At 33.8% G+C, this 67,397-nt stretch overlaps 5 protein-coding genes across 5 annotated transcripts; 4 read left to right on the top strand and 1 right to left on the bottom strand.

Annotated features, from left to right (window-relative positions):
- Positions 1–6,718: 6,718 nt before the first annotated feature.
- LOC132056109 (alpha-galactosidase-like) lies at positions 6,719–12,670 on the top strand. The gene is made up of 15 exons (XM_059448175.1): positions 6,719–7,043; positions 7,648–7,706; positions 7,845–7,901; positions 8,017–8,051; positions 9,041–9,144; positions 9,347–9,422; positions 9,565–9,623; positions 9,953–10,018; positions 10,108–10,191; positions 10,522–10,586; positions 10,697–10,779; positions 10,875–10,965; positions 11,228–11,277; positions 11,380–11,520; positions 12,320–12,670. The coding sequence occupies exons 1-15, from the start codon at positions 6,871–6,873 to the stop codon at positions 12,407–12,409; spliced, it is 1,233 nt and encodes a 410-aa protein (XP_059304158.1). The 5' UTR covers positions 6,719–6,870; the 3' UTR covers positions 12,410–12,670.
- Positions 12,671–19,225: 6,555 nt separating this feature from the next.
- LOC132057580 (secreted RxLR effector protein 161-like) lies at positions 19,226–19,861 on the top strand. The gene has a single exon (XM_059450209.1). It carries the CDS (start codon positions 19,226–19,228, stop codon positions 19,859–19,861), a length of 636 nt encoding a protein of 211 aa, XP_059306192.1.
- Positions 19,862–25,493: 5,632 nt separating this feature from the next.
- LOC132056107 (small ribosomal subunit protein uS2-like) lies at positions 25,494–28,027 on the top strand. Its single transcript, XM_059448173.1, has 5 exons — positions 25,494–25,693; positions 26,472–26,734; positions 26,815–27,012; positions 27,223–27,424; positions 27,693–28,027. The coding sequence occupies exons 1-5, from the start codon at positions 25,552–25,554 to the stop codon at positions 27,794–27,796; spliced, it is 909 nt and encodes a 302-aa protein (XP_059304156.1). The 5' UTR covers positions 25,494–25,551; the 3' UTR covers positions 27,797–28,027.
- Positions 28,028–28,354: 327 nt separating this feature from the next.
- On the bottom strand, positions 28,355–35,841 carry LOC132057579 (uncharacterized). Its single transcript, XM_059450207.1, has 7 exons — positions 35,656–35,841; positions 34,497–34,732; positions 32,593–33,262; positions 31,424–31,787; positions 31,234–31,340; positions 30,387–30,581; positions 28,355–29,543 (listed from the first exon to the last, which is right to left on the bottom strand). Exons 1-7 carry the CDS (start codon positions 35,839–35,841, stop codon positions 28,803–28,805), a joined length of 2,499 nt encoding a protein of 832 aa, XP_059306190.1. The 3' UTR covers positions 28,355–28,802.
- A 5,675-nt stretch (positions 35,842–41,516) lies between these two features.
- Positions 41,517–45,909, top strand: LOC132056108 (ABC transporter G family member 11-like). The gene is made up of 10 exons (XM_059448174.1): positions 41,517–42,458; positions 42,710–42,999; positions 43,116–43,287; positions 43,443–43,565; positions 43,887–44,015; positions 44,135–44,329; positions 44,559–44,645; positions 44,742–45,014; positions 45,129–45,236; positions 45,308–45,909. The coding sequence occupies exons 1-10, from the start codon at positions 42,054–42,056 to the stop codon at positions 45,656–45,658; spliced, it is 2,133 nt and encodes a 710-aa protein (XP_059304157.1). The 5' UTR covers positions 41,517–42,053; the 3' UTR covers positions 45,659–45,909.
- The last annotated feature ends 21,488 nt before the right edge of the window (positions 45,910–67,397 follow it).

The following is a 67,397-nucleotide window of genomic DNA, read 5'->3' as shown; positions in this document are numbered from 1 at the left end:
GGACTCATGTTAAAGTGGGTCTCTACTTGTGCAGCTTGCTTGTGAAAGAGGTTACGCAACTATTTTTATCATATTAAAATTATTAAACTTTACTAATTGTAATACTCCAAAAAATTACCAAACTAATTTTGTTCACATTAAAGCAATTGCACTTTACCGGCTATAGCCCAACACCTAAGGTAAAAAGATTTAATACCTCCTCATTTTGAAATTTAATAGTATATACTATTCGGTTCGATTCATATTATTTGCTTTCTTTTAAAAATTATCTTAATTAATTGGTACAATTATCAATTTATATTGGAACAATATTTATTCCGAAAAAAAAATTCAAATATGACTTGAGAAAGTTCATTCAGTCGATTATCGAACAACCATTGAGTACCAATGGATGCAGTGTGATGTTTTGGTGTTAAAATAAATTGAAAAAAGATGGTAAACGTTGTGCAAAAATGGTTGTAAGATGAGACGAGGGGTTTCAAGATATGTATAAGCTGGAAAAGGGAAGAAGACCAGGTCATAGAATGTGGTGTTGAAATTAACAACAGCCAACTACGAGTGTGATTTAATAGAAAAATAAATAAATAAGAAGAAAGAAACAGGGTACTATTAATTTGAGTCAAGTCAAACAAAGTTTTCGAAGCAAACAAATCTCATCTCTCTTTCCGCTGGAGAAAAATTGTATGCTATGCTTTGGCAGTCTTAATTATTATTTAGAATTTCACTGCAGATTAAGATCCCGTTTGCATTGGCTTATAAGTTCATATAAGCGAAAAAAAAATAGGTGGGGTAGTCTATTTTTTTTTAACTTTTTTGATAAGTGTTTAGATAAAAGTAAGTTAAATGGGTCGATTATTTTTTTTGATATTTTAAGCACAAAATGACTTTAAAAATAAGCTTGATCCAAAAAAAAATAAAAGCAAATAAAATAATTATGATTGTCCGTTTTTAGGCTTGGTTAATCGATTTATATATAAGAAAGCCATTTGTGCTTAAAATAAGCCAAATAATTTGACAAAGTTCTTTAAGCCGACTTATAAGTCCTTTTAAGCATCCAAACGCTCTAGGATACTTTTGGACCTCATAAATGCCTAGCACTGATCATAATAAAAGAATCTAAGATCAGACAGAGAGACAGGGAAGGGGGGGGGGGGGTGGGCGTGGGGGGGGGGGGGGGAGGGATATGGGAGTTTGTTTCAGTTCTAATAACCAGAGCCCATCTACCACTCGCAATTTCAGCTCAGGTACTCTCCTCCTTTAGAATCTGATGCCCTTATATGTATTAATACAAATTGTGGAGTGTGATGTTCGGTCTATAATGCATATATTTTTTGGTCTAAAATGCATATATTTTTACTCATTATTTACCTCATATTTTAGTACTTTTAATCGTCTTTTGAGTATTAATTATAATGAGTTGTGCTTAATATTATATTTTTATTGTGTAGGAATAAAGCGATTTGAAGATAAAGAAATTTGAATCAAAATTGAATAAAAAGCGAAAGAGAAAAGTGACAGACCTCATGATTGCCTAATCATTGGCTATTTATGGCGCAATGTTGGCAATTAACAAAGAGAAAAGAAGTAGCAATTTCTTCACCGCAACAGTGAATGTGGGAAGTCACGCACTGAACAAATTTCGGACCAAAAAAACTCTCCCAGTTTTTTTTGAACTCAGTTACTTTGTCTGAGCTTTATTCCTACACCTATAAATATTCCATAAGCCATAATTTTTACACAACTTTGGATAACTTGTAACCCGGAGTTCAGAACTTTGGACCTAGAAAGAGCTTAAGTCGTTGTGGAGGCCGTAGTTACAAGGTTCTCTCTTCTCTGTAATACTCATTTTTACATTTTTATTCGGATGATTTGTTATTTTTTCTCCATGTGTATGTGGAGCTAAACTCTTTAGTTCTAGGGTTTTGACACAAACATTAAAGTTGACGTTTGATTATTGTTTATATTTATTGTATTTCCATCGTTTGGGTTGCTTATTTATTCTTGTGCTTAATGTTTAATTACTTGATCACTGATTAGATACTATCTGTGGTACGTGAGTTAGACTTGAAAGAGGGAACTCATGTACGTAATAAGAATAAATAGAGTTTGATCAATTTAATCATTTCGCTACTGAAGATAAAAATATATCCTTTAGCCTTACTTAGTTGGTTACTGAGAAATAAATGAGTTCTTGTTACCTCTGGCGACCACAGATGTCACGATCCGAATTCGGATCCATGCGGGCATCTACCTATTCCCACCTAGTAAGCGAACCCTTCCTTTAACAACTAACACATTAAATAAGGAAATTAAATAAATTCATCAATAAGCCATTTATCTTCATAAATGTGAAAATGTAAACAAGACTTTACAACGTTTTTTCCAAAATACGTCTAGATTAGTACAAGATCTTCTAAGACATGATTAGAAATTGAGTGAAACACTATAAAACAATTAAATGGGATAACCCTGTTGGAGTGAGATAACAGAGTCTTCAAGATGGTCCTGACCAATCCGCAGCTAGAACTCCACGAACTCAACCTGAAACAGATCTACACCCCAAAAAGATGTAGCAAGTGCAGTATTAGTACAACACTCGTACTTGTAAGTATCATAGGCCGACAACAATTAGGAAATCATAAAAGCAATAAATAACAATAGATAAGTATGGTAGGTAGCAAGATGGACAATAAGCAATTGACCAAATGACAAAGGGGAAAGAGAACTCCACCATCACCTACTCACGAGAAGCCACCAACTAGGTCAACCCAAACACCATTTTGATCCGCCTATACTCACTCGGAAGTAACTACCTAAACTAATCATGGTAGGACAAGTTCCAACACAATCGAGACCACACCAAGAGTAGGCCTCGCCCGCCATCTAACGCACGCCGTCACTACCTCGACCTACGCTCCCGTAATCCAACATTAGGTCGACTACTAGCATTGAGGCATAAGATACACAGCTCAAGATTCCCAACGCGTGCCCCTAGAGCTTCTAGAACAACTCTAACTATACCGCCATACTCAATCACTCAATTATACTAAGTCTGGATACGATTAAGGTCACACTTTCCACACCACTAATAAGCCAGAGAAATCTCCCAAAACCAATTACAGTCCAACATGTACAAACAGTAACAGTTACCAACATATCACTTTGATCCCTCTAAGTCCGAAACACATCCTCAAGAACCACTATTAAGTATACATATCACCAAAGATCAACCAACAAGTCCAAAACAATGTCGTAAGTAAATATGAGATGAATGCAATGCAAGTGCAATGATACACACACGCTTCGGGCGGAATATCTCATCGCCTTGACAGTCATGACCCATGGGGGACCGCTAAGTCCATGTACCTGTTGTGGAACGCACAGCCCGATCTAATAGTCAGTGTTGCGGAACGTGCAACCCGATCCCAGTCAATGTTGTGGTACGTGCAACCCGATCTAAGTAAGTGTTACGGGCTGCAATCCGATCCCAAAGTATGTATGAATGAGTGAATGCATAATAAAAATGACAGCATGGATAATGAATGAATGCTCGTGCCATACATGGACCCATATCACATCAACAACAACATCAAAATCCTAACCTTCCTTTCCAACCAACTAGCCTTCCTTAATGCATAGAATCCTCCAAACCCTATAGTAATCACTAAACATGAATCCTCGAATACCAACAGGACACAAGCCCGAATACATAAGTCAAGAAACCACATAGAAGACTCAACTAGATTGTTAGTAGTCATAGCCCTATATCTTTCTTTTCTCCGATAAAAAAATGCTTGCTCTTTCTTGGTTGAAGTTCATTATTTGTTTTCCTCTTATTTTTAGTTAGTTGATAATTATATCTTTGAATTTTAATTCTTGTTTAGATAATTAGGATCGTTTAATTTAGTAAATAGTTAATCAGAAGTCCCTGTGGGTACGATATTTGAACTTTAATCCTATATTACTTGTACGACCGCGTATACTTGCGTGTGCGTTCGGGAACAACAGACTGCCCACGATTTATTTTTTAAAAAAAACTAATACAAATAGTGGAGTAGTCCACGATTTTTAAAGCAAGTCGTGTAGGGATACACGATTTGTCATATTTCTAAAAAAAATTACGGCTCACAGACCAACGACGTTTGGTTTGGGCCGTTACTTTTGATGCGAATCGTGAAGGGGTATACTATAAACCCCTTTTGGTTTATCTCAAAATTTCCAACCCCCCTTGGTCTTTTGGCTTCCATAAAGTGTCATTTAGGCGCTGGACTCGTATTTTAGCCATTTCTACAAAAGAGCAGCTTATTAGCACTTTTTTTACCAGACAAATTAAGTACTTATTATCGACAACACTTTTATCCAAACACTTAACTTCTTATTTATAAAATCAAGTTCAGCACTTCAAAATGTTTATCACACGTAACGCTTATTAGCTATTTACAATCGGTTTACCCAAACGGGCTCATATGCTTAAATCAATGTAAATCTGACTTAATAGAGCAGGAGCTTAATAGAGTTGGACTCAGAACAAGAAGCATATATAATTGATTTTAGCTTTCTTCAACCATTATCTTAAAAAGTATACAGGGACCGCTTCTCTATTGCGAAAAGAGCTATCAAAATGTAACAACATTTGGTTCTTGAAATCAAATTTGATCATGTCATAAAAAATCATTCATTCCAGTATGCGTAACGTGACAGCAACGAAAGCTGAATATGGAGAAAAAAAGAAGTCTGAAAAAGGGGGACCGAAGAGGAATAAAAGGGGATTTGGACGAAGGAAAATTATCTTAAAAGGAAAGAGAGCTGTATCAGACACAGCTATTCAGTTGCGTCGCGTGTTGAAACACAATTTTATGTGTTTTCGTTCACTAAAATTGCAATAAATAATAGGTTTGAGCTCATAACTTTAAACGTAAAATGAATTCTATATTAAGAATCTTAAAGATTGAAATGATATAGAACTTAAATCTTGGATCCGTCTGTGATTGCATGCCTATGCCAGCCCTGTACGTTGGAGGCTGAAGATAAAAAGCAAGAGAGGAGACAGGAAAGAGGTCACATGAGAAGATATACATAAATACGTAGACTCTTATGTATCTGTTAATGCAAACGACAAACAAAAATTTCTAGGCGTAACAATGTTGAAGACTACAATATAGAGTTCACATGAGACATCATGACCAGTGCCTTACTGTCCTTAAAACAAAACAAAACAAAACAATGCCGACAACTGCCGTGCTTCAATTTGAAGCTCCCGCTCATCTTATTTTACTCATATTTCTATACGTAAATATTTAATTATTTTTTACTAATTTGGACCAACTTATATGTCCAATAGTACGATGAAGAAATCTTTGTAACTTTCAAGGAATCAACCCACACCCACTAAAATAAGAAGAAAATATAATAGTAATGGTTTTTCTAAATTGTCATTTCTAACCGTCCTTGACAATTTAGAAAGACGAATTTGAGTTGTTGAGAATTTGTCGTAATATTGGATAGACAAAGATAGTGACAACCACTCACATACTAAAAATCTAAAATGAATGAGAGGGATTTCAATCCTTGTTTATTAATATCATTTGACAGAAAATTGACTAGTGCACTATTTCGTTAAATATATTATCCTAACAAATTAAAGGGCGACTTCATTTTCCAACGAGACAGTTACAAAAGTAATGTTGGTCAACCATTTTGGTAAGAGGAAATTTTAAAGTAGTAAAAAACTTACAAATTTGTCTGAGAACAGATAGCTAGAAAGGGAGTAAATAGGACTTCTAGACTGTTAATCTGACGAATAAGCTGATGGTGACATGAAAACAACCTGTAACAATTTTCTTGAAATCTTGAAAGTTCAGATTTGATGAGTTGAGTTGGGTTGGGTTGGGGGGCAAAGTAGGAGTCAGAAGTCAATGATTGATGAGAGATACATCGATTGTGGCACTACCACTAGCTATCTAGTGTAACTTATGTCATGATGTAATTGTGGTTAATGGTTCACTCAATATCTCTATCTCTATACATAGAAAAATCTGCCTAGCTAAGATTAATCACTTGTCCACTAACAACCTTTCCTCATCAGCCCACCATGCCTGACTCACGTGACGGGTTCAAAATCTAGTTTGACGAGTTAAAAGTCTAGGGTAGATTGGTAGGATGTATTAGAGAAAATAATGTACGTATTAGTTTTGGTATTACATTTCTTGTTTGGTGCACTTTTTCAATTTATGTATAACAAATACAAGTTATACATCCTATTTGGTATTATCCTAATACATATCAAATTATGGTATTACCAATACAGAGGTTATTAATGCATGTATAAGCATGGTTAAGGACAAAATTGCTCTTCATCGAAGTCCCTTAAAACCTTTTTGAAATCTAAAGAATGTGGAGGGGTATTTGTCTAAGCAAATACTTCTTTTTTTTAGAAATTATACAATGCATGTTATTTTTAATACACCACACTAAATAGTCGATAAAAAATAATCTCAGCATTACTATACACCAGATTCAGTGTACTATTCTTATACACCTTACCAGACGACCCCTTAAAGTTTTTAGCACTGGATACATCATACCTTTAAAATTATATATTCATAATTTAATTTGTTTAAGAAAATTAATCACATACATATATTGTATGTGTACGTAAACCGATCGGACAAGATTTCCATCTACCGACTACTAGCGTCTATAAATAGCTAGACTAGATGCTCATTCAAATTAAACCCAAGGCCACGTCTAGTTTGCCCTTTCACTAAAAGGGGCTCTGCAAATTAAAATATTTTCTATTAATTACTAGTAGTTGTTTGTACTACTGTCGTAGTCAAAGCACAAAGCCACCGGGATAAAAAACACAGAAAGATGGCATCAACTTTGCCACTGCTGCTATGGTGCTGCTTGTGTTTCTGTCTAGCTACGACGACCTTTGCTCGGCCCCAGCCTCGAAATCTGATCGTTGATTCAAACTCCACAGCCAACGCGTTCATCCGCAGAAGCCTTTTGGGCAATGGCCTTGGCGGAACTCCTCAAATGGGGTAAGAATATCTTTGTTCACTACTTACCAAAAAAGATAGAAACTCGTGACGGACAATTGTGTTAGTGACAGATTATCAAAAGATTCCGTTAGTTATGAGCTATTTAAAGTTTGTAACTAATTCCACTTTTTTTTTTCTTAGTAATTTCAAATGAGATAAAAACGTTACTACTTATAAACCGTAGATGTATAAAAATTTAACTCTTATCTATAGAACATTTTTGGTCAGTCAAGAGAGAATATGCAGTGTTGCTATCATGAAAGATCGCCATGAATGAGTAGAGTTTGTGGGGTTCATAATGGCAGCTCGTGAACTTGTAAAGTTGTCTACTTGTTTAATTTGTTGCACCAAAAAAAGCAATTAATTAAGCTCTATAGTTAAAAAAACATTTTACGTATAAGAAAACAAAAACCATTCAGACGAGCCAGTGATTTATTAGCCCTTAATTTTCTTTTGATTTTTCATGTGGACCCCATTCCACCTATATATTTCTGTAAGAAATCAAGAACGCGCAAAAATTACAATTCAAACTGTAATATCACAGTATATTATCTGAACGAGGATGTGTTCTGAACTAATATTGTTATTGTTTTGTGATAAACAGATGGAGCAGCTGGAACCATTTTGGTTGCAATATTGAGGAGAATATGATAAGGGAAACAGGTCAGCTAAATTATTTTCTACTACTTTCATAATGGCGAAGAGAAGTGATCAAAATGAACAAATACTTGTACCATATACAGTTCCTTGCTAGCTGCACTACAGTTGTCACAAATTGTTGCTTTCTTTTTTATGTGGCAGCTGATGCAATGGTATCTACTGGGCTTTCTTCTCTTGGATATGAATACATCAATTTAGGTATCTTTAATTTCTTATTTTACCATGTTCAATGAATTACAGTCTTCTTGTTAGTAAAAGTTTGCTTCCCCAGTTTTATTCCTAATCAATTCTTTGCCTTATTTTATTCCTTCAGATGACTGTTGGGCCGAACTCAACAGAGACTCTAAGGTACTCTATTTTCAACGCCATTTGTCTATTCAGACTAATTTAATGGATTTAACCTATTTGCACTGGAACGTGTTTAAAAAAAATATTATCAGTGTATTTTAATTTATTGAAACTTTGTACTAATTCGTACACCCAACAATTTCATTGCCACGTATCCAGGATAACATTAGAGGCAAATTGCTTTGCGGAAAAAAGAAAAACCCCACAATTATCAGTTATACCCTTACGGCCTTACGTATGAAACTATTTTAATTAGTGTAGGAAACTTCAGAAAAAAGATTAAACATTGGATTTGGATGCATCTATCGTCATTCGGCAATTATTTTAAAGATGTATTTAGAGAAATCCAAAATTTTAAATTAGTCGATGTTGAATATTGATGCATCCACTACTTCCATGTGACAACGGATGTGAATATAATATAATTTGAAATTATCCAACAAAATGAATGGAAAGCAGTGGGTGAGAGACCACATCCCCTGCTTATATTTTGCATCTGTTCTTGGATTTATGACACTTTGCATGTAAACTTAGGATGTGTAGGAAAATATTTTTCTCTCCAATTTTTCATGTTTATTTGATTAAAATGATTTGAAAAATATTTTCTTTAGGAAAATAAGTTCATTAAATATCAGAAAAATAACTTTCTTAGTAGGGATATGGAAAACAAATTCCATAAGCTACGTTCCAAGTTCATTGTCTCATCCCCACCCCCGACTCCCACCTCCCCATCCCACTAGATTGAGGAACAATAGTTTTTTGCTTACATACCAAATACTAGAAAATAAGTTAGAAATCGTTTATTTTTTAAGAGAATATTTTTCAGGGAAACAAATATTTTCCATAAAAGTATTTTCTTTCTACCGAACACACTTTAGTTATTATTGTTTTCTTAAAAAATTTAAGTTGAGTAGAACGCAGAAAAATTGGAATGAAGTAAATCAAGTAATGGAGTAGGTGACACAATTTTTTTTAACAAATTTTGACAGGGAAATATGGTTGCTAAAGGTTCAACTTTTCCTTCTGGGATTAAAGCACTAGCAGATTATGTTCACAGCAAGGGGTTGAAGCTCGGAATTTATTCCGATGCTGGGTAAATTTCTATAACAATCAACATCTTTTTATATTTTTTTTTTATTTTCATTTGGCCTGTCGTTTAATATAAAGATTTAACAGGTTGTTACATCTTAATATCTTATTGAGGATTGTGCATTATATGCATACTTAAATCAGATTTGAAATTTCAAGAATTGATAAACGACTCTAAATAAACTAGTCCCTTTCTTCTAATGCAGGACTCAGACGTGTAGTAAAACAATGCCAGGTTCATTAGGACACGAATACCAAGATGCAAAAACCTTTGCTGCCTGGGTATGTTTGCTTGGCCTACATAGCTCCTTTTTTTTTTTCGAAAAAAGAAGCATGCATAAATAATTTTGGAAATTTCATTTGAGTTTACTAAATTTTACATTATCATTAATCTCCAATATTTAACTTGTCCTATCTTTCTTAGGGGGTTGATTACTTGAAGTATGATAACTGTAACAACGAGGAACGAAGTCCAAGAGAAAGGTACTACTTGCCGTTCGGTAAAAATTTATGTGCATACAGGGTTAATCTTAAATCAGTGTCTTTTGACATGTTTAAGTAATAAGTAAAGGTAAAAATGCACATTACTTAACTATAGTTAGGTAATAAAAACAATATACAACATGCCCAAATCATGATTACATTTTTTTTTTATGTAACCATTAAGTGCGAATAATTTTTTAGCCTTTAAATTTCAGACTTCGTTGTTTCCTTCTCAAGAAGAATATACCTTTTGTTATTGTTTTTTCTTTATTTTACTGAGATGTTTTAAAATGGTCCGTTAACAGAATTTGCTACCTTAAATGAAACAGGTATCCCATAATGAGCAAAGCTTTACAGAACTCTGGAAGGGCTATATTTTATTCCCTATGTGAATGGTGAGTGTATTTCTTGAATTTAATGTGATGAAGCCATTGGAGGTACATAATTAGACTAAGGATTTTAATATTTATTTTCCCAATTTCAGGGGAGATGACGATCCTGCTACTTGGGCTTCCTCTGTTGCGAATAGTTGGAGAACTACTGGAGATATTTCTGATGATTGGAACAGGTAAAATAGAAACCAAAAAAGTAAAAGAAAAACAGAAGAGTGTTCTTCAATTATATTGCATTTCTTGTTCATTGAATTGATGTTGTTTCTTTTACAAACAAAAACAAAATTATGTGTCATCCTAAATTCGGCTCCCATTTTAACAAAATTGATATTTTGATCATGCTTCATAAGCAAAACTTGTGAAAGAATTTGAATATTTACTGGATCGTTGGGTTCATGTGTGATATTGATTGTCAACTTATCAGTAGTAAAAGAGTTTAAACAATTTTATACAAAACCTTATGAAAGACAGATGAAGCAGTGATGTTAGTATGTTTCACTTGGCAGCATGACTTCTCGGGCAGATATGAATGACAAATGGGCGTCTTATGCTGGTCCAGGTGGCTGGAATGGTATTAATTCACAAAATTTCATGTATTTTATTTCTTAATTATAAAAGCTAAATTAATTCTCTCAACTTAATTGCTGTGATTTTATACATGGTGTTAATTTGTTGTTTCAGATCCGGACATGCTAGAAGTTGGAAATGGAGGAATGACCTTTGGAGAATACCGTTCCCATTTCAGCATTTGGGCATTAGCAAAAGTCAGTACTTATGATAAATTTGAATTTAATTTAATACCTACTCCTTGCAAATATGGACTTTAATTTGTTATATACTTCTTCTGCTTTGTTTACAGGCTCCTCTAATAATTGGCTGTGATTTACGATCGATGGATCAAACTGCACATGACATCCTAAGCAACACAGAGGTTATTGCAGTTAATCAAGGTAAAAAAATTACTTTTTTTTCTTCAATTGCATTATAGTAAGCAGTGGCAGAAGCAGAATTTTTACTAAGGGGTTCATCATCTACTATATATATATATATACATAAAAAAATTAATCTTGTATATACAGTGTGATTCTCGGATGAAGGCATGTAGCTCTGATGAACTCTCTTTCGTCCCTCTAACTCCGCCACTGATCATATTAAGAGTAATGTTAAAAGACTAGAACATAACATGTTTTTACTATTTGAAATTGAGATCAGATAAACTTGGAGTTCAAGGTAAAAGAGTAAAGCAATATGGAGACTTGGAGGTAAATATTTTGAAATGATCGTCAATCCAATTTAATTTGTATTTCCTATTAACTCTTTTAATTTAATACAAAACCCTGTAAATATATATACACTGGAAACAGGTATGGGCAGGGCCTTTAAGTGGAAACAGAGTAGCAGTGGTGCTATGGAATAGAGGATCAGACAAGGCTGATATTACTGCTTCTTGGTCTGATATTGGCCTTGATTCGTCCACTGTTGTTAATGCACGAGATTTATGGGCTGTAAGTCTTTCGTTTATTATTATTTCTATATTTTTTAATTGCTCTATAATATAATTTATTTATGATCAATATTGTTAGTTCTATACAAGAGGTTGAAAGGAAAGTATAACTCGAGTCTAACTATGTCTTTACTCCTTTCCTTGTTGACATTTTTTAAAACTATTTATAATTCTTAGAATATCAATCGTTAGACACAGGTGAATTCAGAATTTTAAGTCATGAATATAATGTGTTATTGTTTTTAGTACTTCTTGAACTAATCTCTTATTGTTTTCGAGCACTAAGCTCAAGAATACATTTATTTGCTATATGATCTAATCCCTTATTCTTATAAAGCATTAAGCTAAAAAGTATTTAGCAAAAGCTAAAATTTATGTGGAAATAGAGTTTTTCTCATCCTTGGTCAGTATATGCTTTGGGGCAAGGGTAACATCTTGAAGGGGCTGTTCTCTTAAGTGTGGCTTTAGCAGAATAACTTCCACAAAAACGGTGAATATATAAATATATAGTGAGAGAGAGGGCACAAAAAAGACACAAAATATTTTGGGACTTGGGCCGATTAATTTGAATTTACCCCGAAAGTCTCACTTTGAAGGTAAAGAGCTTCTTTTCGAAAACGACTTTAGTCTTAAGACTCAAACTAAAGATCTCTGATTAAGGATAGAAGGGTACTTACTCACCACAACCTTTAATGATAACGATATATATAAACTAACTATATCACAAAACCACAATAATCATATGTTATGTTTCCAAGTATAATTTAAATGACATCTTTATCATTTCGAATTATTTGCAGCATTCAACACAATGGTCTGTTAAAGGACAAATATCAGCCAGCATCGGATCACATGATTGCGGGATGTATGTTCTTACTCCAAAAAAATAAATTCAACCACATTCAGAGTATATGCTGGGGAGATCATGATTTGAAACTTGTTTCCACAATTGCAATGTCTGTCTCAGATGTTACAATTTATGTGGAAAATACTACATTGCTGAAGGAGTACATCATTTAATTAGAATAAGAAAAATAAGTTAAAAGATTTTGTTATTTATAGTTAAGATTGTTTCTTTGTATTGAACTAGGCATTTTGTGTGGGATGAGTTTGATGCAGAGATATAATAATGCTTTATCTTTTTTATGTGATCTTTGGTTGTACAAAGCTAAATGAGAATGTAATCATAATAAATTTTGAAAAGATTAACATCTTATTTTCTAGCTACTAAATTGTAGTAGCCCAGTTTTCACGTGAATGATAATCGATATACTATTTGATTTGAGTGAACCAAACTCATATGATGAACCCCGTATCATATCCATGAACATTAAATTAATCCCGAAAGCCATTTGAAATTTTATAGATTTTCTAATCAGGAAACATTTTCAACTTCGAAAATATATATTAATCATTTCATAAGAATAATGAAGTTAAAATAAAACAAAATTTCTCTTTATGTAAGTGGTATATAATTTCATTATTACAACTCAGCACAACTGTTTATGGATCCTTTATGCAATGAAATAGAATTAAACTGGTGGGACAATGCTCGACAAGAAGAAGCAACATACTTAGTCACCACGGAATAAAAGTGGTATCTCAACATGTACCTTAGGAAGAGAGTCACCCTAGCCATGTTAGCTCATCATGTGTCACACCTCATCGTAAAATATGAAAAATAGAGGGGCCCAATTTAACGAAAGTTAAGTACACCGTAGTTCTTAAAATAAGTATCATTGACTCTCTCTAACTCAAAGTTGTGACAAGACTTTGTTAGAAAATGAATGCAAGTATCACTTGATATAAAACATAATTTACTAATACCAAATCATAATTTCAACAGTTAAATGTAACATATCAAGTGTAAACTTCATTTCACAGACTTACAAACTTTCAATAATAAATTCACAAATCATTCTCAAACATGATTTAAATAAAATCAGAAATTTTCATTTCAAATGAATTAACTCATTAGAATCACTTTCGGCTCCTTAACTCTAAATATATTAAAATTCTTTATTTACATTTCATTAGGAGTACTATAACATACCGACATAATAATAACCAACATTAGGTAATCAATCTAGCGAGAAGTATTTGGCCCTACTTGTTCTGGGCTTCCCATAATATCGTACGAGTAAATTTAATCTCATTATTTTTAGGAATGATCACTTGCCCTTTCTATGGAAGACTTTAACCCGCAATCTCAACTTACCCTATTATACGTTCCTAAGCCGACACATGTAGTTTCGCAGCAATGAGTAATTACCTCTCAACTACAGCCTAGTAACTCCCAAAGTATTTGATATTCCAAATAAAATAGATTTATATTCTTGTAACGTCAAATGATCTATTTTCATCATATCATAACCTTTATAGTCAATCCAAATCATATGAACAAGTTCACTTATAAACTTTTTCTCAAATATATTATAACAATTATCAAATGAGAATTTACGACTGAAAGTATTCTATAAGTGTTATTTTAAATCACTTAGCTCTTAAAGCATAAATACAAGTGAGTACAAATCATTTAAATAGCACTTCAATGCAACATTTTATCAAAACAAAATTGAATATGCTATTCAAATTCCCTCTCATGTCATTAGCATTAATACAGGTTTTTCTTTTATAAAGTTAGTGTAATTTTATTTCAAGCACCATTTCAACAATTAGCTTCAACGTTAAATTTTGGTGTCAACAAATTGTTTATAAATCAATGGTACATTATATGCAATTCAATTATAAAACATGGAAAGGCTCCCGCTTGCTCACTCCCTACAAATATGAATTCACATTTACAAATAATTCACTTGCAAATATGTAGAGGAAACACCTCAAGAAGATTAAGCTTTAATTTACCTCCAACTTTAACTGACCAAGACTAAAAACTAAAGGTTTTTTTTTTTTTTAGTATGAGAAGGAGATTAAAAGAGAGAGAGCGAAAATTAAGCCTTGACTTACATAAAACAATTTTATCTTGTGGACTCAATTTTTACTATACGAATTAGGTTGGGTTCTATTCTTTTAGTAGTTTAATTTCTGCAGATAAATTTTGGGCGGGTTTGACTTGGGTCCTTTTTAAATTGAGATAATTATCGTGAAATACCGGCCGACATCTAGTTAACAATTTTTGGCCCAATTATTATTTAATTACTCGGTTTAGCCCAATTTGTGTATATCTTGAAGTTTTTCTTTCAACCCTAATTTCTCTTCCGTCTCTCTTTCTCTCTCTCTCCATCTCCGTTGGTGAATCAGTGACCAGAAAATTAAGTTTGTATACGTTTTTTTGCTGTTGTTGGCCAGAATTCATTTGTTGCGTTTAAATCTTACACATCTGCTTAGAGTAATTCTCCTTAATACTGGAAAACACCTTGGATATTGGGTCTTCATCTCTGTTTCTTTTTCACAAATTGTTGTTAATGTTATAGATATTATCAAATATTGTGGAAGTGTTATTTTAAATCAAACTTTAGCTCTTAAAGCATCAATACAAGTGAGTACAAATCATTTAAATAGCACTTCAATGCAACATTTTATCAAAACAAAATTGAATATGCTATTCAACTTCTTCTCATTTTCTCTACAAATATTCGTTTTTCTTTTATTTTATTATTTTATAACAAGCACTATTTCAACAATTAGTCTTCAGGTTAAATTTTTGAAGTGCTCAACATTAATGGTTGAGTTGGAATAGAAGTTAACTTTGCTATTCATTAGATATTTTAATATTTGTTGTTCCGTCATTTATTTGGTTCCTACTAGAATAGTTTACTGTCCCACATATTTTATTGAGAGCAAACAACAATGAAATTTACTGATACCATTGAAATATCTTATTAAATTAGTTTATTGACCATATAAGTTAATTAATGTCCTACGTAATTATTGTTTTGGATTATCATATTGAAACATTGGTGGGAAGTTTCATTTGTTTGGACAACATTATTGGTTCGTATTTATATTTACCGGAAGTGCTAATGTTTAATATTTATGTTGCTTTGTTTATGTCATTCCATTTGAAGATATGTATAACTCTCAAAGCAAGTTTGGATTAAAATTTTATGAAGATATATTGTTTGATTGATTTTACACACAATATTCAAAGTGTATATTTTGAAGTTTACTTATGGATAAGGCAAATGTTAATCCGTCTCTCTTATCTCTCTCTCCAGGCTCCGTTGAGTGAATCAGGTAAGAGAACAAAACTCATTATAAACGATTTTTTGCTGTTCTCCCCTAAATCATTTGTTGCTTATTAAATTTTATACATATTCGTCAAAATGGCTACCCTATTAAAACAATTGGATGAGATGAATCTTCATCTATATTGGTACCATTCACAAATTGTTGTTAATGTTATAGATATTATAGAAAAGTTTTGGATTTGCCTTCTTTATATTGGACAAAATTTGGTGTAATTGAGGCACGTTAATTCTGTCAAACCAAAAGTTCAATTTCCACGTTGTACTTTGGCATGATCTATCGGGACACCATGATCTATAATGATGAGACGAAAATAGAAAATTCAAATGGCATCCTTCTTTCTTTTAAATAATGAATTTTCTTGTCCTTCTTGTTATCAAGTCAATTTAATTATTAGGCCATCACCTACAAAGGTTAGGTTTGAATCCCCTAAATTTTTGGAATGCATACTTGGACATCAATGGTTGAGCTGGAATAGAAACTAACTTTGCTATTCATTAGATATTTTAATATTTTTGTTCCGTCATTTATTTGAAATAGTTTACTGCCCCAAATTTTATTGAGAGCTAAAAACCCATGAAATTTACTGATACCATTGACATATCTTATTAAATTTTTAAAAAAAATTAATTAATGTCGAGTTTATTGTTTTGGATTGTCATATTGAAACATTGGTGTGAAGTTTCATTTGTTTGGACAACATTATTGGTTCGTATTTATATTTACCGGAAGTACTAATGTTTAATGATATGTTCCTTCTTTGTTTATGTCATTAAATTTGAAGATATGTATAACTCTCAAAGCAAGTTTGGATTAAAATTCTAAAAGTGAAGATATTTGTTTATATATATATATATATATATATATATATATATATATATATATATATATTTTTTTATTTTTTTTTTTTAACTTTTAAGGTAAACTTTTAGTAATGCCTTAACTAAAAGTGTGTCCCATAAAATTGAACTAAAAGATGCCACCATAAGTTTTGCCTTAAGAGAACAAAACTTTGTCTTATAAACGATGTCATGTTCTCCCCTAAATCCTAAAGGAACTTATTAAGTTTTATAGATATTATGTTTAACTAAAATGGCTACTTTGCCTTATATATATATATATATTTTTTTAATCTTGAATATATTTTAGTTATGCCTTAACTAAAAAGATGCCCCAAAGACATAACTAAAAATATGTTATAGAAAACTTTTCCTTAAGGCATAACTTAAACTTTACCTATAAGGCAAAGTCTATATTGGACAAAATTTGGGGACATAATTTTGTTATGCCTTCTATCGTAAACCAAACTAAACTATGTCTTAGGAAAAATTCGTTTGTACTTTTAATTATGCACCATGATCTATCGCATAACTTTAGCTTTTTATAAAGATTGTATGCGGATCCGGCATACATGAAAGAATGCCTTGCGAAAATTCTTTTTAATGAATTTTTTTGTCCTGCTTGTTATCAAGTCAATTTAATTATTAGAAGCCTTAAAGACCACAAATATGAGGGGCAAAATTTAAAGACCACAAATTTGAGGGGCAAAATTTAAAGACCACAAAGAAGGGCAATCCGCGCAAAAAAATGGATATTCGTGGACCTATTCACCCACCTATTGGATCATTTAGATTATTTATGGTCCTAATAAATGCTTCTTCTAGATGGTCTCATGTGTGGCTACTGTCATCTCGCAACCTGGATTTTGTGAAATTATTGACACAAATAATTCGATTACGGGCATAGTTTTCTGATAATCCGATAAAGTCTATTCGCCTTGATAATGCTGCAGAGTTTTCATCCCAAGCATTTAATGATTATTGTTTATCAATTGGGATAAGAGTTGAACATCCTGTAGCTTATATTCACACTCAGAATGGCCTTGTAGAGTCATTAATTAAACGTCTGCAGTTGATTGCAAGACCATTACTTATGAAAATGAGGTTGCCCACATCTATTTGGGGTCACGCTATTTTGCATGCAGCAATACTTGTTCGTCTCAGATCGACAAATTATCATAAATTTTCTTCGTTGCAATTGGTTTTGGGTCAAGAACCTAATATATCCCATCTAAGAATTTTTGATGTGTCGTATATGTGTCTGTAGCACCACCACATCGCACCAAGATGGGTCCCCAAAGAAGATAAGGAATATATGTTGGGTTTGAATCGCTTTCCATTATTCGCTACCTTGAACCATTAACAAGAGATTTGTTCACTGCTCGATTTGTAGATTGTCGATTTGATGAGACAATTTTCCCAAAATTAGGGGGAGAGAATAATGAAATAAAAATGGAAATTTTGTGGAATAATCCATCATTGTCTCATCTTGATCCACGTGCTTCTATTTGTGAGCAAGAGGTCCAAAAGATTATTCGCTTGTAGAAAATAGCATATCAAATGCCAAACGTATTTACAGATTTGAAAAGGATTACCAAATCACATGTCCCTATAGAGTATGTCCCAATTCGGACTGATCTCCCTGTAGGACCATCTAATAGTGTCATAGCAAATTAGTCCAAAGCACACCTGAAGCGTGGTAGACCATTTGGTTCTAAGGATCGGAATCCTAGAAAAAGAAAAATAAATGGTCAAGATGACACTACGAAAGAGTCTCATAAAGAAATGCAAGATTTGAACAATTATGATGTTCTTGAAGAAATTAATGAGCCACAGACTCAAGAAAATGAGGAAATATCAATAAATCCAATTGAAGTTGGGACTAATTTGAATCGCTTGGAAATAAATGTGGATTATTTCTTTGCTTATAATGTTGCAACTAGATTTGTGCAAGATAGATAGGATCTTGAACCCCAATCTGTGAAAGAATACCGAGAAAAATGTGATTGGCCAAAGTGACAAGAGGCAATTCAATCAGAGTTAAACTTACTTACCAAACGGAAAGTTTTTGGACCTGTAGTCCAAACACCTAATGGTATTAAACCAGTTGGTTATAAATGGGTTTTTGTGCGTAAAAGAAATGGGAAAAATGAGATACAAAGATATAAGACATGCCTTGTTGCAGAAGGATTTTCACAAAGGCCTGGTGTCGATTATGAAGAGACGTACTCACTCGTTATGGATGCAATAACGTTACGTTATCTCATTAGTTTCGCTGTACATGAGAGACATGAGATGCATTTAATGGATGTGGTCACAGCCTATCTCTATGGATCACTGGAAAATGAAATATACATGAAAATTCCTGAAGGATTTAAAATGCCCTGAAACATGTAGTTCAAAGTCTCGTGAAATGTATTCAATCAGATTGCAAAGATCATTTTATGGTTTGAAGTAATCCGGACGCATGTGGTATAACCGCGTTAGTGAGTATTTGTTGAAGGAAGGCTACACAAATGATGCTATTTGCCTATGTGTTTTTATAAATAAAATAATATCGGAGTTTGTTGTACTTAGGTATATGTTGACGACATAAACCTCATTGGAACTCCTGCAGAGCTCAAAAAGGCAATTGATTAGTTAAAGAAGGAATTTGAGATGAAAGATCTTGCAAAGACAAAATTATGCCTTGGTTTGCAAATTGAACATTTGACAAATGATATCTTTGTCCATCAATCTGCCTATACAGCAAAAGTGTTGAAACGATTTTATATGGATGAAGCACATCCATTAAGTACTCCGATGGTTGTTCGATCATTTGGTATGAATAAGAATCCGTTCCGACCTCAAGACAAGGATGAGGAAATTTTGGGTCCTGAAGTACCATACCTTAGTGCAATTGGTGCGCTAATGTATCTTGCTAATACCACAAGGCCTGACATAGCATTTTCAATTAATGTGCTAGCAAGATATAGTGCTCCTACAAGGAGACACTGGAACGGAATTATACACATATTGCGGTATCTAAAAGGGACTATCGATTTGGGCTTATTTTATTCTAACAATTGCAGTCCCGATCTTGTTGGTTATGCCGATGCAGGGTATTTATCTGACCCACACAAAGCTAGATCTCAAACAGGCTATGTGTTTATATGTGGGGGTGCTGCCATATCTTGGCGATCTACAAAGCAGTCTATTGTGGCTACCTCATCAAATCATGCTGAAATAATAGCTATTCATGAAACAAGCCGAGAAGCTGTGTGGCTGAGGTCAATGATACATCTCATTCGATAAAAGTGTGGTTTGAAATATGACAAAATGCCCACAACCTTATATGAAGATAATGCAATATGCATTGTTCAATTGAAGGGAGGATTCATAAAAGGAGATAGGACAAAGCACATTTCACTAAAGTTGTTCTTCATTCACGAGCTTTAAAAGAATGGTTATATCAACGTGCAACAGATTCGTTCAAGTGATAATATGGCTGATTTGTTCACTAAGTCTCTACTAACTGCAACTTTCGAGAAGATGGTGCACAAGATTGGAATGCGAAGACTCAAGCATTTGGACTGAAGTTCTCATCAGTGGGAGTTGTTGTATTCTTTTTTCCATACAAGGTTTTGTCCCACTAGATTTTTCTTGTAAGGTTTTTAATGAGGCAGCCAAAATATGGATTATTAGAAATATGTACTCTTTTTTCTTCACTAGAATTTTTCCCACCAGGTTTTTTCTAGTAAGATTTTAATAAGGCATATATTCTATCAAAATAGACATCAAAGGGGGATTGTTATCGATATTATCAAATGTTGTAGATGTCAGACGATGCTTGGCATTCCTGAAATCTATCTGGGTGATGATGCTAAAAGCACGATATACTTTTTTGAGATTTAATATAGGAAAGTTAGAGCTTGGCTTTCTCCACAACTAGCCTTTCTATTAGGGCATTAGGAGAAACTTTAGGGTTTGTGACTTTGGCACCAAGTTAATTTTCTCCTATAAATAGAGATGTTCTCTTCATTGTATATCATCCCTCAAAAGAAATAAGAAATCTCTTCTTTCTTTCTCTACAAATATTCTTGCTTTAGTTTTATTGTTTTATAACAGTTAATCATATTTTTAGTCACTAACTTCTTCTTTTTTTCCGTTCCAAATTCAATCAACAATAATAAAATAACTCTGATTAGTTGAACATTTTTGTGGAACAGGAAAACATTTTAAATTTCACTTAATCAAACATTTTAAATTTCACTTAATCATTCACCAATAATTCTAAATCTGAAAATCTACCTTGAGAAATAGATTGGTGGGCACTGAAAATAGTTCGAATAAATTCAAGCAGTTGAAAAATTAATAAAGAAGACGACTTGGTTCGCCTTTGATTTTGCGTGTAACACAATGGATACATTGTTTACACATCATTATACAATGTTTATACATGGTTATACAAAATAAATACATTATTTATACATTATATATACTCTATGTAATGTATAATAGTGGATAAGGAATGTACAAGCTTCAATACATCATGTATACAATTTTATTTTATTTTTGTTAAAAAAACAAAAAAAAAAAAACAAAAAGGGTTATATGGTAGATCGGGGAAGAAGTTAAGAAAATAACACTTAAATAAATTTATTTGGCTTTATGAAATTCAATGTAAACATATGTTGGCTATTTTAGCTGAAAAATATTACCGGGCTATATTCATTGCAAACTGTTTGTTTGGACTGTACGTCTAGGTAAGTATCCCTTTTTAAACTTGATCGGTATTTGTTGGATTAACAGAAAAATAGGTTAGAATATGGAGTAAAAATTACCAATGTTCGAAAGATTGGTTTGTAACATTGTGGCTTTTATGTTAGTACTAGTTTTAGCGTACGTGCAAATAAATTTAAAATTCTATATAAAAAGAACAAATTGTGTAAAATAGCAATGGACGTCAAAATAGATAAAATATTTATTTAAATGATAATAATTTGCTTATTAATTTCTTTATAATTTGAGTTAGTCAAGTACTCCTGCTCATTATGAGATAGGTTCATGTTTCTCTGTATATTGTTAGAACTAGAATTAACTAATTGTATTAGGAGATTTGCATGTACAACTTGATTTCATTTGAAAAATATAGAAGATTATTCACGGTATTATCCAAAGAGGATATATTAACATTATAAAACCCTTCATAACTTTGTTTTTTATTCTTTAATTCAATATTTCAGTCTTGAATATTTGTGATGATAATATATTTTACTTTTCTTGCATTTCCTGACTTAAATAACCCACATCTCTCATTTTTCGATTATGTTTATCGCCTATTATTGACCAGCCCACAAGCAAATAAGCTCTAATAAATTGTATGTGTGACTTTTTTAGTTTTCTGCCTCTTTAGTTTGTTTGTGATAAGGAATTTTTGGTTAGACGTGTGGAATTAGCTAACCATTTTGTTCGAATAAATATAGAGCCAGAATGGATGGTTTTGTGTCTATTACCAGTTCTTCCTCCTGAGTTGAGACTGATCATTCAGATAGATGAGGGTAAACCAATGAGCTCAAATATTAATGAACTCTGTAGAAGAGTTATTGATCAGAACAATCTCTAATCTACGTGTATATATATGATTTAACTAACACATATAGAAAAGAAGCTACATTAATTTACACAATCTCATTCGAAAGAATTAAGAACAACATGGTACAGGAAAAACACTCTAAAAGAACTTGTTCCTCCTAGTCTCATTCGAAAGAATCATCAATAATATACGCATCGGGTAAATAAATATCAATAAAATAATATCAAAGAAGAAAATTAAACCTATCAACCACTACGGGTTATGGTGAAATAGATAGGACCTTTCATCCTTAAGGAGAGATATCAACTTCTAGTCCTGTGAAGAAAACTTTTAAAATTTCAAGACAAAATTGATGATTTATGTTTTTGTATAATGTTAATGGTGAAATACCTTCTTCACAAAACAATTGAGTAAGAATGATTGAACAATCACGTTATTAACTAGACAAAAAGGAACATTGATGTAAAATTGATGATAAACTAAGTAAAAATATTGAGATTTCAAAAAATTCCTGGACTAAATAAATAAAGGCATGCCTTATTACATCCACAGTTTGGTGTCAATGAAGAATTCACTGCAAAGTAAGTATCAAATCACATTAGAAGAAACAAATGATTTCATCAATGAAAAATAAGTAAAAACACGTATTACAGATACATTTGTATTGTCCATGTAATCAATTTTAGCATTCCGAAAGAACACATGCTATATTTCAACCGGTAATTTTGCATGATTTGGAATAGGAGTGGCCAATTTCTAACATAAAATATAAGATATCCCTATAATTATTCTTGGTCAATTCGGCCGTTTCTCCTTCGTTTTCTTATGAATTTCGATCAATTTCTTTTATGATGTGGTTTTTAAACTCAAGTTGAATTTTAGTAGTACATGATTAGGAATAACGATAGTGAAAGTTTTCTAACTTAGATAAAAATGAATTTTTAACAACCCCTAACGTAAAAAAAAAATAAAAAAAATAAAAGAAGAAGAAGAAGACCAAAATTATGTGCAATTTTCTCCCAGCATAATCGACAATTGCATTGAATCAATCAAGATGTATGCTAAAAAAAATCTTATGAATTCTTGCTAAGCAAGTCATAAAATCAAGAATATTAGTATGAATCCAACAAAATACTTGTAAAATAGTTAAAAGTTACTAATTCAAGAGGAAAAGAGTTTAGGTTATTTCAAAGGGAGAGATAGTATCTGAATTTGATGAAAGAAATTTGAAGCTTTGTGGAAATTATATAATAAATAGTAGACATGTCCGCGCTTCACGCGGTTATTAAAGAAAATTAAAATGTGGCTAAATAATTATGTATTAATTTTTCTAATAAATTACTTGTCTTTACTTTTGATCAATTTTATCTCTTTCCACGCCAGCTATTTCATATTGGTTGTTCTTTGATATTATTGTATTTTTAAGAATGATTGCTCTTTTCTTATATCATCCGGCCTCACGTAACTACTTATGTTGTAATTTTGTTGTGCCTTTTACCAAAATTGGATGATATCCTATATCACACTGACTAAATGATATTATCTTGATTAAACAATTCAATTTTTCGATTAAAAAATGAGCACACCCAACTGGAAGAAGTTAATGATATTGCAGTACTGCCATTTTCAACTTCCATTTAGTGATATTCATTCATGTTGAAACAACTTCCTATATTAGCACTTTGGATGATTTGTAATGTGAAAAAAAAAAAAACAGTCTTTCTACGCTGAAATAGTATGAGTCATAGTCATAGTTACTTCTCCCAGGGATTGGATTTAATTATTACAACACAATGCGTGATGTGTAAATTAAGGCACAAATCAAGAATTTTAACGGATTGCAAGGCAAATTTGTAATTCACCAAGGTTCGACGGAAAATTCAATTTTTTTTAATGTACGAGATTAATATTTTTATATTTTGATCTTAATTTTAAGAATACAAAAATATAACCTGTCCCAACATTCAAGAAAAAATATGATAGAATAAGCTATTCATTCACAAGACTTAGACTATTTCAAAGCAAATTACATATCCATCGTTTCTAAAAGTGAAAAAGAAAGAGAAGTAAAAGTCATTAATTCGCAATTTGCTATTTATGCCATTTATTTTAAAGAGAATCCTTAGTCGAGCCTTTTTTTATATCGCCCGGAGCTTCTACAAGTTCAAATAATATTCTTATGTGATTATATATTTTTCGACCTTTCCAATACTTTATAATACATGTATAATATATTTTCAATTAGAATGCATGAAGATAATTTTTTATGTACATTAAGATAAACACGAAAGTTTTCCTTTCCTAAGAAAAACATCATTTAAGTACATTAAGATAAACAAAAAAATTTCCTTAAGAATAACATCACCAAGAGGAACCCAATCACATATTTCCATCCATTCAAATTGTAAATAGAAAGATCCAACTACGTATGTAATGCATCTTTAAAATACAAATATGTGACTTCTCGGTTATAATGTATTAAGTTTCACAAATTTAATAGAAAAGACTTCACCGATATCTTGGAATACCACTTTCCACACATAGCTTTATGAAAATAAAGCGACAAATTATATAATAGATACATACCTATGAATTTTTCGATCTTTGTGAACGTCGTACTCTTTAAAGTAGTCCCTGCAATAATATCCTCAAATAAAATTAATGATCAAAATATGTCTAATTTGAGCTTTCAAGAAAAAAAAAAGACTTGAACCTTATGGCACTCTTTTCGGCATACCAGTGATGTTCCTCTTGTATCTGACGATTGATACTATAGCCTACATCATAAAATGAGAAATTGAAAGTTCAATACTATTAGGCTATATTCATTGCAAACTGTTTGCTTGGACTATACATATAGGTAAGTATTTTAAATTTTTGATGGGTATTTGTTGGATTAACAGAAAAATAAATTAGAATGTGGAGTAAAAATTACCAATGTTCAAAAAATTAGTTTCTAACTTTGTGACTTTTATGTTAGTATTGTGAAAGTCTTCTATTTTTTTTTTGTTACAAAATAAAATTATATAGTTTTAATAAAAAAACATCATAATTGTGTGACCCTACGAGATATATTATTAAATAATTTGAAAAATTTAGGGTTTGGTTAAATAGTAGGGGTGTAAACTGAGTGCATCATAAAATTTAGATAAAATGTTATTTGCACCGAATATTTACACCAAGCAAATAAATACATATCAATTATTTACCATAATAATTAATTAATCTATATATTTTTTTTCTTCATTAAAATTATTATTTTAAGAGCCAAAGTAACTAGGGTTGATCAAAAGGGTAGCAAAGCCCAAGCCCATAAGTAAAGCCTTTTTAAGAGCTCTGCGTTCCTCATAGGTGTTTTTCTCTACTGCCGCAGTGAAACCCTAAAAACAGAGTGAAGAGTAGCACAAGAATGGCGGCTCCAACACAGCAAGCAAGGACAATGTCCACCAAAGAGGCTGACATACAGATGATGTTGGCTGCTGAAGTCCACCTTGGCACTAAGAACTGTGACTTCCAAATGGAACGTTACGTCTTCAAACGCCGCAACGACGGTATAAACTACAAATGTCCTCATTTTCATTCCATTCTAGATCCATTATGTTAAGCTGCTAGTACCTTGTAGATATAATTAGTTTGGGTGCTTGTAACAGAATATTTGGTGGTAAATATGTACTTTGTGAAAGCTGTTAGATTTGTAATAATAGGATTAAGAAAAAAAAGTATATCCTTGTACCCAGAGAAGAGTATTTTCTTGTTTGGTAATAAGCAGTGGGTTTTTCATAGTATGCTTGAAAGACAAATACTTTTTTACAGTACTAGCACATTCAAGAGATAGTACATGCGTAATCTGTTTAATGCTGAATTATTTATTTCATTACTGAGTATATTCAATTCCCCTGTGATGCTATATCTGTGTTTATTGATTTATTAAGGTAAAATGAGACATTAGATGTGATGAATTCATACTGTGATTAACTTGTATTCTAACTGGGCTATATATTTGTCTTCATAACCCTTTATCCCATATGAGTTGTTATGTTTCGCTTCTCTTGAGTCAATATGACTAACCGTTGAAGGCTAAATTGGATCATATTAATTCAATATTTTAAAATTGCGATTTATATATTTGAAGACTATACAAAAAGTACTATAAGTTAATAGTAATTTTTCTTAAAAATATATCTAAAAATGTTGGTCAAAGTTAATTTGACTCTTGAAAAATGAACATGACAATTGACAAGTATTATGCAACAGAGGGAGTATTTGCTAAGTAATGTATCATTAGGTTAGCAATCTATCTTTGTATCTTGGCTGATCCTTTATTCTTAGGTATCTACATTATTAACCTTGGAAAGACATGGGAAAAGCTGCAAATGGCTGCAAGAGTTATTGTTGCTATTGAGAATCCTCAGGACATTATTGTGCAATCTGCCAGGCCCTATGGACAGAGAGCTGTCTTGAAGTTTGCACAGTATACCGGTGCACATGCCATTGCTGGCCGTCACACCCCTGGTACTTTTACCAATCAGCTTCAGACTTCATACAGCGAGCCACGACTTCTCATTCTCACTGACCCAAGAACTGATCACCAGGTTGATACTGATTTATGTAACATCTCTTGTTTCCCTTTCGGCTTGTGGAAAATTTATAACCAATTTTGAATCTTTTGTAGCCTATCAAGGAAGCTGCACTTGGAAACATCCCAACCATTGCTTTCTGTGACACCGATTCACCAATGCGCTATGTTGACATCGGTATCCCTGCCAATAACAAGGGAAAGCACAGCATTGGTGTTCTTTTTTGGATCTTAGGAAGGATGGTATTGCAGATGCGCGGTACCATTGCTCAGGGACACAAGTGGGATGTCATGGTAAAAGTTATCTGGAAGGATTTCCATCTCTTAGACTCATAATTTTTTCCCTAGCTGCTATAATGGTTTTAATTGCTCTTTTGAAGTTTGAATAATTAATTCAAGTACAATATTCAATTGGCGTTCCCAGAATTTAGATATGTGTTGAGTGTGTATCTTGTAGCGGTTGAACATTTTATCATTCTCATACTTAATTTCGTTCTTCTATAGGTGGATCTCTTCTTCTACAGAGAGCCTGAAGAGGCAAAGGATCCACAAGAAGAGGAAACACCTGCTATTGCAGATTATGCAGAATATGGGGCTGGTGCCCTTGGTGGTGATTGGACTAGCAGCCAAATCCCTGATGCTCAATGGTCTGCAGATGCCGCAACATCTGTTCCCGTAGCTACTGGTGGTTGGTCTGGAGACGCAGGTTAGTGCCATGTTTTCTGGAATTAGTTATTTAAATCTGTGGATGCAGGAGCTCTGAATATCTTGGCACTGTATTCTTACATCTTATTTTTGTGTTCTATTTTGCCAATGCATCTTGTGTTTGTTTTTTTTTGTTTTTTTTTTTTTTTGAAAAAGCTGGAATCTGGTTTATGTTAGTGTTTGGGATTTGCCTTGTTTCTGAGATCTGCTGATTTCATGTACTTTTTTCTCTTCTACATATAACGCCATACTTTGTCCATATTTTTCAGTTGTTGAGGGAGGTTGGGATGCCGCATCTGCTCCTCCTGCACCAGTTGCACCAGTTGCTGTACCGGAAGGGATCCCTGCTCCAGCTGCTACTGGCTGGGAATGAACTTGATTCCCTTAGAAAGTTCTTTTTGGTTAAAAATTAGATATTTGAGGTTTTTTAACAGACGGTTTTGTTCACAATGCAATTTATAAAAATTTTGGACTTGGTGATGTACGAAATTATTTTTAATCATTTGTAGCATGTCTTTTTTAGTGCAACCTTCTTTTCTCAAGGACCCGATTCCCCACCCAAGCCCCCTTTCATTTTAATAGCTCTGTTAAAACAAGTTCTGTTGGTTCTGAAATAGTCTACGGGCTTCTTTTTGTGCAGTTGACTGTTTGATGTGGTAAAACGGTTTTTGAGTTTTTCAGCAAATGAGTGATCGCAGCTGTAATTTTTTTTTTCTCATTTTGGAGGATAGGGTAAGATATTCCCTAAATCTAAGCTCTTTCAATTTTGTCTAGTAAGCAAAAAGTTAAAAAAGTTCACTAGCGTAGTGTTGAAATATTTTCAGCTTTTTCTTAGCTATTTGTTATAACTTAATAAAAAGAGGTAAATCAAATCAAACCAAAACTCGACTTTATGAAAGTGCAACAAGGATGTGCTCCTTTTACTGCTAAAGAAAGTGATAATCTTGCATTCCAATTGTTACGTGTTTCTTTGGTGACCTTTTTGTATCTACCAATTCTATCTGCCTACTGCCTAGACTGCAAGTGCAAACATGGGTTGCCTCAGGCATTGGCATTTAACAGACCATTTTTGTCAAATAAATTTGAGTTGGTAGAAGTGTATATATTCATCGATTTAGCAAGACGAAGAAGATTAAATTAACTATGTGGCTGTACCTGAAATGGGTTCCTATTGGGTTATGATCTTTTACTTTTACAACTGAGAAGAGAACCTCTCCAAAGGGATCAGGCCACAAGACTTGAGTATGGAGCAATATTTCATCAGCTACTTGAATTAATGTGAGTGGAACTTGTGCATAGCCTAACAGAAACAGCCTTTGAACACACTGGCCTGTGTTTTCCCTTTTGCAATCAAAACTTGGACTGAGGAAACTGCATCTTTACGAATAATCCTTGTGGCTTCTCATCCTTCCCACTAAGTGTCTTCCCTTCTCTTCTATGTGCCGCTTCTTCTCTTCAAGCTTTTCCCCCATTTTTTTCCGCAAACCATGCATCCTAGCCCTTGTACCTGTTCTTTTTGGCTTCATATCATCTTCTGTAAAACTATTTTGTTCCTCTAGCGCACTCGATGAACGAGAAGGTGAAGATGAATTGCTTTGGATGTTCTCCTCTGTGCTTATGCGGTGACTCTCTAGCTGTTCATTGTGGTTCAGCAAGGGGGCATGCAATTCTGCTGAAGACTGGCCCATAACTGATAAATATACCTGTGGATCCGATGACTTGCGCTCTAGTGTATCCCCGTGATGTTTCTTTGACTTTAGGTGTGCTCTTTCTGGACTAGTAGTGAGGCTTCTGGTATTGAAAGGCTGAGCCTTAGGAACCGAGTATAATGAGTGTGGATCCAGTGACTTGCTCTTTTGAGTAGCCCAGACAACTCTGTTCCGTCGTTCATATTCACTTTCGGCATTACTGGTGCTTTTCCTAGCTGCTTCAGCAACATGTGTTGCACCCGTAGGAAGGGAGCTGCGTGCTTCTGGTTTCTTGGCATTACCTGCAGATTTGTTATTAATCCATATATATGGAGCATCTTTTAGGGGAACCCAGTCATCCTTCTCTGCTATCATCCAAGGGATGCATACATTCTCACAGTTTGGAAGCACGACAGATTCACGGATAGCAGCCTGCATCAGTTGTAACAGCATCAGCTCAACCTCCGAGAAAATTTCACCGATAGTATTATTTAAGAAAGAGAATATATAAGTTGCCAACACGTCCCTCAGTGTAGGTGCAAAAAAGAGAACGTCTATGAAAAAATTGCAGACACATCTTTTGGTGTAAAATCTAAAAATTGGTTCCTCCATTAAGTTGGTTTTTTCTTTTGTAGTCAGCACGATTTGCAAAAGTGTCAGGTCATTGCAAGACAAAAAAAGAAGCCCAAAAATAATAAACTGGCTAAAAGAGCTTATTGTATTCTACTTGCCCACTTTCTGTTGTGCCATATAAAGTGACATCACCACCCCCCACCCCACCCCCCTAAAGAAGTAATCGAATCATCACACTCTGCATTCCACATGTCAAAGTACCTTTCTGAAGTTTGCTAACTAGACACATTCATGATCTCTCTCAGACCAATTTAAAGTTTCATTTATACAAAGTTGGCTCATGGGTCTTTTGAGGTGGATACTTTGATTGGGCCAACTACAGTCAAACAGCTGTTATGGTGCTTTAAGTTGAAGAAAATCAGGAAGGAGAAGAATAACAGATGGCAATAGAACCTCATGCTCTTATATGGGATCTTTAGTTGGTTGTTCGCAGGGAATAGTTGTCTCCTCAGTTTCAGGCCATTTTGGTGTACATTTTACCTTTGGCATTCACAGCACCTAAAAGCTTGTGTTGCGCCATTTTGGTGAGCATTCTACCTTTGGCATTCACAGCACCTAAAAGCTCGTGTAGCTGACTGGCAACCTCAATTTACTTGATATATATCATTCAAATAATATAACAGATTTACTTTTAAGACTAACCTTAATTCGACTGGTTATGAACAACAAAAGGTGTCCATTTGAGATCTTACGGTCCCCAACGGAAGAGTTCAAATGGATGTCAATATCTGGCATTGCTATGAATCCAAACCATATTTGATCTGAAGGTGGTGGCTTTACATATAACCTCAGTGTTCCTCGTAGAGATGCAACCCTAATCCCCAACGAGAGTGGAACCTGAATGTTGAAAATATAATAGAAATCGATGAGCTTCTTCCACTCGTTACAAGATGAAGAAGAGATATAAGATTTTTGATTCACTACTGCAAAGCCGACATACACAGGAAAAAGGACTGTAAGTTTTGAATAGCTTTACATGCAACAGAAAAATATCAGTGAAGCACAAGTCTCATGATTGTATAATGAGTCAATCCCATTTTCAACACATCTTAATTCCCGGCCTCTACCACCTTGCATCCACATTTTAACTACCGTTTTCTATTTTCATCAATTAACAAAGAGAGGATACCAAGGTCGACTGTATGACATGACTTTTAGTTTCTTTCTTTTGCTGTAGCAAAATAAGGAGGGCATTATTTAAGATAATTATGTCCAAAAGTTAGTTATATAGTTGTACTGTAACCATGGACTATTAACATTTTCAGCCAAATATACTAAGAGCGAGACATCAATTTACTTCTCATGTGCATTACCCCTTAAGCCACTACGCAGAAAATTATGCTACAGGTTCAGAAGTACTGTCTTAGTCTGTTGCAGCTATTGACATCCACCAGAAAGTGAATTGTGTAAACACAGCAGAGCCAGGAAGTCTATTTCAGGGGAAACCCAAGGTTAAATTGCTAGAGATAAGCAGAACATTGTAACCAACCTGTGAAACCTGCTTGGCCACAGAATGTAAGATTGATTTCCACTTAGATCCAGGAGGTGAGCCACTAGGCATGCAATTAGAGCTTCTGCTCGCGCTTGAAAAGTTACCTGATTAATGCACTTTAGATTAACTGATGAAGATACAATTATTTTTCAACAAGATAATGACTAAAAAAGGTTTTGTTACATACGTGCTAGTGTATCACCTCCATTTCTTTGGTCCATCTTATCCGCGTTCTCGTCAGAATGCTTAAATTGTTCACCGAATTGCTCAAAACCTTCTAACAAATCTGATTTGACATCATCAACAGCACTTGAATCTAAACTTGCTTCATCCCCTTCATGTAAATCAAGGTCCTGAACTTCAAGCCTCGTTTCAAGATCCAATATTGCACCACCAGAGTAGTGAACATCAATTTCGAAAGCCCAGAGCTCGTTCATGTCTGAGGGAAGAACCCTCATTGCATGTATATAGGGAGGGAGGTCACCAACATTAACAGCTGCACAGGTTACTTCACCTATATAACTGGGGCTACGGATATTGGAGAGGGTTCTCTACAAATACGGAGCACACTGAGTTATATAGCCTTATTACAAAAGCAAATTTCATGATAAAACTGTCACATTAAAATATATGCACAGGAAGCTTCAAAGTGAAATGCATTAAACAAACTTCTCGCCGTGAACTTATAACTTCTATCAGTGTCATAGCAGGGAAAAAAAAAAGTAGTAGTTCAATCATTCAAGACCTTACTTAAGTAGAAAGGTCGCAAGTTAAGGAACCAAAGTTCATTTTCTTACACAAAAGCGTGCTGCTGATATTTCACTTGCCAATTATCCAATCCATGGTAAAATTTCTTTTGAAATGTTACACGTGCTTAGAAGTATCAAGTTGTTTTATCATATAACTGTATGAATTATATTTTTATTTTCAACATTTATTTCATTTTCCAATTAACTTGGCTTTGAGGCGTAGAAGAAGTTGTTCAACTTCTATTTTACTGAGTTTCCTTGTTTTGAGAACATAGTATAAATATCAATGGAGACCTACTGACAGTCACAATGTTGCTGGAAAGCTGCTCTTAAAATGATGGAAGGAAAGATGCATGCTATGCGGCAACCAAAAATGGCTGCTGGAAGAGGAGCGACCGTTTTCACAATAGATAAAGTAAACATACAACCGACTTCAACTACTATGGGATTGAGGCGTAGGTAGTAGTAATACAGTTGTTAATGTCCTTGAAAAGCAGTACAAGTAATAATCAATCTCTACCCTAGTCAACTAAAGAAAAGGTTAAACTATTATAACAAATGAAATTACTTTATATCTCATAATGAAATAAAAGAAGGAGATACGAACCTGAATCCGTTCTTGCAAAGAATTTTTCATCTGCTCATTTCTTTTAGCATCAAAGAACAACCGTGATATTAACAAATTCCAACAAAGGGATCCTTCATCACCAATAGTCCTGTCATCAGAATCTGCATCAGAAATGACAGAGCCAGTAGATGATACAATGGATGAAGGCACTATAACATCCTCATTGGAAAAATCAAGGGGCTTTCTTGTTGGAGCAACCTTCATGACACTACTAGCCAAGTCAAGGTCTTGGAATGAACTGCCTTTCTCAGTCAACTTTCGTTCTTCATAGCTTGATTTTGAACTGCAACTTGCCTTATTTTCTGGAGCATTCTTGGTAGTTTTCTTGGCAAACTTTTTTAGAAATTGACGAACTTTTGACGAGGAACCATCTGGCTTACTTGATTTATCAACTAATTCAGCACCCAAACTTGAAGATGGTTTCATAAATGAAGGATATGCTGCATTTAGTGACGTCAGGTAATTATGGAACTCTACATTTAACTTTGCCAACCACTTTATTTTTTCTTCATCCTCGCAGGAAGCAAGACGAAGGGCTTTGCACCATGATTCCTTCTCCCAAGACGTCTCAAGGTAAATGTAAAATATTCTATTTCCTTTATATACAGCAGATGCTCCGCTCTCAACTTTAATTGGGTATCTCTTTGCCCTGTAACAAAATTGAAGTGCTAAGCTATGGTTGTGTTCTCCATCCCAATCTAATAATTAAAGAAGAATTTTACTTGATGCAACAGAATTTTTTTTCACAAGATATATAAGATAACTTTCGAAGTAAAAGGAATTCCAATACTACCTTCATCTAATAAAATTAAAACCTGTTTGAATTGATTACGTCTTGAAAGGCTTTGTATTTCCAACTTTTCATTCATAGTTCTTGGGCACAATGTTAATTATATATGAAACATACATTTATTGATTTCTCTTGTTTTTAAAGACAACAACTTGAAAAACGGCACGCCACATTTTGGATTGTCTTTTATACATTAGTGCCCTTTACAAGTGTCAACTACATTCTCAAACATTTTGCTTTTTTGGGTAACTACAACACAATTATTGCATGACTAAATAAATGTCATGCAATAGGATGCCTCTAACATTTGAGTATTTGTAGCCCCAAATTGAATGTCCTACCTTTTTTAGTCATTCACAGGTCCGATTCTGTAAAGAGATTTGACAATATACGCCACCCTCTTCCTTTTTCTGGTGTTTGTAATACTCTACAAATATTTAACTACTTTGGTGTAAAGACCAAGGGGAAGAAACCGCAAGCTGAAATACTAGTATTAGATTTATCAGGACATACATCTTCAATCTAGTTCAGTAAAACTTGTCAGCAGAAAGCATTTGCCAGGGAAAATTCTATTACGTAAAGATACATCTCTAGGTAGCAAGGAATGAACAATGAATTTCTTGATTCTATAATACTATAAAGGTAACTGGTTAAATGTCTTCTGGTGTATATTGTTTTATTGGATTTGCCTTCTTGTAGCTTCAAAAATCTCAGAGAATTAGAATCTATACTTCACATACTGTGGATCAGGAAGGGAGTTCTTTTTGCTAAAATCATATCAGCTTCACGCAACCAGATGAATTCAAGCTAAGAAGACGTATAATAATATTGTCAAGTTCTCTTTGTACCCACTCGAGTTTTCCCTGGTGCCCAAGCTCACAATATTAGGATTTGCTTATACTAGAACAGAGCCGAGAGGGCTCTTTTCAGATCTTATGCCTCCAATGCTAAATAATCTATCATGTTCATAAAATTGCTAGAAAGAGACAATGGAGTACTCCCGAGATATATCCAACTTTTATGAGTGAGTAATGCAGAGAGAGTTCTAACTGAGACAAACTTCAAAAAGTGAAGTAAATCAGGTTTAGCTTACCATTTTCTAGTGGACAAGCTTGAAGCAGAAACAGCCGCAACCATGCAACCTTTGAGTGGAATTTCAGTATGGGAACCATCCGATTCGATTAGGATGAGAGAGTGATTCTTGATTTTAGCAAATTTCTGAGTAGGTATTACGTCTAAGATCTCTTTCTGGGCCTTGTGCTGCTTTGTAGCTTTGTCCGTGTTTAAAGCTTTCAGGATTCTTTCAGATTCCAGAACCCATACTTTTCCCTAGGAACAAAATATACATACTATACTATAAGTTAGACTGCTCAAGTCCACTGAGGAAAAAAAGCGTGGTTCTTGAATGGGAAAAGAAAACTTCAGCTTAATGACAATATACTAATGAGATATGCACCAGCCATGTTTCAAGCAAATATCAGTACAAAATATAAATTCCATTCGCATATATTGCTGATTAAATAATAATATTCTTACACAGTATGTAACGTTCATTTGATGGTGATAACTGATAACAAGATGATATCTTTCGTGTTAGTGGATGAGTTAAGTACCGCCCTCTAGTTGGAATCTGTTAAATTGCCAGAACGTTACAACATGAAAAGTGAACTTTTTCTGGTCCATTTACTCTTTTAATAAGTAATATTTACATCATCTCCAAGAACCATTTTCTTCTCTCTTTGTTTCTTTGTAGTTCAGGGAAAGATGACAGAGTGCTCCTAATAATCATTGAAGTGTATAAACATCACGTTCATTAGCAATGATCTTCTCATTAAGAAATACCAGAACACTGAAACCTTGGGCATTAATTCTTAGAGCATCCTGCTGTCTATAGAATGATATCTACTGGATAATACTTGGAATACTCTCACAACTTCAGAAACACGAGAATCTACTTTGAGGAATTAGTAGTACAACATCAGGATAGTCTCCAATAGAAAGCTTGGAAAATGAAAATTTTCAGGTAACAGAAATTTGTGCGCCAAAAATTGCAATTAGAGTTTTGAAAGTTAAGGTTCTTTATGAGCTAGTTGGCTATATGAATCCTCGTTCTTGGCCTAATAATGACTAGTAATTATTCAATCCTTGTGACCAGTGACCATTCAATGGAGACAATAATGCAAACGCAATGGTTGCAAAAAGGTACCAAACAAATGATACATTGAGCAAAATAACATCAAAATGGTACCTGCCTGCTTGTTGTAGAAAGATGGATCAATATCCCCAGCAAAACAACATGACCCTTCAGGTGGTTTTCCTTTACCTCTTTCACGAGAAACTCTTCTCATAAACCACCAAATTAATATAACAATTCCCACAGCTTCAACTGCAAGAACCGTTACCCCTCCAAGTACAAACACTGTTAACATCAACATCATCTTTAATCTTTTTTTTTCCACCTTTTTGGTCCAAATTAATTCCTCCCGACAAGAACAAGAAATTTATCAATCTCCAATTCTATTGGGGGGGAAAAGGTTATTGGATACAACAATTTTCTCATGCATGGCGAGAGACAAATGGGCGCTATATGTTGATGTAATTAGAAGCAACCATTAACAAATTTGGCGGAAGTTACGGATAATTTTATTCTTTATTGAAATGGATATTAATAATGTAGTAGTGTGAGATGGATCCATCAATCTTGGACTTGCACGAGAAACGGAGTTGGGGTATTCGATAGTCTAATGTCCGAAAATCGAAAAATAATCATCGTAATTTAAAGTACAATATTTTGTTATGGTTCCCAAAAGAAAACAGTCAGCGATTCAACGCTAACTTGCTAAAACTGACACGTGGCTATAGAGAAAATAATTGCTATTTTGGTCCCCATGGTTTCCATTTTGCTACTAGTTATCTCAAAGCTTAATTTCTTTGTGAATTTGACGGTTGAAAAGAGAAGAAGAAAAAGATAGGAAAAGAAAGAACTCAAAGTGGAGCGAATGGGTGGGGATGTGTTAAATGGGTTGTGTCTAAAGAAATAGTGTATTTAAAATTGGGGAGGGTTATTTAATTATAAGCTTGCCACGTATAGCTCCGTCAAAATTAAGGACAAATTTGTGCCAACGTATAATGGAGTGCTGTAATAAGAAGGATGTTGCTATTTTAGGGTGTGGCACTACGGAAAAACTGACTTAAGACTTTATCATTCACACCGATCTGTTTTCATAAGCACTTGTTGGCAAGTTCGGGTGGTCGGAACAGAACTTCTGTAAGAAAAAGAATTTGAATAAGTTTGTTTTTTCTAAAGGAGTCGTCATTTTCTATCAGGAACACTATGTCATTTTCAATCACGATGTATTTCGGATGCTTCAAGGTGTCGTTGACATGAAGTGATTTAGAAAGATTCTTCTTTATCAATGGTAATCGGTCATGGTATCTAGAGGTGTCAAAATAGGTTGGCACCAACCGAACACTTGTTAAATAAATGGAGCAGGATTTGTCACTTTTTAATTGAAGAGTACAAGCGGTAATACAACCAAACGAAATAGTATGTTGAGCTAGAGGACTAAATGCCGTTTTAATTTTTTTCGTCTTTCGAAATAATATTTTTTAAGTGATTTTTGGTACAATTTGAATATGAAACTTTTGCAATATGAAATAGAATCTTCTACCACTCATTCTTGCACGCAAAAACATATCATAGAAGAAAAAAATTCAAGAAAACAAATATAAATTATTATTTTTAATCACTAGTTCAGATCATATTAAAAAGAAATTAAGCATAATATAAATTCTAAGACTAAAAAGTATCACTGCAGTTTCTAATTACTACTTAGTAATAAGTACACTCTTTTTTCTCATTACTTTTATCTTTTTGTTTAACTTATTTATATTTTTTTAAAAACTAATTAATTTTTTTTCGGCAATGGTCCCGAACCTCGAGGTCGATGGCTATCCGCTTTTGAGCCTCTCACTTATAATACGCTTCGGGTTTGGTTAGGCACCATGGCCAAGCATATATTTAATTATCCATAGCCTTGCTTCTTCTGGTATTTAGATCGAAAGTATAATGAGAGAAGTATATTTGGACGTAAACTTAAACAGGGTATATTTAAACTATTTTTGGCAGTACAGGGTATATTTGACCATTTTCCCTTCTTTTTTATTTCATCTGTGGTTTCCATTTTGCATATTTAGTTATCACTTCGCAGTCTACAATTTTTCTCATGTCTCCATTGATTTAACACTCCTTTGTTTAGAAATACTATTCAATAAAATTTGGCTTAATGCATATGCAGCCCCTTAAACTTGCCTTTTTTTTTTCTTTTTTATTTTTTTTTATTTTGGCACCTCAACTAAGTGTTATTCCTATTGAACTCCTGAACTCGTCCTCAAGTGTGTCTATTAAACCCCTTAAGTCTGATTTTAGAGGCAGAAATTGAATTGGGGAAATGAAGGTGGAGTAATAGTTTAGACATGTGGTAAGCTATTCTTTAGGTCCATGGATGTATCGGTTTTGCCTTCTTTATTCCACTACCAGCTTAAGCCTTAATTAAGATATGCTCTTTTTTCCCCTCTCAATTACTGCTAATCTTAGTTAAAAGATGGTATAATTAAATCAGAATATATATTAGCATGTTGCTACATTGAAGATGGAATACTATATAAGTTGGATTATATTTGATAGACACACTTGAGAACGAGTTCAGGAGTTCAATAGGAATCACACTTAGTTGAGATGCAAAATGGAAAAGGGCAAGTTTAAGGAGCCGCATAGACATTAGCCAATAAATTGTTAAGCCATAAAATTTATACGATATGTAATTATTTTTCTGGTACTTCCATTTTCAGTTCAATCGTTTAATAACTACGTTGTATTTTCTTTTGCCAATAATATTAACATACAGAAATTTAAATGGCCATTTTAAATTTCAACTCGAATATCTAATTTGGACAGTCCAAAATTAGCACAATTAAATTAATCACACAATTCAATTTATTGGTACGTTAATTCAAATAACAACACGATAGGGGGACGTTTGTATACACTTACTTGTTATGCAATGATTGTAATACTGGGGTTAATTATGTGGTGATTAATAATGAAAGGATTGTTAGGCTGTGATTAATATCAAATGAAATGATTAATTACGAAATTTAATTACTTACTTTAAAAAGGTGTTTTTTGTCTTTAAATGTGTACGTATCTGCATTGATAATACACGTATCGGTGCTTCAAATTTTATCCCGCATAAAATTATATATAAGTTTTCACACAATTTAATAAAAATATTAAGTGTTATCTAATATTGCCAACCAAATGTTACTTTAGTTAAGTGACGATTATCTTATTCTTATGCGGCCAATAAAAGCACTACATTATCTTATGATGAGATAGTTGCTCCAATACTACAACCAAATGACCCGCAGCTGCAAGTGTCAAGGATTTATACAAAAAGAGAAAAATGTAAACCTTGTTGACTACACCTTCCCCCCATATCCTCAAGGTACCCCCTACTTCCTTCTTCCTTGGTTGTATGTACGTACCATCTTACTAGGGTTGCCTATTTCTGTTTGGACTTTACAAATCAAGGAAGGGTTAAAAGTGAAGAAAATAAATTGGAAGGATATACTGAACTTGTTTAGAATCCTTGTCTTCCTCTAAAGGGAAATTAGCTGCACCAGAAAGTTGCAATCCAGTTCTTGTTTAGGCATAGTAAGGGCCTAAATAATAAATGTAATAGACTCTGGACCAAAGATAGGGATAAAACTAGAAGTTAATATCAGTATGGGGTATCACTGTATCAGTATGGGGAGACCAAAATAGAGATGTACTCATTGGATGTTAGCACTTTCCACTTATCTCTAAGTTTGAGCCTGGCCCAATTAAAGTATCTGATTATGGCCCAAGGCCCATCCTAATGACAAAGCCCATTGTATTTGCTAACTATTTCGAGGATGATTTGCACAAAAGGGATACTTTGAGGCCGTGATTTAAATTTTGTCCCCATTTTCGATATTTGTGTGGAACTATGTTTTAAGTTTAATGAGGTAACATAGATGTTGAAGATTCGCAGACAAGCAGAAATAAATCGGTGAATCATGGGATGCAACGTTATGACAGATTCATATGATTTGATGCTATATTTAACCTAGTTGTTCTGTTTGAATTACTCACAAATCATGCTGGATAATCATTATTTCAAAGCTAAAAATGACTTGAAAATAAAAAATGTATTTCTGAATATTATATAGTTTGTAATATTGGATAGAAATAATAGTAAAGAATTATTTTCATGTACCACAATGAAATAACTTAATTTACTTAAAGAATTATTTTCTTGACGCACCATGAAAGAAATAGATCTAAGGTAAAATATTATTTTCTCAAGTACTATGAATAAAATAGATTTATTTAAAAAATTGTATTCTCAGTTACCATGAGTAATGTAGATTTATTTTAAAAATTATCTTCTCAGGTACTATGAGTTAAATAATATGAAACTGAGTGAAATACTATGGAAAGAAGAGAAAATTTCTAATAAAGCTGACAAACAAAGATAGTCAGTAATTCTGTTTTGGTTTCTAAAAACTATAAGTATTTGGGAATAATTGGTTCTAACAAAATTGACAACTAGGACCGGATGGAGTAATTGGCAAAGGACGATTTGACATACATGTTTTACACGCACATAACGAAGAGCAGATATTGACAATAGCCAAGTTTAAAGAAAATTGACAGCATATTATAGTTGCCAACTTGCCACTATCGGTTGATAAGACAACAGCATGTACTCATAATTTTTATGACATTTTCACAACTAAATAACTATATACATGTATTTAGGTTTTAGCCAAAAGACGTAAAAGACTTTTATATGCTCACTATAATCGACCGAGTCTTATAAGTTCCAGTATCTTTTTCAAATGATTAACCATGTTTAGTATAAACACATACTTACAAGTCACAAATAGTTTGGTTAATCTAACTTTATAAATTGTTTTAATTACCGTCGGTATATAAAACTTAACTCAAGGTGCTAGAAAGGGTGTCCCGCAACTTCAAATTCACCTTTTGAACACAAAAATTTGGTCGAATTTTGTAACTCGTACTGCCAAAAAGTAAATATAGATATATGAAAATGGTATGTGGAGTACCCTTCCATGTTCACTTCAAATTCCTCAATAGGGTAGTAGCAAAATAGAACTAAATCATAGCTACTGCCATTAATTTAATGAGAGTTGTTAGCTTTATTTACTACCCTTTTAGTGCCCCTCCTTATCACTGTCCTTCTAGAGTGCACACTTTGACACGCAGCAACTATTTAAGGCACAAAAAAACTATTAAAGGCACCATTCAACCAACCCTCGTACAAATACTGAACCACGAAGCAAATGTTCTTTCTTACAGGTTAACCATTGTGCTTTTATCTTTTTGATATTAAAAAAATTGTATATAATAATGTGTTCAAAAGTTCATTAATCATGCGGTGCTGACAGATGAAGACTTTGAAGTATTATTTTAGAGCATGATAATACCCTGTTTGGACTACTTAGTCCTTTGAATAGTCGATGGGAAAAGAAAAAAAGACAAATAAGTGCCATTATTTTGGGTCGGTTTGATATAAATGCCCACCCAACCACCACCTACCAGTAGTACCCATTTAATGAGCGCACAAAACTAAGAGAAAAATTGGATGATAGGAAAATGTCAATTTCTTCTTCTATTTGATTATCCCTTTGGGATTGCATTCTAGTAGAGATATTTACCATGGCTTAAAATTTGAATTCCACCAAAATTTTCACTCTAAACCAAAAGAAAAAAAAAAAAAAGTTCCACGCTCGCAATATTCATAAACCAAAAGAGAAAAAATTAACGCATCTATGGGTTTGACCTAATAGTCATTTAATTGAGAAGAATATCATCGAAGATTAGTAAGTATTTGAATTTCAGTAGAAACAAAAAACATTATTTAGGTAATTTTATTTTACCTACCTAAATTTTGGTGGACGAAATAGTTTAATATCTATGTCATAAAATACAACAGATGCCAAAGAAATAATCGAGGCACACCCAAATGGCCCCATAACGCGATTAAAAAAAACTTAATAATTAAGGTATCCATATTTAGGTCTGCGTTTAATTGAAGTGGATAGTCGATAGTTGTTACGATCAGCATGTGAAGTGAGTGAAGAGAGAATTCAAGCCAACCAAAATTTCCCATATCCCTTCTTTTCATTTTGCATGAACCAATCTGGTCAAATTCATAACAATTTCATTTTTTCCTCTCTACCTTCACACATACATATTTCACCATTTCTTTGCCATTCAGCAAAGGAAAAAACAATAGATTTATTTAGTTCCTCAACCTTTGTCCATACCTATTCTCTAGAGATCCATCCATTGAGCCGCATTTATAACTTTAGATGCAACCCCTTTTAGAAGATTTGTTCCAAAAAACCGACCATGCTTATGCATTGAGTATTTCAGATTCAAGAAAAGTCCAAAACTTTTAGTCAACAGTATTGCCTGTCTGTTAGCTGTTGTATTTTTTCTTACTTCATTCTCTATATCTTTTAGCTCTTCTGTTTTCTTACTTCATACAGAAAATCTTTATTGGAAGTCCAACATTAAGTAGAAGAAACAAAGATGAGGAATTCGTCATCAGCAACAACATCAGCAAATGATGTAATGATGGAAATAGAAGCAAGTAAACCAGAAGGTCATGGTATAGTTGTAGGTGGATTAAGTCCATTGAGTGAAACATTATGGAAAGAAAAAACGAACACAGAGTTTATTGGAGATGTTTCTGCTAGGTTGGCTTGGAAGGATCTGACAGTAATGGTTACTCTTAATAGTGGAGAAACACAGAATGTTCTTGAAGGACTTACTGGCTATGCTGAACCTGGAACTTTCACTGCTTTAATGGGTCCTTCTGGTTCTGGAAAATCCACACTTCTTGATGCACTCTCCAGTCGACTCGCTTCTAACGCTTTCCTTTCAGGCAGAGTTTTGCTCAATGGTCGTAAAGCTAACCTCTCTTTTGGAACCGCTGTAAGTAGAAGTACTAGTAATAGCAGACAGATCGAGTTTCTCAGATGGTCACTCAATGAATTGTAGTTATATATTATCACAGATGGTGACCTTTCTTTGTTGAAGGAACTTAGAATCAACAAGAAATATGACTTTCTAAGATAATAACTATTAATTGAGTGATCATCTGAGAAATCTAACCAATAGCAGACGGATCCACTTTGTTTTAAATTTTTTTAGTACGAGTTGAAACTGACTTTTTATTGTTACAGGCGTATGTGACACAAGATGATACGTTGATCGGAACTTTAACAGTACGGGAGACAATATCGTACTCTGCTCAACTGCGTTTACCTGATCGGATGCCATGGTCGGAGAAGCGGACACTGATTGAAAGTACTATTATTGAAATGGGACTTCAAGATTGTGCTGATACAGTTATTGGGAACTGGCACTTGCGTGGTATAAGTGGAGGAGAAAAAAGGAGAGTTAGTATCGCGCTTGAGATTCTCATGAGGCCTAGATTGCTCTTTCTTGATGAGCCAACTAGTGGTCTTGACAGGTACTAAGATTTTCAAGTTTAGAGATCTATGAACATACTGGTTTTTCCGCTTAACATGTTCTAGCAGGTAACTTGCTTTATTTTTTAGGTTACTAATCTGACTTTCTTTTTTGTAGTGCTTCGGCGTTCTTTGTTACACAGACACTGCGAGGTCTGTCGAGAGATGGAAGGACTGTGATAGCCTCAATTCACCAGCCGAGCAGTGAAGTGTTTGAGTTGTTTGACAGATTATATTTGCTTTCTGGAGGCAAAACAGTTTACTTTGGTCAGGCTTCTGAAGCATATGAGGCAAGATTTCTCCCCTTTTGTGTTACTAGGATTTAACATATATACAGTGACATCATATAGCAGTTAAACTCTTATTTCTTATAAAGATTTTTGAATTTTGATAATACTCGATCAAGAACCGGAAAAGTCTAAAAAAAAATTGTTTGTGTTTGCAGTTCTTTGCACAAGCTGGTTTTCCCTGTCCTGCTCTGAGAAACCCGTCGGATCATTTCCTACGATGTATCAATTCTGATTTTGACAAAGTTAAGGCAACTCTGAAAGGGTCGATGAAGCTACGGGTAAATTTTCACCTTTGATCATGTTTTCCTACAAAATTCCAAATCACTGTTAGCTTACTGTTTTACAAAATATGTTATTTCAATTGCAATTGTTGCCCTGTTCCACGGAGGGGAACAATTGAAGTATGCGTACCATGTGCTTTTGTTTCAGATAAAGTGCAATATAATAATCAATAAACTATATACTAATAAGCTGCACCTTTCTGTTCTTTAACCCAGTGGCCAATTCTTAGTTTCTTTTAGCCAAAGTAATGTACTTTTAAGCAATATTAGCATTGTTTACTTCATTTAACTTTGTATTTTTTTTTATATTCTAATCAGTTTGAGTCCAACGAGGATCCTCTTGACAAAACGACAACAGCTGAAGCTATGCGCATCCTAGTAGACTATTATCGTCGATCTCAGTACAGTTACTCAACTAACGAAAGGGTTGAAGAAATGTCAAAAGTTGTAAGTTCTAATATTCCAACTTTGATCAATATTCATTACTAATGCCATCGTCTAATCATGTCTATTATCAAACATGATTGTTAATTATGTTTTTTTTTTTTTTTGTTGGTGTATAACAGAAAGGAACAGTGCTAGATTCTGGAGGAAGTCAGGCTAGTTTCTTCATGCAGTCCTACACCTTAACCAAACGTTCCTTTATTAACATGTCAAGAGACTTTGGTTATTACTGGTTGAGGCTTGTTATCTACTTGGTGGTCACAATCTGCATTGGAACTATCTATCTTAATGTCGGAACCGGTTATAGTTCCATCCTGGTAATATCTTAATTCCCCTTGAATAAAAATGTAATTAAGCGTTTAACTTTTATATACTGATAGTACTATCAGGTCATCTAAAAGATAACTAGAGACAGGTTAAAAATACACTCTTTTACTCATCATAAGCAACATAACCACAGAGTTGAAAGATTTTAACTTGTTCCTTTGTGATAAATGAGAAGAAATTAACCTCCTATTTGCTATATGTGCAACTGCTATGAAACAGGCAAGAGGAGCATGTGCGTCTTTCGTCTTTGGATTTGTGACATTCATGTCAATTGGAGGATTCCCTTCTTTTGTCGAAGATATGAAGGTTTGCCACCTTGTATCATAATCTTGAAAAAGCTGCCCAATTTTCTTACAACGCAATATAACAACCTGAACTTTACTTTTGCCAAATTGAAAACAGGTTTTTCAAAGGGAGAGGATGAATGGGCATTATGGTGTTTGTGCATTTGTAGTGAGCAATACCTTATCCGCGATGCCATTTCTGATACTGATCACGTTTCTTTCTGGCACTGTTTGCTATTTCATGGTCCGGTTACACCCGGGCTTCACACACTATTTGTTCTTTGTGATCTGCCTCTATGGCAGTGTTACTGTTGTCGAAAGCTTGATGATGGTCATTGCTAGTGTTGTCCCTAATTTCCTCATGGGTATCATTATAGGTGCTGGAATTCAGGTAATATATAAATTTCATCAGTTCCCCTTCAATTAGTCCAAAATTACAACCAAATGACCAATTTAATTCCAATAGTCTTAATTAACTTGTGTTGTGTTTTCATCTTGGTGCTAGGGAATATTTATGCTAGTCTCCGGATACTTTAGACTCCCCAATGACATCCCAAAGCCTTTTTGGCGTTACCCTATGTCATACCTCAGTTTCCACTTTTGGGCCCTACAGGTAAGAAGCGTTTAACTTCTACACACGGACAGTGTCACTAGCACGTCTTATTTGAATTGTTGATGGTGCAGGGGCAATATCAAAACGATTTGATGGGGTTGGTGTTTGATAACACGAGTCCTGATCTTCCCAAAATCCCGGGTGAATTCATACTAGACCAAATATTCCAAATCGATCTGAACAGATCAAAATGGGTGGACGTCAGTGTCCTATTCGTGATGATAATCGCCTACCGGATTATCTTCTTTTTTGTGATCAAGATCAACGAGGATGTCACACCTTGGGTGAGAGGTTACATTGCCAGAAGAAAAATGCAGCAGAAGAATGGGAATCAAAAACAGACTATTTCTCCTTATGGTCTAACTCAATCACCCTCTCTCAGGGCCTATGTTGGAAACAATGGACCAAATAGCAATAGGTAAATCAAGGCATAACAATGTTAATAAAGTCAAAGAAAAAAAATGAAGGCTTAGTATTTGTTAAAACCTGTTTTGATAAGTGGTTAATTCCAAGAAATTTGTATCAAATTATCATACGAGATGATGGTAGTATTTTTGCCACTTCTTAGCCATTCTTCAGCATAGTGCTTTAGATATATGTTCTAGTATGAATTATCAGCTGCCAAATGTTGCTTTTTTCTTTTTCGGGTTATGCAAGAGAAATCTTTTCTTCATTTTATATGTGAAGAGGTGTCATTTTTTTTTTGTGGCTGTGTGTGTATATATACATACATACATTACATATACAGTAGTCACAGGATAAATCTTTAAATATCAATTATCTAAGTCTCTTAGTGGTTAGTTAAAATTGCAAGTGGTGAGTATGTCTAGCAGGCTCATTAACTTAACTGAAGATTATAAGTGAAACGAAAAACTGAAGTTGATCAGAAAATTCCAACAACTGGGCAATCCAAGAGTTGACCATTTAAAGACAGCTCCAAGAAAACTATGAGATGGGAATTCATTGAATAAAGATCTGATATGGGAGGTAGAAAAAGCTAAGAAAAAATTGTAGGATGTTCTGGAGGTGGAGTAGAGCCTGCAGTATTCTGATGCCCTTATTTGCACATGTAGTACAGAAAAGTGTGAATCCTCGATACAAATTCTTTTGCTGCCATTTCCTAATTCCACAGGGAGGGGTATTTCAATATGCTTACATATATGTCCTTACAAAATGATATCCATATATGTCCTCATAAAATGATATTTAGCAATGTAGCTTATTAGAGTATATCTGCCTTCAATAAATCCTCCAGAGGAATCAATCTTGCCATTGATCAGAAAAGGTCTGATTTAACTGGTTTATGACATGAAAATGACAAATTTGTCAGCGAAAATAAACTTCAGTTGAATGCCAGTAGAGTAGAAGTAACAAAATATGACAGATGCTTGGTGAAGTGCAAATTAGTGATATTAGAGAGCAGTTTCGCCTACATGTCCAGTTTAAGGGGAGTCAACAATGGAAGTATAAATCTCTGAATGATTCAAAATCAGCAATATCTATTGTTTTTATGGAGAGGAATGACAGAATCTAATTTCAGAATGCACACCTCTTCTAAAACAATATTTTTATCTTGCTAAGACTCTTTAATAATTTATTGACTTTGGTTCTGGTAATCAATGCATTTGTTGTACATTCACCATTTTTTATTATTTAGTAAATCTGCAATCATTATATTTGTTAATTTCTCATGACATGTTTCGATTGCTGATGGCATTTCTCTGGTCCTTTTTGGCCCTTATTTTCTTCCATTGGCACCTCTTTCAATGTTCTCCACTGTAATCATACTTTTACATGTACACCATCAAATTGACAATGAATATTGCCATCCTAATGAAGATATATATTAATTGAATTTTTGTACAGCTTCTACAAAATAGGACTTTCATTCGATAACGACTTCTTGATATGTATGTGAACGTAAAGAGGCGGGAGGTTACAGTTTCTTAAAGACATAGCACGAACTTTAAGAGGTGGAACATTTGTAACCATAGCGACTGTACACATTCACATTTAAATTATGTATTGTTGAAATGTCAAAAAATGCATAAGAAAATGTTATACCATTCCGTAGATTATGTACAACTACAAACTATAATAGTGACCGAAAGAACTACTGCTAAAGAAACGTTTCTTTCTCTCTGAAAATAAAGGATATCCTTTCAACTTCATTAGATAGCAATTTTTGGTTACAGTGTACTTTGCGATTAAAATAAATATTGATCATATAGGCTCATGATTCATTAGTTTGAGCTTGCGCTTTTCTATTTCAAATTTCATGTGATCCACTTATTCAAATCTATGTATATCGTGTTTAAAAATATTATACCGATTAGCATGGAATACACGTGTAAAGCACGTGTCCGAAATCTAGTATAGTATATATGTACTGAAATATCATTAGGTATCTCTGTGCAATAGATACAAGTATACTTCCTTAGAAGTAATTGAATTCATTCCTTGAGAGAAGTATTATCCTGGCAAAAAAATCTGCAGTTAGAGCGAGAAGCACTGTTTAACTGAAATTAAATTTATGTGGGTAATCATATATTTTTCCCATTTGCCAGTAAGCATTTGTTTTCTCTGTTCCCAGCAGCATGTGGTGCCTCTAGAAATGGAACTTTGCAGCAAAGACTAATCAACGGTAGAAGCATGGTATCTCTAGAATTGGAACATTGCGCCAAGACATATCAATTACAGGGAGAATACATCACCTTTTGTCAATATGTAAATAACCTATAGATGTAAATAGTGCTTCTATGGAAGCAACTTGAAGAGTACACTGCGTTGCAAATGTGTATTATCCCATATATTGTACAATTTTGTTCCTCAAACCAATGCACATAGTATGAAGCGTTAATATGATAATATTTCATCAGCTTGAATATTGTTTTTTCCTTTTTCAGTAATCCTGCTAAAGAGTTGTAACTTGAAACAAGTATGGAATTGTCTTCGTTAGAGCTTTCGGTAATCTTGAAGTTGTAAAAATAACACAAACTACGATGTTGGCATATGCCCTGCTATGCACGGGCACCGCCATTTAGTATGATGAATATTGATCCTATAGTTGATTCAATAAGGGAAGAAACTGCAAGTTAGAACTCCTTGACCATTAGTTACTATATTCAAAGTGAAAAAAAAAAAAAAAAATCTAGTAAAGTGGCCAAAGTATTGTGCCAAACTGAAAGTTAGACTTGCCATTAGTTTTTTGGACCATACTTAGCTTTAATATTAATGGCTGGCTAGCTGAACATACACGCGTGAAACAAAAATTTGATGACCTTTTAACTTGACTTAATTACCCATTAGTTTTTTTACCCGCGATCCTTCTAGTTAAAAAGGGTTCATCACTAACCCATTAATGCTTTTCCTTCACTTTCTCTTGTATCACTTATTTTATTTTGAAATTACTTTTATCGAAAATTCTTCTACGGAAAAACCCAATCGAAGAAAGAATCAACATGTTCAAATCAATCTCTCTATACATTTTCACTCAGATAATTCAATCATCCAAATCTTCTTAATTCATTTACTCACAAGCAAGTTTGCCACCAATGCCTTCTTTGACTCTACCTTTCAGTCAAACGAAAATTCAAACGGTAATTCTGCGCCGATAGAGATGACGAAATTACTTTATGGCTATACTATTTTCATAGAGATGACGAAATTAATCTAATTTTGTATTCATTACAAAATTGAATACAAAATTACATACTATACTAATAAAGCTTACTAATTAGCGGGAGAAAAACTGATAGTGGTAATGACTAAAACTGATAGTGGTAATGACTCTTTGATTTCTTCAATTGCTTATAATACTGATTTAATTCTATTCATAATAAGAATATCAAAGGTCAGTCATTGGAAACTGAATGGTTTAAGTTTAAGTCATAGACAAACCCTCAAACTTATCTGTGGAATTCACTTGGACCCTCCAATTGAGACTCGTACCATTTGAATCCTCCAAGAAGATATTTATTGTGCCACTTGAACACAAAATTAATATGCAGCCAAACATAAATAGTGCGTGCAATTCACACGCCAAAACAACCAATATAATAGAGACACATGAATTTTAACTTAAAAAATAAAAATTACAAAAAAGAAAAATATTGTTGTCTTTCTTCCGCGACCCACCTACACCCTCCCCCCCCCCCTCCCATTTCTTTCCCCTGCACAGTTCTCTTTCCCGGCGAGGAGCTTTTAGCTCCGGTGAACCAGAGCAACCACTAAACCACCACCATGCCCTTTGCTCACACCTCTCGCTCCTTTCTCCGTTAACACTGAACTCTCTAAATTCCCAAAGAAGATGCCCTGCCGTGATGATGCTTTTCCAGCGTTGCTCCGGCGAAAACATTACAAGAAAACTCAGTAATTAAGGACACAAAAGAAGCTTAGTAGAGTACTAATTAACCCACAAAGATAGGAAAGCATGTGGTTTCTTGAGGAAAGATTTGAGTGAGTTTATCAATGTTGACATTTGGGTTTGACTTTGAAATGGGTTTACACCGCCGATGGTGGTGGTGGACATAGGAAGTTGGTGGTGGACATAGGAAGTTGGTGGTGGTTGTGATTACCGAAAAGGGGAAAATGTCCTTCCTGGGTTTACCCTCTCTATCAGATTTTTGGTGGTAGAGCGCCGACGGCGGTGACAACAATGGTGGTGGCGGTGACGGAAGAGGGGGTTAATTAGTGGTAAGAAGAAGGGCAACAATATGGTATTACAATATTTTTTTTAGTTATTCTTTTTCTTTCTTGATTATTTATATCCACATATTTTTCAAGCTAAAAAATGACAATTATTATTTGAAATTATTAGGACATGACCTTAGATAGGAGGTTGTGGAGGACTCAGATTAGGGTAGAAGGCTAGTAGGTAGTCCCGCGTATCCCTTTGTACTAGTAGTCGCAGTTTTGATCTATAGTCTATTGTCCTTTGATTCCTGATACTATATGTTGTTTCTTGTACTTCGATTATCTTATTTATCTGTGATAGCTACTGCTTCTTTTGCTCAGACTGCTTTATCATGACTTTTTTCGCTTTTGTTAGTTTCATTTCCATATTACTTTGAACTGTTTGTGCTTATCTGACCTTTTCTCATCATGTTTTCTCTTGAGCCGAGGGTCTTTCAGAAACAACCTCCTTATCTTTCGAGATAGAGGTAAGGTCTGCGTACACTTTATCCTCTCCAGACCCCACATTGTGAGATTTCACTGGGTATGTTGTTGTATTATTTGAAATTGTTCACGCACTCAAGAGCAAGTGCGATGCACACACTGTGCCATCTCAACAAATTTTGTCCAAGGGGCACGGTAAACATCTTCTTGGAGGGTTCAACTGGTACAAGTCTCAATTGGAGGGTCCAAAAGTGGATTCAACGGATAAGTTTGATGGTCTGTCAATAACTTTAGCCAAAACTGAATAAAGCTAGGCATAAATAAAGTGATGTGACACCTCTCTATGGCCCATAAACACAATTATGTTTTTTTTCTCCTTTTTTGACATTTTCTTTATTTTTTCCTCATTTTTTATATGATAAAAGCTCAAAAGTCATTCTTTTAACTCTCTTAATTATAGTTTTAAATATGCTATGAAAAATTCAAAAAAATATTTCTTCCTCTCTAAATTATGGTGAAAGCTCAAAAGCACCTCATTTAATTCTGATAAGCCCCACGTACCCAATAAATTCTTATAAAGTTAATAGGGATACGTTTTACTTAAACCCCAAGTAGCTACGTACAACATTTAAATGCCATTCGCTTTTTAATTTTCACCTTTATTTTATTTTTTTCTCTCCTTTATATGCTTTAAAATTTTCACCTCTATGACTCATATTTAATTCCCTATTCAATTTCTACTCTTAATAATATTTATAACTCACATACTTTTCATATTCACATTCACAACCCCAAAATATTCAATTTAATTTTTTTAAGTTACTTTATGGTTTTCCTCTATTTTTATCTATATAAATTCATATATTTTGTTTCATGAACCCCTAACCAAGATTATTCTTTTTCATTCCATGTTTGAACTAGAACTGCCGCTACATATCAGTGCTGCAAATTAGATTCATGCTATAGTTTGGCTCAATGAAGAAGACTCTTGAATGTTAATCGGTTTGCGGGGGTGTCGACAAAAGCTCAGAAAATTATGCATTGATTCTGTATTTGTTTTTCCATTTATTTTCTCATGAAAACTCAAAAAAAAATTGCACTGATTCTGTATTTCTCTTTTCATCTATTTCCTTTTTATTAAGGTGCTAGATTTTTTAGGAGGATGTGTCTGTTGTATTTTCTTCTATCATGTTCAATTTGTTTTGTTTGTTCTCTTTACGAGACTTCTTTAGTTTGATTTTCTATGAATTTCTTTAGGCCAAATACATGCATAGCCCCTTAAACTTGTCACAATTTTTCATTTAGGAACCTAAACTAAACATATGACCTGTTAGACACTTAAACTACTCTCAAACTGTGTCTATGAGACACGAAATGATGACATGGCAGGTGTACGTGCTTCATATTTAAGTAGGCGCGTGGAATGGTTGTCCTAAGCCACAACAAAGTGTTTGCCGGAAAATGTAATACTTCGGCAGAGAAATGAATGTTTGGACAATTTCTGTTCTATATCCGCTCATTCTTCCACATTCATTTTCCCCTCAATTTTCGTCAGCCACATACTTAAACCAATTCTTCTCCATTGTTTTCTTCTTCTTGAACAGAACACATTTTCAATTATTTTCCGGTCATTCCCCGCAAAAGCTTTTCTGCCATTTTCTTTTAGCGATAATCTAGAATCACTGGGCATTACAGAACTAGTGTATCAATGTTTAAGTAGCAAATAAATATAAACTACATAATGAGTCAAAATTCTAACAGCATCATTCAATCTCAAAATTTAAATACAACCTTATTGCACACAGTTCAAAACCTTCCTCGAACATAGTCACGGACTCGCGGTATTATGATCGACAGAGGAAAGATGCTTAATTTCCCTATCGAAGCTTACTTTCCTGAACAAGAAGCACTGATATGCCGACTTTGGGCATTAGAGGTGATGAAGACATCATGGTGGCCGATGTCCGCTGAGCACCATTTTCCATTTCCCGGCACGGAAGAAGTTTATCTTGCATTTTCTATCATTTCTTTTAGCCATTTTGCAACTTTGTGTTTCCACACAAAGTGGGTCTATAAGATATTGAAACTCTGCGTTTCCAAACAAAGTGGGTATATTTCCAAAGAAAATTCTAGTTGGTGTCATATTGTTCTTTCCCAGCAAAATGAAGGGGCAGGGCTGTGCTCGTTTCTGCTAGTTCCAAGAAGAAGATGAAGGCCTCCTTTTTTGGTACATGTTTTTTTCTTTTAATCTTTGGTGGTGTGTTTTTTATTTATTGGTCCTTCTGCTATGTCACCCCCAATTAACCTCCACGCACTTGACAATTTTAACTATTGTGCCTAAAGTGTTTAATAGGCACAGTTTGAGAGTAGTTCAAGTGTCTAATAGGTCGTATGCTTAGTTTAGATGTCTAAATGGAATATTGTACTATTTCAAGTTTAAGGGCTATGTATGTATTTGGCCATTTCTTTACATACCCTTTACATGCAAAAACAAAAAGGGTGCCTCTGTCTGACACTGGGATATGCGTAGCGGTAAAGTAGGAGTCACAGTGTCTTTGCATGCTCTTCGAATGGAGCAAAAGGTTTTGTAGTACTCCCTCCGTTCTAAAAAGATTGTCCTCCTTTTCTTTTTAGTCTGTTTTAAAAAAATTGTCCCCTTTTTATATTTAGAAACAATTTAACTTTATAAGATGATTTATAGCCACACAAATATCTAAGGCTTGTTTTGGACCACACATTTCAAAAGTCTTCCTTTATTTCTTAAACTTTGTGTCAAGTCAAAAGAGGATAATCTTTTTGGGATGCAGGGAGTAATAATTATTGTGACAACAGACAGAGGACATACCCACTGCCTACACGTGTCCTCTCAACTTTCCTCTCTTTTTATCTTTACTAGTATTCGTACCCGCGCGATGCGCGGTTGATATTAAAAAATATTAATCATAGCAAATTATAATATGATTTGTTTGAACACAGTAAATTGTATTTCTTTAAAAAAAAAAAAAATGTCAACTATCTTGTTATTACACTAACCATTAATACCATCCAAAACATGTTAAACCACATTTTATTAATCTTCCATTTGCCATTAGCTTCCTCAAATTGATTCAACATCTCCCTTTGAAGGTTATTCTCTATATGTAGCCATCTTCACAAAAAAGGCATGCCTTTATCCTTAGCGGTGGCATTTATCACTCAATAAAATACGATGAAAACTTGAAATAATTTGAAACAAATGGAGATATCTTCTTTTAACCAATGTATCGACACAATAGCATAACTATCATATTAAAAAGGATAATAACTAATTTAAATAACTATGCCAAGTTAAAATTTATTTTTATTCTCAACTAAAATATGATATTTCAAATTAAAACATTGAACTTTGTACTTTGATGATTATTCTTTTTAAGAGAGAGAAAGTAAAATTTATTTCCTCTAATTCAGCAAAGGGAAATCAGCAATAAAAATTACTACTTAGTAGAGCTCTTCGTCGCAAATGCCGTATGCATTTTGTCACCCTTCCTGAGAAAACCTATCTTCGCCCGCAAAACAATGAACAGTTATGATTTCTTCAGCAAAATAGCGAATAGAAATTCGCAAAAAGATTGGTTTCTTCCTATAAAGATTATTTACGTCATGATGAGTTTCCTTACCAACACGCCAAAGAGTCCAAACGGGCTTCCAAATTCAAATTGTGATCAAGGGAGTGGAAGAACTTGAGAGATCATTCATGAGTATTTCAATGCCTTTGAAGTGATTACTCAACCTTGCATCTCTTCGCCACCGGTTGATCGAATGTTGTTCGTTGTTGACGTGTGGAGTCAGTTTACAAATAAAAAGAGAATGGATAAAAATTTAACAGGGCCGTAAACCTCTCATTCCCCAAATCTGCATCGTAGTATTCCTTCAATTGATTAGGCTTCGACTGACCTTTGTACAAAGGCCCTGCATTAAGCACATAAAATTTCAAAAGATAACCACAACACTGCAACAAAGTAAGATGTATTTTGAGTCTCAGGAACAAACCTTGAAGAAAGTGCGTATCAAGCTTACCTTCGTAGAGTAATAGGCAAACTCAAGAAGATGGGATCCAACGATATTGCTCTTAACACTGAAGCCCGAATCAAAACGCATCGTTCCTTACTCCACCGATTTCGTGTGCTATCGTCTTTGAAGTTTCCATTGATCCATTCTTTTTTTTTTCTTTCGGCTTGTAAGACAAATCGAAGAGACAATTTTTTCTAAACCACTATAAACTTTGAAAACTCTTATAATTACGATAAAGGTGATAAAGTGGAGAAGTTGTAACCATCTCCAAAACTGTAATGTAATTATTAAATTCAAATTTTATTCACTTCATCTTTTACTAATTAACCACTCTACTCTCAAAATTTAAATAATTTTATAAAAAATATTAAAGAAAAGAAAATCCCTAACCGAAAATAAGGGATACATCCCTTAAATTTACTCAGTTCGTTACTCACTTCGAAAATAAGGGATACATCCCTTATTTGGTTACTCAGTTTCTCTTATACACGTTTTTTAATTAAAATCAAATGCTCCTGGTTTAGTTTAGTTACTCAGTTAGTTTTCAACTTTTCATAATCATTGTGAATTTGCTGTTTTTTCTTTTTCTTTTTATTTTACTTTCTAAAAGTGGGATTTTATATATTTGAGCACTTAATAAAATTTCAAATATAATCATGCCACACAATTTTCTATTAGGTCTAAAACAATTACGTATTGACAACAAAAAAAAAAAAAATATGCATTATCATTCTTTTGCTAACATGTAGCTAAGTTCCTACATTTGAAAAATTACCAATTATGACTCCAATAAAAATAAATCGTTATCTACCCTTTTTTTTGTTTTAACACACTTGATCAACATTGTACAAAAAGCTAAAAGTAAGAAATCATTCAACTTACTTTAAACACTGTAGAACGTAAGCTTAGACAATTATCATTGTTAGAAACAATTCAAGAAAACTAACCGCACACAAAAAGCTTAATTTTTCGTTTGAAAACAGCAGCAAAAATTTGTAGCTCAATTGATAAAAAATGAAAGAAAATGTGTGATTAATATAGTAACAGAATCAAATATTTACATAAGAAAGGGTTTATTTGGCATAACCTTTAGAGTTTAGTAATTAACTTACTTTTAGTGCAATTAAGTACTCTTTATTATTTTGGAGAAGAAAATAACAATTTTATCATACTAATAATGGATGAAGTACGTCTTTCTATGAATCTCTTATAAAATAATATTAATAATTATTATTTAGTATTTTGTGCAATTAGCAATTTTCAGTTGTATCTCTGTCCCCCTCTTAAGTCTTAGAACAACAATCTGCAGTTTTCAACAATATATTATCCCTTCTCACACCGACGATTTAGAAGGTATATTTTACAGTTTACCCAATACAATTTCTTAAGTAACAAATTTTAGCAATTAAAATCTAACCCACAGTATTTGAGTCAAAAGATAATAAACCATTATATTCTTATAAAGATTATAGGGATAAGGCACCGTTCATTCCCCCGAACTATACCCGAATTTTACGACACACCTTACCTTTCCCAAAGATCCTATTACCCCCCAAAACTTATTTAAAACGGAATAATTACCCCCCCTAAACGCCGATGCCCACTTCATATGGGAGAGTGACATACACTCTCCTTGCCACATGTGTATTTATTTGTTTTCTTCTTTTTTTTTAATTTTTCAGCTTACGTGTCAATTTTTTTTAAAATAAAAATAAAAAACTGAATTTTCATTAAAAAAAAAGAGTTTTAAAACCCGTCTTTTTTTTTTAATTTGAAAATTTGATTCTTTTTAAACCCATTTAAAAAAAAAAACAACTAAAAACATGGATTAAAAACCGAATTTTCTTTTAAAAAAAGGATTTTTAAAACCCTTTTATAAAAAAAAAATTGAAAATTTGTTTTTTTTTTTAAACCCGTTTTGAAAAAGAAAAAAAAACTGAAAAATGATTTTTTTTTTTTAAATATGGAAAAATGGATTTGTTAAAAATATGGAAAACTTGATTATTTTTTTAAAATGTCTTAAAAAATCTTGATTTCATTTTCTTAGACACTTTTATTTTTCAAATAAAATCCGGAAAAATGTTTTTCTTGCCAAAATGTGAAAAAAAACTGAATTTTTATAAAATTTTGAAAAAATTAATTATTTTCTTAACATGTGGAAAACCCGTTTTTTAAAACTAAATGTGGAAGACTAGATTTATTTTCAAATTTTTAAGAAAATAAGATTTTTCGTAAAAAAAAAATTAAGTTTTCCCTTTTTATGTTTCTCACTCTCTCAAAGAGAGTGAAACACACTCTCTTTGCCACATCGGCGTTTAGGGGGGTAATTATTCCGTTTTAAATAAGTTTAGGGGGTAATAGGGTTTACAGGAAAGGTAAGGTGTGTCGTAGCAAATTCGGGTATAGTTCAGGGGGGTAATGGTGCCTTATCCCAAGATTATACTGTTACTTTACCCGATCTCACTTAGTCAATATAAGTGAAAGTATATTGTCAACATCGGTCCTTCTATTCTGCGTGCATATGCAAATTACGTTAGATGATATGTAGATTTTTTTATACGTATATGCAATTTAAAGTTAGGCGACATTATGAAAAGCAAAAAAATAAAAAAAAAATAAAGACCTTTGAAAAATAATCACAAAAAAAATTCATGAATATTAAAAATCATCAACATTGAACTAAAAAAATAACATAACTCACAAATGCAGAGGAAAATGGAGAAGCAGAATGTAATTCAACCAGTTTCAACCTTTATAAGAATTAAATCATTGTCATTCCCTAAATCTAGTCATTTTAGGGCATCGTGGTTCTATTCATAAATAAAGCAACTATAAATATTGTACAATCATCTTTAATGTTGTTTTTGGTATAGAAGATTAGCGAATCTTAAGCCTGTAAAGTTTCTACTTACATTAAGAATTACAACATTGGTTATAAGCAATAAGAATTACCATAATGAGAAAGAATTAAGAAGATTTATTTTCAATGTAGTTATACAAATCTACCACTCACCGAATTGGAAATTACTTCAACGATCTCCCTGACTCTTTGCTCCAACGTTTTTATCAAGTCATTCCCCGAGAGGCTGCGACCATTACTGAGATTCTAAGAATAAAGAAAGCAAAGAGAAGGAAAGAAAACCGTACTGAGAATAAAGCAAACAAACAAATTGAAAAGAATATAGGAAAACTATACTAAGAAGTTGTAACTGCTTTGAATTCAAAAGTATAATAATTTTTTTTTCTTAATTGTAAAAAATAATGTAAAAGATCTGCAATTTTTTCTGAAAAAAAGGAGTAAAAAAAACGTGATTTATTTTGTGGTGTTTTTTTTGTGATTTTTTTTTTTTTTTTTTTTTTTTTTGCAGTTATTTCTTGTATTTTTAAATTTGAGTAATAATCCGCTCCATGTTGCAGTTTTTTTTACCCTTCCATTTTTTTTTTCACTTTGTATTTTTAAATAGGAATTTTGTGGTGCTTACACTTGGCATTCCAAGAGTGTTTTGCCTCTCCTATTATATATAGATAGATTCTTTGGTTTTGTCTTTTTATTATTAGGTTATTTATGGATCATACTTTTATATTAAATATTAATGTGAGTTTTTAAGTTGTAACATGAAAAAAAAAAATGCAAGGGATCAGTATAGAGTGTAATTTAATTGACTATAATTTGAGATTGAAGTGTAATTTGATTGATATACTTATAAATTCCTTATTGCTTTTATAAGTATGATTTTGAGATTACGTTTAAATAGAAAAGGGATTATAAGTTAACGGTCGAATTTCACTTTCACAGTTTTGTACTGATTTTAGATTGGACATTTTTGGCTGGCTGTGCAATATTTTCTTTTTCCAGTTAGATTATTAGGTGTGAATTCAAACTCTATTTCACTAAGTAGGGGCTTTGTGATATCTACTTCTACTTTTACCTCTTTGAAAATGTAGTTTTGTCAGTGATTATTGAGATATTGGTTCCACAACGCAACAAAATATATCGCACTCAAAGTAGAGCGACTTAAAATTAGCAGTCCTTTTTAACAAAGATAATATTATAAACTGGGAGGAAGTTACAATCATACGCATTTATATAATCTTCCGCTAGGTGAAAATAAATAAAGACACGGTACATATAATGTGCTCCAATACGAATAGCTCCTTTAGTACGTAGGCGCAGTTTTATATACTTTGTATAGCCACACCATTAATTTCACTTTCATACTTTTGCATTTATCTTTTAGCTAGGTTAGATAAATTTTGTGTGACTACGTTATTAATGTCCAATTTTTTTTTTCCAATTTGAGTATTATTAGGCGTGAAAAGGAAAGTCATGGCATAAATAATGCATGTGTATTATGATTGATGAATTTATCTTCTTTATCTATTAAAGCTGACAAAAGACAAAAAAACATGTAATGTATGAAACAAAAAATAAAAATTTGAGTTGCACACAAAAAGTAAAGAGGTTACTATACCAATTCCATTAAAACTTTGATGATTAATTTATAATTTGCTGAGTTTAATTTGACAAGTAATTTTATCTACATTCATTTCCTAGAGATGTTCCATCTACACAAACCATATTAGAGGGCAAGAAACGACCCTTGTATTCTTGAATAATCTTAAGAAGGGCCTCGAGAAATCTCAAAATTCAAGCATACATAACCATCACAAACCTGTCATTTTTCCCAATTAATTATTTGTCTCTCTGTTTCTCTGTGTGCTGAGTAACAGTAGGTTGCTTTCACTTTTTCATGCAAGAACAAAAAGGGTGCCTGCACTGGGATATTGTCGATTTTGGCATGTTGCTAGCAGAGTGATAGAATTTGTACAAACTATTTGTAGTACTATGTTACAGGATGTACCCGATATGCTGACCTCCAACTCATTTTATTTTCGTCCACTTTTTTATCTTTGTTCTTTGATTTTGTTATATACAGTTATATTTACTCTTATAAGTATGTTAATTTGATTGGACACGAAATTTAAAAAATAAAAAATCTATTGATTCTTTTGGTCATAAATTAAAGATGTGTGTAATGTATTAAAATATTATTTGAATCTTGTGGTTGAATGTTTGAATTGACAACTTACTAAAGGCGGGGAGATTTAAAATCCTATTGATTTGAGATGCCCTTATCATTGATTTAGCAATAAATTGTGTGTATTAAATCTAGCGATTAGGATATCCGATGTTGCTTCTCATGGTACTCAGTCACGGTGAAAACTTGGCAATTGGCTCCTTCTTCAGTTGGAAGGTCAACAACTGTAATGTGTCAATAGAGTCAAGATTTCAAATCGATACAGGAAAAATAAATTCTAGAAAGCCGAGTGAAATAAGGAGTTTCTTGTATATGAAGTCTAGCACTGAGTCCGGAACCAAAATGCCCCAAAAAAAATCATGTGGAACCAAAATACCCTAACAAAAAAAAAAAAGTAACAAAAGTACCTTTAGCGCAGTAAATTACTTCGCTAAAGCAGTTCAGGGAGACGGAGCCGTCAACTGCTTTAGCGCAGTATTTTATTGCGTTATAGAAGCAGTTAAATTTTTTTTTCTATAACGCTGTAAAATACTGCGTTATAAAAACAGTACCAAAAAAAAATAAAAAAAATTGGCCAACTTTATTTTTTGCAACACTTAGTGTTTTTTTCCATACTTTGACCAACGATTAGTTGTGTGTCAAGACTCCGAAACGTCAATATTTTATATAGAACCTGATATTTTTTTCTGCGTACAATAATGTAGTCTCAATACATCAAGGATACGTAAACGTTCAGATCGTCATTTTAGGGGTTGAAAAGGTGCCGAAGTAAGTTTTATTTGTAAACTTTAGGTTTAAGTGTTCTATATACATAGACATCCATTTTTGTTTGAAGACTTGTTGTCATTAGCTTAAGGTTTTTTATTTTTAGGGTTTAGATTTATTGAAAATTGTAACACTTCGTAAACTTGAACTAGGTGTGAATGTGTAAAAATCTAGTATTAAGATGATATTATGTCGATATGAATCCATTCTTGATGAATTCGGGTGGAAGATGGTCGTTTTGAAGCCAAGCCAACTAGTGAAGTTCTTAAGGCCTCTTAAATTCGCCTAAATTTTGGTAGGTCTGTCTTCTAGGCGATTTTTATGACAATGTGTTACGAATTTGGAAGCACTTCCTCAATGAAAGTTGTAGATCTTTGAAATATCTTTCCAACGGTAGGTCGCCCATCCCAAACGGAGCTACGTACAAGGAGTTATGTCCATTTTACCGAACACTGTGCAGAACCGACACCCGTCGCATTTTCAGGCGCGTGGGGGCGCGTGCAATGGCCCCGCATCGCGAGCCGATCGCGCAAGTCTGAGTATTGAGCTGCAGAACATTTTGCGATGTTCCTGCATCGCGGACCCATCGCGTAACGGGTCGGATTTAGGTCAAAAAGTCAGGTTTACGCGTTTTCAGTTATATTTAAGGTTTGGGGTTTATTTCCCCAACACCCCATTCACGAAAATTTACCCTAAAGTCAATAAGAACAAGTCCCAAGCCTCAAGAACCACACAAGGTAAGTGATATCATGATTCTAGGTTGAATTCAAGTTCCTAATCCCTTTCTAACATGATTTTATGACCAAAACCTAGGCTTTACAACATAATTCTTCCCAAAGTGATTCAAGCTAGGGTTTGGGTGTTCTTCATTAGAAAAGGGATTTGTTAAACCTTGTTTAACAAATTAAGGTATGTCTCCCTTTTAAAAACCTTATTTTGGATGTATGTCTCTTTTGAACATACTATTTCTATCGGTTTTTACGAACTCTTTGGTTGTAATTTGTATGTCTCTTTTAAATCATTTTTGACCATAAAGGTGATTTGTATCTCTCTCTTTTGAAAACTTATTCTAATGAAAATCACTATTTGAAACTATTGTTGGAAGTATAAATTTTATTCAAGATTCTTTAATGAATGGGAGGAAAAGTAATCTTTTCATGTTTCTTGAACCCTAATTCATGTCTAAATGGTGGTTAATGTGTGTGAGGGGACAAACCCACATTAAACCTATATTGTAACAAACCCTATATATATGTATGAGATATTATGAACGTTTTCTTCTACGAAGAGATGCTTATGAATGCTAGTTAATAGTTGGTAACGACATTCTCATTGATAAATTGGGACATGAAAATCTTTGTAAAGAAGTTGTACGTTTTCAAAATATTGATTGGAATGGATTACTCTTTGAAATGGCATAATGAACTTTAACGTTAAATGATGGTGTGACTACTGAGACAAAGAATTGTGAGTCGACTTCTATGCCATGGACCTTGTTGTTATGTTTGCCTTGCTATTCGGGAGGAAGAGTAGCCACTATGGATCCTAGTGTATTAATTGCCTTGCCATTCGGGAGGAAGAGTGGCCACTCCGGTTCGCTACATGGGGTGTATTAATTGCCTTGCCATCCGGGAGGAAGAGTGGCCACCGAGGTTCGCTACCCGGGGGTGTATTAATTGCCTTGTTATTCGGGAGGAAGAGTAGCCATCGTGAATCCATATTCCGGTGTATTGCGGTGTGTTGATATTGAGTCGGGCCTATATGCGATTGTGATGTCCATCTTTATTATGGAAAGGATATTTATGCCCGATCGATTTAAAGCATAATTGAAATTGGGATTTTGTACGGCTTTATAAATGGTTTTGTAACTTCAACAAACGGTATTAAGAATCATAAAGGGAATGACAGCTTTTTAATACTATCTTTTTTTCGAACCGATTTCTTTATGTGGTATTATATTTTATTTTTCTATTACTCATTGTCCCCGAGGCACTCACCGAGTACGAAGTACTCGTGCATACTATCGTTGTTTTTTATGGTATGTTAGGTAATGGAGGAGAAAGTGTGTTCGTGATACTGTGCGCTTAAGAAGGACTTGCTATTCTTGCTTATTTGGTGAGCCCACACGTTCATTCGTGGGACACCCTATTATTTGTTCATTTATTATTAGTTTTTGGACCGCGTCCCGATGAGTTAAACTATTACCTCTTTATCCTAAGCTCCATAGTATACATTCTTGTGGGTAGTTGTTGAGTTTTGTTAACTCTTGGGCATCGTCGCGTTTGATTAACTTTTATGATATTAAAGACTTCCGCTGATTTAGTTTATGTATTCATGATTTGTTACATTTAATGTATAAATCGTTGAGGCGAATGTTGAACCCGGCGGTTCAAGTATTATTATTATGTTGTTTAGGTTCTTCCGACGTTGTTTATGACATCGGATGCCGGTCACGTCTGTGGTGGGTTTTGGGGCGTGACAAAAATAAAGCCGTTACTTAAAGGTTTTTAACTCCCCCCCCCCCAATTTTCTACTGCGTTATAGAAACGATTAATTTTTTTTTCTATAACGCAGTAAAATACTGCGTTATAGATGCAGTACCAAAAAAAAAAAATTAGCCAACTTTATTTTTTGCCACACTTAGTGTTTTTTTTCCATACTTTGACCAACGATTAGTCGTGTGTCAAGACTCCGAAACGTCAATATTTTATATAGAACCTGATATTTTTTTCTGCGTACAATAATGTAGGCTCAATACATCAAGAATACGTAAACATTCGGATCGTCATTTTAGGGGTTGAAAAGGTGCCCGAAGTAAGTTTTATTTGTAAACTTTAGGTTTAAGTGTTCTATATATATAGACGTTCATTTTTGTTTGAAGACTTGTTGTCATTAGCTTAAGGTTTTTTATTTTTAGGGTTTAGATTTATTGAAAATAAAGATTATTAAAAGGGTTTTAATATTAGCGCTATTTTATGTGCGTTATAGAAGCTTGAATTTTTTTTCTATAACGCAAAGAAAATACGCCTATAGAACATAAAAAAAAAAAAAATTGGCCAACTTTTTTTTTTGCAACACTTAGTGTTTTTTTCCATACTTTGTTTGACCAACGATTAGTCGTGTGTCAAGACTCCGAAACGTCAATATTTTATATAAAACCTGATATTTTTTTCTGCATACAATAATGTAGGCTCAATACATCAAGGATACGTAAACGTTCAAATCGTCATTTTAGGGGTTGAAAAGGTGCCCGAAGTAAGTTTTATTTGTAAACTTTAGGTTAATGTGTTCTATATACATAGATGTCCATTTTTGTTTGAAGACTTATTGTCATTAGCTTAAGGTTTTTTATTTTTATGGTTTAGATGTTACACCCCGCACTTTCAGAGCATGAGCATGCCACGTACATCACCGTAGTAATGGAGTATCGGAGACGTCCCATGATGTTTTGGAAGGCATGGGAAGTATGTAATAATGAAGTCTGAATTACGATCTCGTAAGTCGTAATCGGAAAGATTATTTTGAAATACAAGAACATGGCCATTATCAAGTATAATAAATGATAAATATCATGCAGGGGAGTTGTGGAAGATTCCAGGACTAAGCAAATCAACGAAAATAAGTTTGTCAAAAATTTGGAACAAGTTGGCAGAATTAAGGACAAAATTTTAGGTCAACTTTGGAGGGGTATCTTTCCAGGAATATGAGGAGTTTTAAGGTGTTTTAAAAGCCTAAAATGAAGTTCGTCGAGTTTAGTTTCCAACGCAATAAACCGCTCATTGATTGGACATCGGAATAGAGAATTATGGACGTTACAAGTTCAGCTGGCAGAGCAAAAACACGTGCTATAGTATTGCTACAGTAACCGACCTGCTACCATACTGCTACAGTGACCCGACCCGAATTTGACCCTTATATAAAGGGTCAAACCCCCCTTTTTTTCATCAGGTTTTTCCTGGAAAATTCCAGAAATTGGAAGAGAGAAAGTGAGGGAATCAAAAGTGAGCAATTTTTAAGTCGCGGAATAGTGGTTTATGTTCGGGTAACGCATGGTTGTGATTCTAGTATTGTTTTGCAGTGGATTTTAGCGTGGATATTGAGGATATTGCTGTCTTAACAAGAAAAAAGGTATGGATCTTTCTCCTTTGGTATTATTTAAGGCTTATTTACGGAGACAAAGTCGTTAAATAATTGTGTACTAAGTTGGTTAGTTACGGGAAGTTGGAAAACGAGCATGTGGGCCGTTTTATGGTACATATTGGTGTTGGAAATGATGTTATTGATTTTGGTATTGTTGTTGTTGTTGGTTGTTGATATTATGATTTCAGACTAGGCATATAAACAGGGGAGATGCTGCCCGAATTTCGACAGAATCTAAAAGGATTTTAATTAAAGGTTTGAGACAAGTGCATGATGAGGAGCCTAACAATAGTATGAATGGTTTTATATGTAGATTGCGAGTCGGAAGTAAGTTGGAAGTCGAGAAATTATCTTCCCGTATGTTAAGGCTAGTCCCTTTCTTCTAAAGGCATGATTCCTTTCTTATGAACCCAATAAGTGTTTTCCAAATGTCCCATGATCCCTCTATGTGAATCCATAAATGTTTTCCAAGAATATTCTTATTCTCAAAAGCTAGAGATTCATGATTCATGGAGTTCTTATGATGCTAAAGATAAACGTGTTTTGTGATGACGATGATCCTATTTCTAGAAACTCCTATGTTATAATTCCTTACATATGTTTCATGACCTCCTTACTTCCAAAAGTTAGAGTTCATGATTCAAAGGCATGACTTTTTTCTTGATAATCCATAAATGTTTTCCAAAATGTCCCTATTTTTCAAGTCAAAGAATTATGATTCTATAAGCTTTTATGACAACAACAACGGACATGTTTTTACAATGTTAATGACGATGCTAAAGATGAGAATGTTTCTATGATGGTTGCGAATGATGATGATTTCATGTTTAAAAGTCCCAAACTTATGATTTCAATGTGAATATGAAAATGTTGAGTTATTTTCGTGATTTTCTTTATTTTTATTCATTGTTGTTGATCTCGCCTTATAATAATAGTTCCTTCAAGGTGAGATATAGCGATGATGATTGCTCCATTACATAAATCGGAGGTACCAAGCCTTACCAAACCCGATAGAAATCTTGACTTTTATTTGGCTCTCATGCATGCTTTATATATATGTATGTATTTTCTCACATTATCAAATTCCTTAGCGCTATAGTCGGCCGGGCATGGCACGTAGATGTGCACACCATCCAATACCTACCATGTTATGATATGTCCCGGACGCGGGAGGCCCGGACGCGGGCTAATGATGATAACACCGAGCCTCGGTGGCCGGGCATGATGTATATATATGACACGAGCCTTAATGGCCGGGCATGGTACTATGTATATGTATAAAATGTTTTTTTTTAAGGCTAAGCATGCATGGCATCCGCCTTATGAGGCATCCAGATGTACAGGTTATCTCTCATATTCCATGTTACCTTTCATATCTACATTATGTTGTTATTCATGCCTTACATACTCAGTACATTATTCGTACTGACGTCCCTTCTTGTGGACGTTGCGCTCATGCCCGCAGGTAGGCAGGGAGACGGATCAGACCCGTAGGTTTTGTAGCTCCACCGGTTCATATTATGGTATAATATATTGGTGGCCTTGTCGGCCTTATTTTGAGCTCTTGATACTTTACTATTAGCCTTACCGGCTTTATGATATACGCTGTGTTGTGGCGACCTTGTCGGTCCGCATATGTACATATGTGCTGAATGATCGGATATTCCTATGTTGGGCCTTTTCTGCGTGCAGGTGTTCTTTGAGTTATGATTTATAATGTTCAAAGTAACGGATAAGTCAGGTGGTTCCCGGCCTACGGGTCGGAGCCCGTCATACTCCTGGTAGGGGTGTGACATTAGATTTATTGAAAATAAAGCCGTTGCCAAAAGGTTTTTAACTACTTTAGCGCAGTATTTTACTGCTTTATAGAAGCAGTTAATTTTTTTTCTATAACGCAGTAAAATACTGCGTTATAGAAACAGTACCAAAAAAAAAAAAAAAAAAAATTGGCCAACTTTATTTTTTGCAACACTTAGTGTTTTTTTCCATACTTTGACCAACGATTAGTCGTGTGTCAAGACTCCGAAACGTCAATATTTTATATAGAACCTGATATTTTTTTCTGTGTACAATAATGTAGGCTCAATACATCAAGGATACGTAAACGTTCGGATCGTCATTTTAGGGGTTAAAAAGGTGCCCGAAGTAAGTTTTATTTGTAAACTTTAGGTTTAAGTGTTCTATATACATAGTCGTCCATTTTTATTTGAAGACTTGTTGTCATTAGCTTAAGGTTTTTTATTTTTAGGGTTTAGATTTATTGGAAATAAAGCCGTTGCCAAGAGGTTTTCCTTTTCAGCGAGCAAATGTGTGTTCGTGTCACGACCCAAATCATGGATCATGCGGGCACCCACACTAACCTTCCCTGGTGGGCGAACCCTTCAGATAACTACCTTAATTTGATACAACATGCGGAATAAATGCTATTATTATAAGAAATTCCCAAAATCTGGTCTAGACTCATACAAGAGCTTCTAAGAAGTTTACAATTTGAATAGATAACGGACTAAACTGGATACGACTTCTGTTTAAGGATAGAGAACAACAGAAATCTAAGGAGAGACTCTGGGTTGCAATAGCTCACCCAAACGTCTTTGACGAATGCCTCGAAACGGTCGTGAGACTCCGAACATCGCCTGAAAATAACTCTACACTCCAGAAGGAGTGTAGCAAGAGTAGTATGAGCACAACACTAGGCTCGTAGGTATCATAGGCCGACAAAGACTAGATAACGTATATAAAGACAACAAGCAAGAAAAACATATAAACCAACAAGTACAAGTCAATATGAATCCATATCCACAGAACAAGTCATCTTTTATGTTATAGCATCTAAACCCAATTGTGCCAAGTCTTAGTATAATCAATCCGAATCAGTACATCACGGTAGTATCACAACAATCAACAGAACCAAGATATAATGCAATGCAATAATGTATGTAGGATGAATGCAATGCATATAGTTTGTACAACATGTCCGGACGGAGCTTAACTCCACGTCTCGGCGATCATGACCCATGGGGGACCCGCGAAGTCCATGTACCACTCG

Source organism: Lycium ferocissimum, chromosome 5, assembly GCF_029784015.1.
Source record: "Lycium ferocissimum isolate CSIRO_LF1 chromosome 5, AGI_CSIRO_Lferr_CH_V1, whole genome shotgun sequence".
Classification (NCBI taxonomy): Eukaryota; Viridiplantae; Streptophyta; class Magnoliopsida; order Solanales; family Solanaceae; genus Lycium; species Lycium ferocissimum.
The sequence above is the reverse complement of the archived record's forward strand: the minus strand, read 5'-3'. Positions and strand labels throughout refer to the sequence as shown.

Bases quoted from the DNA above. Each gene is read 5' to 3' on its own strand.
- LOC132056109 (XM_059448175.1), top strand. From the start codon at position 6,871: ATGGCATCAACTTTGCCACTGCTGCTATGGTGCTGCTTGTGTTTCTGT. The intron at 10,966-11,227 runs GTAAAAAAATTA...AATTGAGATCAG, and splicing joins GGTTATTGCAGTTAATCAAG to ATAAACTTGGAGTTCAAGGT. The intron at 11,278-11,379 runs GTAAATATTTTG...CACTGGAAACAG, and splicing joins AGCAATATGGAGACTTGGAG to GTATGGGCAGGGCCTTTAAG.
- LOC132057580 (XM_059450209.1), top strand. From the start codon at position 19,226: ATGAAAGATCTTGCAAAGACAAAATTATGCCTTGGTTTGCAAATTGAA.
- LOC132056107 (XM_059448173.1), top strand. From the start codon at position 25,552: ATGGCGGCTCCAACACAGCAAGCAAGGACAATGTCCACCAAAGAGGCT. The intron at 25,694-26,471 runs GTATAAACTACA...CTTTATTCTTAG, and splicing joins CTTCAAACGCCGCAACGACG to GTATCTACATTATTAACCTT. The intron at 27,425-27,692 runs GTTAGTGCCATG...CATATTTTTCAG, and splicing joins TGGTTGGTCTGGAGACGCAG to TTGTTGAGGGAGGTTGGGAT.
- LOC132057579 (XM_059450207.1), bottom strand. From the start codon at position 35,841: ATGATGTTGATGTTAACAGTGTTTGTACTTGGAGGGGTAACGGTTCTT. The intron at 34,733-35,655 runs GCAGGTACCATT...TTTTGTTCCTAG, and splicing joins CATCTTTCTACAACAAGCAG to GGAAAAGTATGGGTTCTGGA. The intron at 30,582-31,233 runs GTTGGTTACAAT...TTCAACATTCAG, and splicing joins TGGCCAAGCAGGTTTCACAG to GTTCCACTCTCGTTGGGGAT.
- LOC132056108 (XM_059448174.1), top strand. From the start codon at position 42,054: ATGAGGAATTCGTCATCAGCAACAACATCAGCAAATGATGTAATGATG. The intron at 44,016-44,134 runs GTAAGTTCTAAT...GGTGTATAACAG, and splicing joins TTGAAGAAATGTCAAAAGTT to AAAGGAACAGTGCTAGATTC. The intron at 44,646-44,741 runs GTTTGCCACCTT...AATTGAAAACAG, and splicing joins CTTTTGTCGAAGATATGAAG to GTTTTTCAAAGGGAGAGGAT.